Genomic DNA, 72,089 nt, shown 5'->3' with positions numbered 1-72,089 from the left:
CTCGCCGCTCTGTCGGAGTCTACACGGAGGGCCCTTCTGTGAACGCTGCTCTTCGCGGGGGTGCCCGTGGTGCCAAGCAGAAAACGCCGCCGTCCACGAGCAACCAGCCCCGTCCGCCCGCTCCAGCTCCTCCAACGGCTGGTCGCAAGCGGCTTCACTGCGAGGCATGTGGTGGTGGGGGCGAGTGTCAGCTTTGCGGCATTGAGGGGCACTTGGCGTCTCGGTGTTATCGTCATTTTAAACGTGATTTCCTTGGCATTAGGAACAATGGGAAGGGTAACGAGAAGCAAGCTGCTCTCGCTACACAGGAGCCTGGATTCACTCCTTCATATTATGTGGATCCTGCCTGGTACATGGACACAGGCGCCACGGACCATTTGATGAGCCAGCTTGACAAGTTGGCCACTCGCCAGCCCTACACCGGTCATGATCAGGTCCGCACTGCCAATGGATCAGGTATGCCCATCTCACATGTTGGTCAGGCATCTTTTCTTTCCCGTACCACTAAAACCTTGCGTCTCCTTGATGTCCTTCGTGTTCCTTCAGTCACACGTAGTTTACTCTCGGTTCCTAAATTAACTCGTGACAACAATGTGTTTGTTGAGTTTCACCCTTTTCATTTTTTTGTTAAGGACCGGGACACGAGGGACGTTCTTCTTAGTGGCCGAGCTCGCGGCGGCTTATATGCGCTTGATGTGCCACGAGTGCTTGATGTGCCACGAGTGTCTCAAGTTTTCAGTGGCGTGCGGGTGTCATCGTCGCAGTGGCATTCTCGCCTTGGCCACCCTGCCACTCCCATTGTGCGCCATGTGCTTCATCATCATCGTCTTCCCGTTGAGTCAAGTAATAAGGAGTTTCTAGTATGTGATGCCTGTCAACAACGCAAGAGTCATCAGTTGCCCTTTTCTGTATCAAGTCGTGTTGTCAAAGCTCCTCTTGAACTTGTGTTTTCCGATGTGTGGGGCTATGCACAAACTTCTGCTAGTGGGCACAACTATTATGTCAGTTTCATAGATGCTTTCAGTCGCTTTACTTGGATTTATCTTATTAAGCGCAAATCTGATGTGTTTCATGTTTTTATGCAATTTCAAGCACATGTTGAGCGGTTGCTTAAGCACAAAATTATCCATGTTCGGTCTGATTGGGGGGGTGAATACCATAATCTTAACACCTTCTTTCAGAAGCTTGGCATCTCACACCATGTGTCTTGTCCTCATACACATCAACAGAACGGTGCAGCTGAGCGTAAGCACCGTCATATAGTTGAAACTGGTCTAACACTTCTTGCACATGCCTCTGTCCCGTTTCGGTTCTCGAGCAATGCCTTTGTTACTGCTTGTTTTTTGATAAACAGGATTCCCACATGACTTCTTCACATGAAGTCTCCTCTAGAAGTGTTGCTTCATGAAACTCCAGATTACTCCTTCCTCAAAGTGTTCGGTTGTGCGTGTTGGCCGCATCTTCGCCCGTACAATAAACATAAACTTGAGTATCGGTCGAAAAAATGTGTGTTCCTTGGGTACAGTCCTCTCCACAAAGGTTACAAGTGTCTCCACATTCCATCAAACCGTGTTTACATTTCCCGTGATGTTGTGTTTGATGAGACTGTCTTCCCTTTTTCCACGCTCACATCGCCCACTGATACTCCCGTCACCGAGTTGCACTCGTTTCCGGTTTGCCTGATCAATTTATGGATGCTGCATATTCTCCTCTGTTGTTGTCTAACCACGATGCAGGGACTGGACGAGGTGCCCGACTGGAGCTTCTTGATGATGATGAGGCACCACCTACACCAGCTGTTGCTACGCCGGCTGCCCTCGCTGCTACGACGGCTGCCGCCGACATTGATCACGCGTGCATGCCCCATGCACGTGGATCCGCTGGCGTGCCCGCGTCGCCTGGATTGGTGGTCTCACCTGGGCTGGCTACCCTCGTGGCCTTGTCACCTGGGCCTGCGGCCTCGCAGTCGCCTGGGTCGGCTGACCCTGCGGCTCGGTCCCCTGGGCCGGCGGCCTTGCCGATCGAGGACGCGTGCATGCCCCATGCACGTAGGTTCGCTGGAGTGCCTGCGTCGCCTGGTCCATCATCGCCAACCACGCCTGGCCGATCTTCGCCGACCACTCCAGGCCTGAACTTGACCGTGCCACCGGATGCGCTCGTTGACTCGCCACTCTTGGACAGTAGCTCCCCTATGGTGACGGCTCCATCGCCACCTCCGCTTGTCGTCCTGCGTCCTCATACTCGCAGCAAGACTGGCATCTTCCAACCGAAGAAGCGCACTGACGGGACTGTCGCGTGGCTTGCGGCCTGTGTGGCGCATGCTGAGGTTGATCCTACGACTGAACCACGACACTTTCAGGCAGCGCTTCGCATTCCACACTGGCGTGCTGCGATGGAGCAGGAGATCCATGCTCTTCAGAAAAACAACACTTGGCGTCTGGTTCCACCTCCATCTGGTGTCAATGTCATTGACTCTAAATGGGTATTCAAAGTGAAGAAACATGCTAATGGCTCCATTGAGAGGTACAAGGCACGCCTAGTTGCAAAAGGATTCAAACAACGGTATGGCATTGATTATGAAGACACATTCGGTCCTATTATTAAACTAACTACTATTCGTGTTCTTCTTTCCTTGGCTGTTACTCGAGGATGGTCGCTTCGACAACTTGACGTTCAGAATGCTTTTCTCCATGGAGTTCTGGAAGAAGAGGTTTATATGCGTCAGCCGCCAGGGTTTGTTGATCCTGACCAGCCACATCATTTGTGTCGTCTTGTCAAGGCTCTTTATGGTTTGAAGTAGGCCCCTCATTCGTGGCATGCGCGTCTTGGAGCTGCTCTTCGTGCGCATGGTTTTGTGCCTTCTACAGCGGATACGTCTCTGTTTATTCTTCAGCGACATGAGGTGACTATGTACATTCTGGTCTATGTTGATGATATCATTCTTGTCAGTTCGTCCCCTGCTGCTACGGACCGGCTTGTGTCCTCTCTTAGTGCTGAGTTTGCTGTTAAGGATCTTGGGAGACTCCATTACTTCCTGGGTCTGGAGGTACTTCATTCGGATGGTGGCCTGACTTTTACTCAGAAGAAGTACTCCCAAGATCTTCTACGTCGTGCTAGTATGTTGCAGTGCAAGATTGCCACGGCTCCTATGTCTGCCACAGACAAACTAACAGCTCTTGCTGGTGACTTGCTCTCTCCTGAGGATGCCACGGAGTATCGCAGTATTGTTGGTGGGCTGCAGTACTGCTCGTTACTCGACCAGACATATCTTTTGCAGTTAACCGTGTGTGCCAGTACCTTCATGCACCACGTGATCCTCACTGGTCCGCCGTTAAAGCGCATCTTGCGCTATGTTCGTCACACTGGTTCATATGGTCTCCATCTTCAGCCTGCTTCTTCTGGTCTGATCTCAGCATTTTCTGATGCCGATTGGGCTGGTAGTCCTGATGATCGGCGATCCACAGGGGGACATGCTGTGTTCTTTGGACCTAACTTGATCGCCTGGCAAGTTCGCAAGCAAGCTACAGTGTCTCGGAGTAGTACTTAAGCTGAGTACAAAGCAGTTGCTAATGCCACAGCTGAGATCATATGGGTGCAGTCATTACTTCGAGAGTTGAAGGTCTCTCCAACTCAGCCGCCTGTCCTTTGGTGTGACAACATCGGTGCCACATATCTTTCATCCAATCCAGTATTTTATGCCCGAACGAAGCACATCAAAGTTGACTATCATTTTGTGAGGGAACGTGTTGCTAAGAAGCTTCTTCAGATCAAGTTTGTTTCTTCTAAGGATCAGCTTGCTGATATCTTCACTAAACCCTTGCCCGTGCCTTCTTTTGAAGGATGCCGACGCAATCTTAACCTTCTGAGTGTTTCAGGACATAGTTAAGATTGAGGGAGGGTGTTAGACTAAGTATATAGTAGATATACGTGTTGTAACATAACCTGTATTTATACGGTTCCCTCTTATAAATATATAACAGCCATACCCACCAAAGGTATCGAGCATTGTTCCAAACCCTAATACGTCTAACAGATATACACATTGAGAAAAAAAGACAAATCTATTTTGAATAGTGTAGTTTTTCACACTATTCATGTTTTTGTCTTTATTGACACTATTCATGCTGAATTTGTCTTTTTATTTCTCAATGTACAATTTAATTTCGATCTGATTTTTCTAGGGTTTGTAGACACATGTGTTGCAAACATTCATGATTTTTTTCAGAATTTTTTGAATTATTTAAATTGTTTTTTTTTAATTGGTATAATGGGCGCATCTAAGTGATGGTATCACCTGATATTTCTTTCGGTGTTAGGTGGCTAAATCGCCCTTATCATATGCCACGTGACCTTTCAGGTTTTTCTTTCTTTAGAACTCGGTTTTATTTCCTTGGGACAAGACCTTTCAGGGTTTGGATAGCCAGCAAAATGAAAATTCGGACAGAAGTTTCTCCGTATTGTCTTTGATTGGCATCTGCAACTGTCGAGAGGAATTTGGTGCCCTCCTCTTGACCTCCGCCTGGTCACTCCTTACGTGGAGATTCCTCATGCTTCGCTTATAAAAATAGATAGATGGTAATCATGGATCACACCCGCGTCATTGGCTAATTTTTTAATGGCGGAACAAGTACTTAGCTTCTTGAATAATGTTGTCCCCGCAAATCCAGCTTTAGAATCCACGCCCTCGGCTCTTCTCGCGGCGGAGACCACACGACGTTCGTATCAGACAGAAATTTCCAAGAGAAGTGGGTGGTGTGCCTACCGACACAAGCTATGGCCTTCACCGGTTCGACATGCCGTCTGCGTGCCGCGGCCGGTTTTCTCCGTCGCCTCTCCCAGTTGCGGCCGCGCCGGCCAGAAAAGCGGACAACCACAGCTCGGATGTGACCATCGGAGCTGTACAACTCCTGTACAGCCCTATGCCATTCGAAACGCCATTGTCCTTTGCCCAAGAAACAGATCCTAGATAATATGCCCCTTTGACTACGGATGTACCTCGACCGCCGGAATTCACGCCCAATGGATTTTTCTTTGGCCCGCGCTAGGCGGCCGGCCGCCCCTCAGCCGTTCGTTGCGTGCTGTTCCAGCCGTCAGATCTTAGTCAATCTTCTTCTTGATCCTCACGTACACCTCCAGTACCAGAAAATGTCAGGAAAAACACATGGCGATCGCGCTCGCCCATGGCTACGCGCCCTTGCCCTCGGCCGCATGCGCTTTGCCGGCCACCTCGTGCCACCCTGTTTTCGCCCTCGGCCGCGCGTGCTCGCCGGTCTTCCATTGTCACTGAGAGCATTTCTAACAGCCGATTTTTTTTGCGCGCGCAACCGCTCCGAGAGCTCCAGCAGAGACGCAATAACCGCGCACGGCATAAGTAGTTCGCGCACCGTTTATTTGCTGCACCCGCTCCCGCGCAGGTCCGTTGAAGGGCATGTACGAGCTGTGCGCTCGCACAGGGCCCCCAATATTCACAGCCCCCAAATAGGGTTCATATACTATATGTATTAGTCTGAAAAAAAAAATTGGGGCCAACAAGCACTCCCTTTTGGGCTTGGTCCGCTCAATGCCTCAATCCCGTATGATCAATCTGATTGATAGACGAAACCGCAACCGCAAAGCACGTAGGTTCCGTGACTTCCGTCGTTTCCTTCCCTGCCTAATCCCTTCGCTAATTCCCTTCCCATCTTTTCGCTTCGACTGAATCGGCGATTGCTAAAGAGGAAAATGCAAATAGGAAGAGAGGGCCTAGACAGATGTGGGTGGCTAAAGGAGATTTTGACAGGCAGGTTTCGTCTGATGTTTTCATTCGCGATATGAGGCAGAAAACAGCTTCAGTGTTTGATCGCATCTCTGAGACTCATGATGAAGAGGCGGACCCCGAACTCCGGGGCCGCCGGGAGCAATGAAACTGCTAGCCTGGAACTGTCGGGGCTTGGGGTTGGACTCGACAGTGGGCAAACTTCGCGACCTAGTTAGGTGTCACAACCCAGCGGTGGTTTTCTTATGTGAGACAAAGAAAAAAGCTAGAGCGATGGATAGGCTTAAATGGAGCTTGGGTTTCAAGAATGGTGTGGCCGTGGATTGTGTGAGCAGGAGTGGGGGTCTGACCCTCTGGTGGCGCGATGATATTCAAGTCACAGTTAAACCATGGTGCCAGTATTTTATTGATGCTGAGATTAGTTGTGATGGCAAAACCTCAAGAGTCACTGGATTCTATGGGGAGCCGAACACGGAGATGAGGAAGAAATCGTGGGAGGCAATCAGATTCTTACGGAGGCAAAATGACCTCCCTTGGATTTGTTTGGGCGACTTCAATGAGGCATTATTCCAAACAGACCAAGTTGGGGGCAACATAAGGAGTTTTACTCGTATGGAGGATTTTAGAGACTGCTTGGCCGACTGCGGCCTTGCGGATTTGGGCTTCTCCGGATATCCCTACACGTGGGATAATTGTTGGGGATCGTTGCAGAATTTTAAAATTTTCTACGCATCACCAAGACCAATCTATGGAGTTTACTAGCAACGAGGGGAAAGGAGTGCATCTACATACCCTTGTAGATCGCGAGCGGAAGCGTTCAAGTGAACGGGGTTGATGGAGTCGTACTCGTCGTGATCCAAATCACCGATGACCGAGTGTCGAACGGACGGCACCTCCGCGTTCAACACACGTACGGAGCAGCGACGTCTCCTCCTTCTTGATCCAGCAAGGGGGAAGGAGAGGTTGATGGAGATCCAGCAGCACGACGGCGTGGTGGTGGAAGTAGCGGGATCCCGGCAGGGCTTCGCCAAGCACTAGCGGGAGGGAGAGGTGTTGCAGGGGGTGAGGGAGGCGCCAGGGGCTGTCGTGTTGCTGCCCTCCCTCCCCCCCCCCACTATATATAGGGTCCCTGGGGGGGCGCCGGCCCTGGGAGATCAGATCTCCAAGGGGGGCGGCGGCCAGGGGGGGGGGGAAGGTGGCTTCCCCCCCAAGCCAAGTGGGGGGCGCCCCCACCCTAGGGTTTCCAACCCTAGGCGCAGGGGAGGCCCAAGGGGGGCGCACCAGCCTACCAGGGACTGGTTCCCCTCCCACTTCAGCCCATGGGCCCCTCCGGGATAGGTGGCCCCACCCGATGGACCCCCGGGACCCTTCCGGTGGTCCCGGTACAATACCGATAACCCCCGAAACTTTCCCGGTGGCCGAAACTGGACTTCCTATATATAATTCTTCACCTCCGGACCATTCCGGAACTCCTCGTGACGTCCGGGATCTCATCCGGGACTCCGAACAACTTTCAGGTTTCCGCATACTAATATCTCTACAACCCTAGCGTCACCGAACCTTAAGTGTGTGGACCCTACGGGTTCGGGAGACATGCAGACATGACCGAGACGCCTCTCCGGTCAATAACCAACAGCGGGATCTGGATACCCATGTTGGCTCCCACATGTTCCACGATGATCTCATCGGATGAACCACGATGTCGAGGATTCAATCAATCCCGTATACAATTCCCTTTGTCAATTGGTACGTTACTTGCCCGAGATTCGATCATCGGTATCCCAATACCTTGTTCAATCTTGTTACCGGCAAGTCACTTTACTCGTACCGTAATGCATGATCCCGTGACTAACTCCTTAGTCACATTGAGCTCATTATGATGATGCATTACCGAGTGGGCCCAGAGATACCTCTCCGTCATACGGAGTGACAAATCCCAGTCTCGATCCGTGCCAACCCAACAGATACTTTCGGAGATACCCGTAGTGCACCTTTATAGTCACCCAGTTACGTTGTGACGTTTGGCACACCCAAAGCACTCCTACGGCATCCGGGAGTTGCACGATCTCATGGTCTAAGGAAAAGATACTTGACATTGGAAAAAGCTCTAGCAAACGAACTACACAATCTTTGTGCTATGCTTAGGATTGGGTCTTGTCCATCACATCATTCTCCTAATGATGTGATCCCGTTATCAATGACATCCAATGTCCATAGTCAGGAAACCATGACTATCTGTTGATCAACGAGCTAGTCAACTAGAGGCTTACTAGGGACACGTTATGGTCTATGTATTCACACATGTATTACGATTTCCGGATAATACAATTATAGCATGAACAATAGACAATTATCATGAACAAAGAAATATAATAATAACTATTTATTATTGCCTCTAGGGCATATTTCCAACAGTCTCCCACTTGCACTAGAGTCAATAATCTAGTTACATTGTGATGAATCGAACACCCATAGAGTTCTGGTGTTGACCATGTTTTGCTCTAGGGAGAGGTTTAGTCAACGGATCTGCTACATTCAGGTCCGTATGTACTTTACAAATATCTATGTCTCCATTTTGAACACTTTCACGAATGGAGTTGAAGCGACGCTTGATATGCCTGGTCTTTCTGTGAAACCTGGGCTCCTTGGCAAGGGCAATAGCTCCAGTGTTGTCACAGAAGAGAGTCATCGGGCCCGACGCATTGGGAATCACCCCTAGGTCGGTAATGAACTCCTTTATCCAGACTGCTTCCTGTGCTGCCTCTGAGGCTGCCATGTACTCCGCTTCACATGTAGATCCCGCCACGACGCTTTGCTTGCAACTGCACCAGCTTACTGCCCCTCCATTCAAAATATACACGTATCCGGTTTGTGACTTTGAGTCATCCAGATCTGTGTCGAAGCTAGCGTCGACGTAACCCTTTACGACGAGCTCTTCGTCACCTCCATATACGAGAAACATATCCTTAGTACTTTTCAGGTACTTCAGGATATTCTTGACCGCTGTCCAGTGTTCCATGCCGGGATTACTTTGGTACCTTCCTACCAAACTTACGGCAAGGTTTACATCAGGTCTGGTACACAGCATGGCATACATAATAGACCCTATGGCCGAGGCATAGGGGATGACACTCATCTTTTCTCTATCTTCTGCCGTGGTCGGGCATTGAGCCGTGCTCAATTGCACACCTTGCAATACAAGCAAGAACCCCTTCTTGGACTGATCCATATTTAACTTCTTCAATATCTTGTCAAGGTACGTACTCTGTGAAAGACCAATGAGGCGTCTTGATCTATCTCTATAGATCTTGATGCCTAATATATAAGCAGCTTCTCCAAGGTCCTTCATTGAAAAACACTTATTCAAGTAGGCCTTTATACTTTCCAAAAATTCTATATCATTTCCCATCAATAGTATGTCATCCACATATAATATGAGAAATGCTACAGAGCTCCCACTCACTTTCTTGTAAACACAGACTTCTCCATAAGTCTGTGTAAATCCAAACGCTTTGATCATCTCATCAAATCGAATGTTCCAACTCCGAGATGCTTGCACCAGCCCATAGATGGAGCGCTGGAGCTTGCATACCTTGTTAGCATTCTTAAAATCGACAAAACCTTCCGGTTGCATCATATACAATTCTTCCTTAAGAAAGCCGTTAAGGAATGCCGTTTTGACGTCCATCTGCCATATCTCATAATCATAGTATGCGGCAATTGCTAACATGATTCGGACGGACTTCAGCTTCGCTACGGGTGAGAAAGTCTCATCGTAGTCAACCCCTTGAACTTGTCGATAACCCTTAGCGACAAGTCGAGCCTTGTAGATGGTTACATTACCATCCGCGTCTGTCTTCTTCTTAAAGATCCATTTATTTTCTATGGCTCGCCGTTCATCGGGCAAGTCAGTCAAAGTCCATACTTCGTTTTCATACATGGATCCTATCTCGGATTTCATGGCTTCTAGCCATTTTTCGGAATCCGGGCCCGCCATCGCTTCTTCATAGTTCGAAGGTTCACCGTTGTCTAACAACATGATTTCCAGGACAGGGTTGCCGTACCACTCTGGTGCGGAACGTGTCCTTGTGGACCTACGAAGTTCAGCAGTAACTTGATCCGAAGCTTCATGATCATCATCATTAACTTCCTCCCCAGTCGGTGTAGGCACCACAGGAACATCTTCCCGCGCTGCGCTACTTTGCGGTTCGGAAGGGGTGACTATCACCTCATCAAGTTCCACTTTCCTCCCACTTAATTCTTTCGAGAGAAACTCTTTCTCCAGAAAGGACCCGTTATTGGCAACGAAGATCTTGCCTTCGGATCTGAGGTAGAAGGTATACCCGATAGTTTCCTTAGGGTATCCTATGAAGACGCATTTTTCTGATTTGGGTTCGAGCTTTTTAGGTTGAAGTTTCTTGACATAAGCATCGCATCCCCAAACTTTTAGAAACGACAGCTTAGGTTTCTTCCCAAACCGTAATTCATACGGTGTCGTCTCAATGGATTTCGACGGAGCCCTATTTAAAGTGAATGCGGTAGTCTCTAAAGCATAGCCCCAAAATGAGAGCGGTAGATCGGTAAGAGACATCATAGATCGCACCATATCCAATAGAGTGCGATTACGACGTTCGGACACACCATTTCGCTGAGGTGTTCCAGGCGGCGTGAGTTGTGAAACTATTCCACATTTCCTTAAGTGTGTACCAAATTCGTGACTTAAATATTCTCCTCCACGATCTGATCGTAGGAACTTTATTTTTCTGTCATGTTGATTCTCAACCTCACTCTGAAATTCCTTGAACTTTTCAAAGGTTTCAGACTTGTGTTTCATCAGGTAAACATACCCATATCTACTCAAGTCATCAGTGAGAGTGAGAACATAACGATAGCCACCGCGAGCCTCAACACTCATTGGACCGCACACATCGGTATGTATGATTTCCAATAAGTTGGTTGTTCGCTCCATTGTTCTAGAGAATGGAGTCTTGGTCATCTTACCCATGAGGCATGGTTCGCACGTGTCAAATGATTCGTAATCAAGAGACTCCAAAAGTCCATCGGCATGGAGCTTCTTCATGCGCTTGACACCAATGTGACCAAGGCGGCAGTGCCACAAGTATGTGGGACTATCGTTATCAACTTTACATCTTTTGGTATTCACACTATGAATATGTGTAACATCACATTCGAGATTCATCAAGAATAAACCATTGACCAGCGGGGCATGAACATAAAACATATCTCTCATATAAATAGAACAACCATTATTCTCGGATTTAAATGAGTAGCCATCTCGAATTAAACGAGATCCTGATACAATGTTCATGCTCAAAGCTGGCACTAAATAACAATTATTGAGGTTTAAAACTAATCCCGTAGGTAAATGCAGAGGTAGCGTGCCGACGGCGATCACATCGACCTTGGAACCATTCCCGACGCGCATCGTCACCTCGTCCTTCGCCAGTCTCCGTTTATTCCGCAGCTCCTGTTTTGAGTTACAAATATGAGCAACCGCACCAGTATCAAATACCCAGGAGCTACTACGAGTACTGGTAAGGTACACATCAATTACTTGTATATCACATATACCTTTGGTGTTGCCGGCCTTCTTGTCCGCTAAATATTTGGGGCAGTTCCGCTTCCAGTGACCACTTCCCTTGCAATAAAAGCACTCAGTCTCAGGCTTGGGTCCATTCCTTGGCTTCTTCCCGGCAACTGGTTTACCGGGCGTGGCAACTCCCTTGCCGTCTTTCTTAAAATTCTTCTTACCCTTGCCTTTCTTGAACTTAGTGGTTTTATTCACCATCAACACTTGATGTTCCTTTTTGATTTCCACCTCCGCTGATTTCAGCATTGAATATACCTCAGGAATGGTCTTTTCCATCCCCTGCATATTGAAGTTCATCACAAAGCTCTTGTAGCTTGGTGGAAGCGACTGAAGGATTCTGTCAATGACCGCATCATCCGGGAGATTCACTCCCAGCTGAGACAAGCTGTTGTGTAACCCAGACATTCTGAGTATGTGCTCACTGACAGAACTATTTTCCTCCATTTTACAACTGAAGAACTTGTCGGAGACTTCATATCTCTCGACCCGGGCATGAGCTTGGAAAACCATTTTCAGCTCTTCGAACATCTCATATGCTCCATGTTTCTCAAAACGCTTTTGGAGCCCCGGTTCTAAGCTATAAAGCATGCCGCACTGAACGAGGGAGTAATCATCAGCACGTGATTGCCAAGCGTTCATAACGTCTTGGTTCTCTGGGATGGGTGCTTCACCTAGCGGTGCTTCTAGGACATAATCTTTCTTGGCAGCTATGAGGATGATCCTCAGGTTCCGGACCCAGTCTGTATAGTTGCTGCCATCATCTTTCAGCTTGGTTTTCTCTAGGAACGCGTTGAAGTTGAGGACAACGTGGGCGATTTGATCTACAAGACATATTGTAAAGATTTTAGACTAAGTTCATGATAATTAAGTTCATCTAATCAAATTATTCAATGAACTCCCACTCAGATAGACATCCCTCCAGTCATCTAAGTGAAACATGATCCGAGTTAACTAGGCCGTGTCCGATCATCACGTGAGACGGACTAGTCAAGATCGGTGAACATCTCCATGTTGATCGTATCTTCTATACGACTCATGCTCGACCTTTCGGTCTTCCGTGTTCCGAGGCCATGTCTGTACATGCTAGGCTCGTCAAGTCAACCTAAATGTATTGCGTGTGTTCCGAGGCCATGTCTGTACATGCTAGGCTCGTCAACACCCGTTGTATGCGAACGTTAGAATCTATCACACCCGATCATCACGTGGTGCTTCGAAACAACGAACCTTCGCAATGGTGCACAGTTAGGGGGAACACTTTCTTGAAATTATTATAAGGGATCATCTTACTTACTACCGTCGTTCTAAGCAAATAAGATGCAAAACATGATAAACATCACATGCAATCAAATAGTGACATGATATGGCCAATATCATTTTGCTCCTTTGATCTCCATCTTCGGGGCGCCATGATCATCTTCGTCACCGGCATGACACCATGATCTCCATCATTGTGTCTTCATGAAGTTGTCACGCCAACGATTACTTCTACTTCCATGGCTAACGCGTTTAGCAATAAAGTAAAGTAATTTACATGGCGTTATTCAATGACACGCAGGTCATACAAAATAATAAAGACAACTCCTATGGCTCCTGCCGGTTGTCATACTCATCGACATGCAAGTCGTGATTCCTATTACAAGAATATGATCAATCTCATACATCACATATATCATTCATCACATCTTCTGGCCATATCACATCACAAGGCACATGCTGCAAAAACAAGTTAGACGTCCTCTAATTGTTGTTGCAAGTTTTTACGTGGCTTCTATAGGTTTCTAGCAAGAACGTTTCTTACCTACGTAAAACCACAACGTGATATGCCAATTTCTATTTACCCTTCATAAGGACCCTTTTCATCGAATCCGTTCCGACTAAAGTGGGAGAGACAGACACCCGCTAGCCACCTTATGCAACTAGTGCATGTCAGTCGGTGGAACCTGTCTCACGTAAGCGTACGTGTAAGGTCGGCCCGGGCCGCTTCATCCCACAATACCGCCGAAACAAGATAAGACTAGTAGTGGCAAGAAAAATTGACAACATCTACGCCCACAACTGCTTTGTGTTCTACTCGTGCATAGTAACTACGCATAAACCTGGCTCTGATACCACTATTGGGGATCGTTGCAGAATTTTAAAATTTTCTATGCATCACCAAGATCCATCTATGGAGTTTACTAGCAACGAGGGGAAAGGAGTGCATCTACATACCCTTGTAGATCGCGAGCGGGAGCGTTCAAGTGAACGGGGTTGATGGAATCGTACTCGTCGTGATCCAAATCACCGATGACCGAGTGCCGAACGGACGGCACCTCCGCGTTCAACACACGTACGGAGCAGCGACGTCTCCTCCTTCTTGATCCAGCAAGGGGGAAGGAGAGGTTGATGGAGATCCAGCAGCACGACGGCGTGGTGGTGGAAGTAGCGGGATCCCGGCAGGGCTTCGCCAAGCACTAGCGGGAGGGAGAGGTGTTGCAGGGGGTGAGGGAGGCCCCAGGGGATGTCGTGTTGCTGCCCTCCCTCCCCCCCACTATATATAGGGTCCCTGGGGGGGCGCCGGCCCTGGGAGATCAGATCTCCAAGGGGGGCGGCGGCCAAGGGGGGGAAGGTGGCTTCCCCCCCAAGCCAAGTGGGGGGCGCCCCCACCCCTAGGGTTTCCAACCCTAGGCGCAGGGGAGGCCCAAGGGGGGCGCACCAGCCCACCAGGGGCTGGTTCCCCTCCCACTTCAGCCCATGGGGCCCTCCGGGATAGGTGGCCCCACCCGGTGGACCCCCGGGACCCTTTCGGTGGTCCCGGTACAATACCGATAACCCCCGAAACTTTCCCGGTGGCCGAAACTGGACTTCCTATATATAATTCTTCACCTCCGGACCATTCAGAAACTCCTCGTGACGTACGGGATCTCATCCGGGACTCCGAACAACTTTCGGGTTTCCGCATACTAATATCTCTACAACCCTAGCGTCACCGAACCTTAAGTGTGTAGACCCTACGGGTTCGGGAGACATGCAGACATGACCGAGACGCCTCTCCGGTCAATAACCAATAGCGGGATCTGGATACCCATGTTGGCTCCCACATGTTCCATGATGTTCTCATCAGATGAACCACGATGTCGAGGATTCAATCAATCCCGTATACAATTCCCTTTGTCAATTGGTACGTTACTTGCCCGAGATTCGATCGTCGGTATCCCAATACCTTGTTCAATCTCGTTACCGGCAAGTCACTTTACTCGTACCGTAATGCATGATCCCGTGACTAACTCCTTAGTCACATTGAGCTCATTATGATGATGTATTATCGAGTGGGCCCAGAGATACCTCTCCGTCATACGGAGTGACAAATCCCAGTCTCGATCCGTGCCAACCCAACAGATACTTTCGAAGATACCCGTAGTGCACCTTTATAGTCACCCAGTTACGTTGTGACATTTGGCACACCCAAAGCACTCCTACGGCATCCGGGAGTTGCACGATCTCATGGTCTAAGGAAAAGATACTTGACATTGGAAAAAGCTCTAGCAAATGAACTACACGATCTTTGTGCTATGCTTAGGATTGGGTCTTGTCCATCACATCATTCTCCTAATGATGTGATCCCGTTATCAATGACATCCAATGTCCATAGTCAGGAAACCATGACTATCTGTTGATCAACGAGCTAGTCAACTAGAGGCTTACTAGGGACACGTTATGGTCTATGTATTCACACATGTATTACGATTTCCGGATAATACAATTATAGCATGAACAATAGACAATTATCATGAACAAAGAAATATAATAATAACTATTTATTATTGCCTCTAGGGCATATTTCCAACAATAATAAGAGGGATGGTTCTGAAAACATCCAAGTCCGCCTGGATAGAGCTACATGCAATGATGGCTTCCTGCAGATGTATCCGGAGACAGTGGTGGAACACATCATGACCGAGGAATCAGATCATCAGGTTATCCTAGTTAGAGCGCCGGAGACAGCTCCGCGCTCCTCTAGAGGGGGCGACAGACCATTCCGCTATGAGGAAGCGTGGACGAGACATGAGCAATATGAGAACATGATTGCTGAAGCGTGGGAAGCGGCGGGAAACGGGGGTCTGAGCTTGACGGTGGTTTGGGACAAAATTGGTACGATGACCGAAAGCATGCAACGATGGGCTAGGGAGGTGTTTGGGTCTGTGCGACGCAAGATTGCTAAACTCAAGACACAACTTGCTGCTGCTAAGACTCGTGCACTTTCATCGGGCTGTCAAGGAGAGGTCCGAGACCTGGAGGACCAATTACGTGAGATGTTCGAGCGGGAGGAACTGCTATACAGACAACGGTCCAGAGTTGATTGGCTAATGGCCGGAGATCAGAACACGAAATACTTCCAGAACTGAGCTACTCACAGAAAGAGGAAGAACACGGTCAAGGCTTTGTTACGAGCAGATGGATCGCGGTGTACGACCGATGAAGATATGCGCGAGATGGCAGCAAGTTTTTATGAGATTTTGTTTACTTCTGAAGGGTCGCGGGGAGCTGATGTCTTATTGCAGAATATTGCACAGGTGGTGACAGAGGACATGAATGCCAAGCTGACGAGGCCGATTTCTGACGACGAGATACAGGCAACCCTTTTCCAGATGGGTCCCACAAAATCACCAGGCCTGGATGGGCTGCCCGCCCTCTTCTACCAGCGACACTGGTCGTTGGTTAGAAATGAAGTTTGCGCGGCGGTGCGAGAATTTTTGAATGGTGCAGCCACCCCGGAAACGTTTAATGACACGGTTTTGGTTATGATCCCGAAGGTGAACTCACCGGAGTTACTTTCTCAGTTTAGGCCGATAAGTCTATGTAATGTGCTATACAAGATTGCACCTAAGGTTTTCGCTAATAGATTGAAAGTCATTCTCCCAATTCTCATCTCGGAGGAGCAAAGTGCTTTTGTTCCCGGTCAACTTATTACGGATAATGTCTTGGTTGCATATGAGTGTGTTCACGCCATTCGAATGAGAAGAAGGAAGAAATGCTTATGTGCGGTGAAGCTTGATATGATGAAGGCGTATGATAGAGTGGAGTGGGCTTTTTCGGAACAGACTCTAGCTCGGTTTGGTTTTGATCCTCTTTGGATAGATATGATCATGAGATGCATCATGTCCGCTAGGTTCTCAGTTAAGCTAAATGGTGGCTGTTCGAGGGAGTTCACACCTTCTCGTGGACTTAGGCAAGGGGATCCTCTGTCGCCGTACTTATTCCTCTTTTGTGTTGAAGGGTTCTCGGCCTTGTTGAGGAAAGCTCGGCAAGCCAACTCTCTGAAGGGGGTGGCATTTGGGAGCACTGGCCCCCATGTCACGCATTTACTGTTTGCAGATGATAGCATTGTATTCTTGGAAGGAACAACAGAAAGCATGATGGTTCTTAAAAATATTTTGGTGCACTATGAGGAGGCCTCCGGACAGAAGGTGAACTTGCAGAAGTCCTCCATATTTTTTGGAAAGGGTTGCAATGATGGGGCTAAATCTGAGTTGAAGCAAGCAATTGGGATCGAGTCTGAAGCGCTGAGTGAGCGTTACCTTGGTATACCAACATTGGTTGGTAAGTCAAAAGACGGTACGTTCAAATATCTAACAGAAAGCTCAAAGGGAAAGGTGACAGGATGGAAAGGCCAAGGTTTATCGAAGGCTGCGAGGGAAGTGCTAGTTAAATCAGGACTACAATCTATCCTGACGTTCACTATGAGTTGTTTTCACCTCACAAAGAAGATATACCGGAATCTGACTTCTATCTCTTCGAAATTCTGGTGGGGTGCAATTAATGGTGAAAAGAAGGTACATTGGATTTCCTGGGAAAAGATGTGTGCTTCTAAGAGAGAGGGAGGACTCGGCTTCCGTGATCATGAAGGTTTCAACCAAGCTCTGTTGGCGAAACAGGCATGGCAGATCCTGACTACTCCTTCTTCATTATGTGCTAGGGTGCTCAAGGCCAGGTACTTCAAAGATGAATCAATTCTGTCAGCTACAATCCCATCCAATTCATCATTCACGTACCGCAACATTTTACATGGTCGAGACCTCTTGAGAGAAGGCCATGTGTGGAGGGTGGGTGACGGCTCAAGAGTTAATATTCACCATGATAACTGGATCCCGAGACAAGGGTACCTAAGGCCACTGGGTCAGCAGTACATACATGGGATCACGAGAGTTTCTGATCTTTTGAGTCAGGATGGAACGAGTTGGGATGCACGTAAACTTGAAGCAATGTTCTCGGATTCTGATTCTGTGGATATCCAGCAAATTGCAGTTAGAGGCCCGGGAACGGAGGATTACCTAGCATGGAATTTCACCAAAAATGGGATGTTCAGCGTCAAATCTGCTTACCATCTATGGGTGTCAAAGAGGAGAGCTAGGAGGGGCCAGCAAGAGAGCTCGAGCTCAGTTCTAACGCACAAAGGCCACATGGCCTTGTGGGAAACGAGGGCGCCACAGAAGGCCAAAATCCATATGTCGCACCTGATTAAGAACGGACTGGCGGTTGGCGCCGAGCTTCATCGCAGAAGAATCAAACCAGGAGTTTTTTGCGTGGCATGTGGTAGAGAGGAAACCATATACCATTGTTTTTGGGCGTGTCCACACTCCGTCCACTTCTGGAAGATTCTGCGCGAGGAGAAGGGCGTTTCTGTGGCACTTCCACCGGTTCCGTTGGACAATCATGGTGAGTTATCTCGCTGGCTCCTTGAATGGTTCGCTAATGCTGATGGGGATGAGCGGGAGGCATTGATACAGGCCACTTATGGCCTCTGGCTCGCGAGGAACTCAGCAAGAGATGGGAAGAGGATTGACCAACCACATGAAATCATGGAGTCGGTATGCTCTCACATGGTAGAATGGAGCAGCGTGCATCAACCAAAGCCGAGGCAAGAAAGGACGGACCAGCCACAAAAATGGGAAGCACCTGAAGATGGATGGGTTAAGATCAATTCTGATGATGCGGTTAATAAAGGAGGGAGTAAGGCTAGTGGTGGAGCGGTGCTTCGGGACCATAATGGGGCATTTCTGGCCGGAGTGTGCCATCATTTTCCACACATTGTGGAGCCTGAAACAGCGGGGATTTTGGCTTGCAAAAGAGCTTTACAGGTAGCTGAGGAGATCAATGTACAGAATGTCCATTTGGAGTTGGACTGTTTGCCGGTGGTGCAAATGATCAACTAGAAGGGCATCAATTATTCGGAAGCTGGACCATGGATTCAGGAAATCAAACAGATGCTGGCGTTGAAGAATGACTACAAAGTGACGTGGGTGAAACGCACCGGTAATGTTGCCGCGCATAAATTAGCAAAAGTAGGGGTAGGTGATGAATTGTGTAAGGTTATGTTGGGGGTTCCCCCAGACTGCATTTTGGATGTAATTTTGGATGACATTCCGAGCTACACTTACTTAAATAAAAGCGGCAACCTTTCCCCTCAAAAAAGAATCGGCGATCGCTTCTGCAGCCAGCCAAAGGAGCAGACTGCCGCGGTGCCGGACGCCGCCCCGCCGGCCGCTGGCCACGCTGCCGAGGTGCCGCCGAAGAGAAGGCCGACCGATGCGGTGCCCTACACTCCTTTTTTCTCTACCTATTTTTGATACAAAATAACTTGCAAACTTGTACAACAGTTTACTAATTACTAATATGTTCAGAAGTTGTACAGATTCGAGATATTCAATAGTCGCTCGTCCAAGTCCAAAATCAAGGTTCTATCTTTTTCTTTGTAACTATCTATAGAAGTTACAAGCCTATAATTCATGGAGTTTATCAGCTCAAATTCATTGATATTATTTTTTGTTTAGGCTGCGATCTTTGGATGATAAGAGTTTGTTGGCTAGCTGCTTGTGTTAATCTTGAGAATGCACTTAAGAGTGGAGAACAGAAAGACATTGATGGACCAGAACCGTTTGCGAGTTAGTTTTCATCCAGGATTTAGTTAAGAAATCTATGGGCCCTATTGATATTCTTGAGGTTTTGATGAAGCACCCCTTCTATCCTAATGCTATTATTGCATACATGATTTTGTTAATCATTCTTGTAACTGTTGCATCTGCGGAAAGGAGCTTTTCTAAACTCAAGTTGTTGAAACCGTACTTGCGTTCTACTATGACACAAGAAAGACTGAATGGTTTGGCAACAATAGCACTTGAAAATGATGTATTGGAGAAGGTTAATTATAAAGATTTTATTTCAAGGAACACAAGACGGATGACACTTTTCAATAGAGCATGAGGTCAGTTTATTGGTTTTAGTATTTTGCATTGATACTTGAGCATTTTCTAAACATTGTATGAAATGACATAAAGTTCAATTATATAATGAAGTGATTATGCCTGAGTTATATTATGTTTTTTACAAATACTAGGGCCCCATTTTCCTTTTCGCACCGGGGCCCCGAATTCCTGGAGACGGGCCTGCTCCCGCGCGCTGCACTCGAGCGCTCGCTCGCGACTTTCACCTCCAAGCGCTGGTGCCGCCGCCCGCACCATTTCGGCGCTTCCCCGGCCTATCCCCGCTCCGCCGCTGCTTCCTCCGTCTCCATCTAGTCGCCGCCGCCCCTCGCGCGCGCCATTCCTCCGACGAACAGCTCCCGGCCACCCACTGCCGCTCGGTGCGCACAAGGTGTTCGACAAAACGCTTGCAAGGTATGTATTGCTTCAACTTCACATTTTTTACATGAATTTGGTGCATGTTGCTTGTAATTTTTATAGATTAGTTTAAATTCAACATTGTAGATGAGTTCGTCATATGATTCTTTCGAAGAAGAATTTGATATTGAAGATGAGGAGGACCTTGCAATGATCCTAGCTATGCACATCAATAAAAAACTGAAGCACGGCGGTTCAGTTATGGGTCGACAGAAAATTTGGAGGGTAAGATCGATGCCGACAACAAATTGGTGAGTCACTATTTTGCGGATAATCCCGTGCACCCCGAGTCGTACTTCCGGCGGTGGTTTAGGATGAGCACCGAGTTGTTCAGGCGCATTTGCAGAGAAACTAGCGAGCCATGATCGGTTTTTTCAGCAAAGGAGGAATGCTGCCGGAGAGCTCGGGCATGGCACCTTTCAGAAGGTGATAGCCGCTTTGCGTATGTTGGCATACGGTATTCCGGCTGATCTAGTTGATGACCACTTGGCCATGGGTGAGAGTCAAGCCATCATGTGTGTCAAGCGCTTCACAGTCGGAATTGTGCAAGTGTTTTGCCCGGAGTATTTGAGATCTCCCAATGCTGAAGACCGTGCAAGGCTTTTGGAGATGAACAAAGCTCGCGGCTTCCCAGGTATGCTTGGCTCAATAGATTGCATGTATTGGAGTTGGAAGAACTGTCCTAAGGCATGGCCATGTCATGGGCAATTCCACGGCCAAAAAAGGGTTCCACTATAATCCTTGAAGCGGTGGCCGATCAAGAGACTTGGATTTGGCATTCTTTTTTTGGAATGCCTGGATCTTTGAATGACATCAACGTTGTTAATCGGTCACCACTGATGAATAAGATTGCAAATGGTGAACTGCCACCGGTACAGTTTGTAGTAAATGGGCATACATACAACTATGGCTGCTATCTTGTAGATGGCATCTACCCAAAGTGGCAAACATTTGTGAACTTGTTGAAAAAACCGAAAGGTAAGAAAAATCTTGATTTCCACAATGATCAGGCGGCAGCTAGGAAAGATGTGGAGAGAGCTTTTGGGATTTTGCAAGCCCAATTTGCCATTGTGAGAGGGCCACATAGATTTTGGGATCAAAAGATGCTTTGGTACATCATGCACGCTTGTGTGATCATGCACAACATAATTATCTAGAATGAGCATGGCCAAGATTTAGACTACTCTCAGTATGAGCTCTTGGAACATCCCGCGCGAGTGCGGCGGAGGGCTGTGAGGGTGGCCTGTTTTGTTGCCTCCTATCATGCCATTCGCCGTGTGGAGACGCATGATGATCTTCAGAAGGATCTCATCGAGGAGTGGTGGGCATGGAATGGCCGACAAAGACCATCATGATTTGTATGTTTGAACTATTTATTGTTGAATTATTTTTTTATTACAAGATAAACTATTTGTTTGAGTTATAACAATAAAATTGAACTATTTATTGTTGATTTATTTTGTTTGTATTTGATCTTGTTGGTTGTGTTTGGAGTGCATATGTTGTTTGTGCGCGAGCGCGTGCGCAGTTTTTTTGCAGCGGCTCGCGCGCGCTAAACTTTGCAGCGGCCGCTGGAGCAAACACTCATCGGCGCGCAAAAACTCGCGAATAGCGCGCTGCAAACGCCTTTTTAGCGCGCCGAGCGCTGCGCGGCTGTTGGAGATGCTCTGAGGAAGATGCCTCGCTGGTCCCAAAAGCTTGGCCGTTATCGCCGCAACAATTTTTGTTGTCGGCCGTAGCAAACACGGAAGACGATTGCAATAGAAATTGTCGTCGCCTCGGTTGTAGGTCGCCAACGTGCTCCGCGAGGGCTGCCGCCGCCTCCCGCGCCTGGGCACGTCGCGTCATACTTGTGTCGGACAACGCTCATGCATTCACCTCCACCTTGGCGCGCCAACAAAGCGGTTGAGCATTCGTCGCCGTGTTCGGATGCTAGACAGACCATACCGCCTTCGATGAGGCAGCGGAGGCACACCTCGCGCCGGGTCCATGCGCCATTTGGGTGGACGCAATGAATTCCCAATAGAAGGATCCTCGTTCGGCGGCCTCCTCCCGAGAGTGGCGGAGTGCAAGGCGGACGACCACCTCCTCCTCGGGGCCGTGTGGGACGAGCTCCGGGTCAACAGGGACTCGGGCCCTCCATGCCGGAGAAGGTAGGAGATCGCCGGATGGGAGCTTGTGGGTGGAGGGGAGTGGATTCAAGTGGAATGCGGCTAGAGTTTCGTCTGGAGTACGGATAGGGTTCAATTTATGTGCGGTTGGGTGGGCAAAGTGGACTGGATTTGATGTGGTGCCTGCGTCCATGCGTGTCCGGGCATCCCCATATTCACCCCAAATATGGGCAAGATATGGGGATTGCCGGTCAGTCTGGTCGTTTGGGCCAGATATGGGGCGTCCGTTTGAGTGGCATATTTTAGTCTGAACATTGGCCAGGTAGCCTGCCTAGGCATTTGGGTTGGGTATGGGAGGTCCGATTGCAGATGCTCTTAGGTTAGCTGTACGGTGACCATGGTGGTCACTAATGGTTAGTCTTTTCTCCAACTAGAACAACTTAGAGCATCTACAACCAGGCACCCCAAACCCGCATCAAACGTCTAGGCGGATGGCTCAGTCAGTGACCGGTAAAAAAACTACCTAGATGGGCGCCTCAAATGGGCCTAAAATGTTGGGGCTAACTGGCACTCCTCATATCCAGCCCAGATGTAGGGTGTATATGGGAGGCCCGGGCGCGTCCGCCGCGTCGGACCAGATAGACCTACCCCACCACAAATTGCACCAAATCCACCAAACCCTTCGACTTCCTCCCACCTTCCTCCGCCATTTCCCGCGTCCGAGCCCTCGCCGCCAGTCCCGATCTGTTGCCCTAGATGTTGTCCGGCCCGTCCCCAACCACCGCGATCGAGGTTGCGTCTGCGCCGTCTATCGGCTCCCCGTCCTCGACGACATCGTGCAAGCTAGAGAACATCGCCCAAAGGAACCATCGACGGAGGCAGCAGGAGACGGAAGCGGCGGCGACGCTGGGAGCGGAGGCGGACCTTGACGAGCAGCTACCCCTACCACGCCCGGGATCTCATACCCCATCCATCCAGCTACCGACAAGGATCACATCGTCAGACCAGGTTGGGATAGAGGAGGATCCGATGGCCGACTGGGGCATTCCGGAGAGCTTTCTGCCTACGTAAATGCCGTCGGTGGACGTCTGTCACTTAACCCAGCTCATTTGGGTGTGGACAAGCATGGGCACCGGCGGCGCCCGGGCTGCCCACGACCTGTTCGACGGAATGACACAACAAGACTCGTATGTTCTTGTTACTCCTCTTCGATCAACTTTGCATATGCCATGTTCAATGTTTTGCATAGATTGCTAGTTCATTTCGGACACAATCAATGATTGGAAACCATTATCATTTTAGGAGTTCATATCGGTCATGATCAATGATAATCAAGATCCGACCCAAATGGACCACGAGTAGGGGGTCCAACTTGCCCCTCCATTTGAAGTTGGGATCAAATCCCAATCCGAGCAAGAAGAAAAAGAAGCCAACGACGACAAAGGCAAGAGGTCCGGCATCCTCAACTTTTGAGGTTGTCTTGTTGGTTAAATCTTGGTTGGCCACAACAATGGATCTCATATGAGACACAGAGCAAAAGGGGAACAAGTATTGGGAGAAGATTTAGAAGGAATATCATGAACAAAAGCAATATGTGGAGTCGCATCCTATCATCACCAACCGTAATGTGCATCTCTCCAACATCGAGGGGGGTCATCCAAGGGGAAGTGAACAAGTATGTTAGCTACTATTCACAAGTGCTTGGACACCCTCAGAGTGGGATGGGATTGGCAACTCACATAAGCTAAATTACTTCATCTTGTCATCATCTGCATATGCTTATTTTTGTTGCATTCTCATTCTCATGCATATTTTGTTTGCTAGACGGTGGTGGCGGCCACTATGTATGAAGAAACGGAGAAGAAACCATTTGATTTTAGCCGTCGTTGGGTATTGAATGGCAAACTAAAGTGGACACAACTTGTGGCTGATCTCAAGGCCAGCAAGAAGATGAATCATGGCTCAAGCTTCCACCAGTCAATTGGGTTGGACAAAAGAAGAGGAAGATGTTGTCGTGGAGAATGGAAGAGTCATCGCGCCAAAGGATAACAGCAAGTGATGGGAAATAAGTGGGAGAAGGCAAGGACCTCCCGTGACTCTGCGGCTACAAAAATGTCCTCCACATGGATGAACATTTTTTTCTATTAGGGAGAACAAGAAAGAGGAGAGGTATTAGCTCATGTTGGATGCGCAAAAGGAGAGGATGAATTGGTAGCGGGAGAGGGCGAACAAGAAGCTGCAAAATTGAGATGGAGAAGATCAAGTAGGAGAAGAAAGAGGCGGCGATCGAATAGGAGCTCGAGAAGGTCAGAGCATTTGGAGAGATTGAACTTGAGGAGAGGTTGCAAATCGCACGGGATGCGAAGGATGCGAAGATAATGTTGGCGGATGAAAGCCTCTTGGACGAGCATGCAAAGAAGTGACTTCTGGGATGAAGAAATAGATCAACGAGTGTAGAGAGTACGAGGCGGCGAGGGCGGCTATGGCAGTAGCGGAGCATGCGGCAAGGATGCAGGTGGAGAAGGAGGCAAGGATGGCCGTTGAGCGGATGGCATGGATGGCGTTCGACGAGTGATCCGGCCAACCAACGAGTGATCCGCCATGCTTGAATTTTTATTTTATTTTGGCATGTCCGGATTGTTGAACTATAATTTATTTTGCTTTGCCGTATTTGTTTCGAACTGTTGAATTGGGATGATTTGTATTGTATAATCGACGTACATGGATTGAATGGATTTGAGGATTCACCTTTGAGGTGTGTGAATGTGAGGTATCTCAAACAAGGGCCCGCCCGACATTGTCCGCGGATGTGCCCGAACGCGTTTGCGGGCGTATACGAGCCGAATTTGCCAAATCCGACAGTAGATGCTCTTACTTGGTCATGTTAGTACTGCTTGGAGATACATTCATGATATGTTTACAAAATCCTGTTGTATTTGGGCACACGAGCCTTGTTACATTTCTACAAATATAACAAAATGATTATACTTTTGAAAGTAGTGGGCAAATTGTCTATCTCACCTTGATGATTAATTTATATTTCTTTCTAACTGATTAGGTGAGAATAGGTATTGCATCATATTTGTTGTAAAAATGGTTTCACCAAATAAATCATACCGCAACTTTTGCTTACAAAACGAAAAGGAAAATAACTAAAAGTAGATGATGGTGCTCTCCAAGAATGCGTGTTAAGCTTTTGAGGGGTAGCTTTCAAATTTTCACAGTTAAGTATAAATATGCGCCAAAAGATGTATAGTTCCATCTCATTGTTACAACAATTCCAACTAATGCAATGATATTGGACACAACTCTCAACTGAGTGATACACATTCACTTCTAAATAACTTTTGGACATTAACCCCCACCCTCTTCTAGTACTCGTGAGGAAATCACTTCATGGTTTACTTGGCGAGAGAAGGAACAACTGACAAGAAGGTGTCGCATATCCTTAGGAGCCTGGTCGCATAACACACACCACTATTCACGAGGAAGGTCACGACTAGCAAGACGGTCCGCAGTTCAACATCGATCTTGTAGGGCTAGTTAGGTGAACAATTTGATGCAGAGAGGTGTCCAAGTCTTTCAATTGGTGCGCCAATGGGTGTCCGGGTGAAGCCTTGAAAGAGGCCAAGGTAGCACGATTTGGTAGAATAGATACCAGAATATGTCCAATGCAATCACAGCGTGTTCGAACTGTCGGTGAGTCGAATGTGGCAGAGTTGGCGCCAGAGCCCCACAAATTACACCAAGGCTCCGGGCTCAAGTGCACCGTGAATATCTTGCACCCAAACGCGATCGGCCAGCCCCTGGTGTACAATGCAGTCTCGGTGCCTCCGCTTAGGAATATGGGCGTAGACCAGCGGCGCCAACTCCGCGATAAACTTCCCATTAACCCATGGACCAGTCCACGAGCTAACTTCGGGATAGTCCCATTAGCCCCCAACGACCAAGAAGTCGATGCCCTGGAGAAATGGAGGGCCTCCGCATCAGCAGGAGGGGGCAGGTGACTCCATGAACGGGAGGGGTCAGTGTGTTGTAGCTGGAGCCAGTGCGTCAGCAAGGCCACCCCTGCGCGATGCAACCAAGGAAGTTTGGTCGGCAAGGAATTTAATGCTAAAATGTGCGGTAACTACTTGTAAGTCGTAATCAACCCACACAAGCTTTGATATTGGAATGTTGTTTAACATGTGACGTGGTTTCCGTTTTTAAAATAGAACAACAACAACAACAACAACAACAACAACAACAACAACAACAACAACAACAACAAAGTCTTTAGTCCCAAACAAGTTGAGGTAGGCTAGAGGTGAAACCCATAAGATCTCGCAACCAACTCATGGCTCTGGCACATGGATAGCAAGCTTCCACGCACCCCTGTCCATAGCTAGCTCTTTGGCACTAAAGTTTTTAAAATAGAAAAGGAAACATATTTGGCACTAAAGTTTTTCGTGCTTAGGAAATTAATAATTCCAAGTGAGTTGCAGAATCTTTTTCTCCCTCTTGAAATTAGGCAACCATTTACCTTTATCAGTTTATAAATCCACTAGATAAATACTATAACTCCCCCGCTTTTTCCTTAATTCAAATAAATCCTTGTTACTCACTCTGTTTTTATTTAGGGAAGTGTTTGTGGCCGGGGCACCGGCCGAACCATTGCGCCAGTCGCGCACACGCACGCACGCTAACAGCGACTCAAGTTACGACACGTAGGATGTGGGGCCACACATATTTTATCTCTTTCCTTCCGTCTCGCGCAGGTTTCGCCAAAGGGCGCGAGGTGGAGCTCGCCGCCGTCGGCCTCCATCGTGCGCGCCAGCTCCTCGAAGGCCTCCATCCCGCTCGCAGTCGTCGGCCCACATCCGGCTCGCCGCCCTCGGCCTCCATCCTGCTCGCCGCCGTCAGCCGTGAGTGGCTGCTCCAACCCCTGTCGCGCGGTCACCACGAGCGTCGCGCGCGTCACGCATCTACTCGAACTGCGCCAGCGAAGTGCACGCGATGATGCGGTCCTGCCACCCATGGCCGCTGCTTCCAGGGGGCGTCGTATCCCGGCGAACCTGCAGGCGTCGACGTGCTGCACAGGATGCTTCAACAGGCCACGGCGAAGCTGTTAACGGCACTCGACGAAGCTGCAACCAGTTTGCTACATGCAACCAGGGACAAGAGAAAGCATGTGTTACAACCGGTGCAAATCGGAGCTACAACCATCACCGCAAAATGATACGACCGGCGGCATTTTTTGCTACAACCAGAGAAGGAAGGGGCTTCGACAGACGTACGTCAGAGCTGGAACCAGCACCCAAAAATGCTACGTCCGGCAACCAAGGAAGCTACAACTAGCTTTGAAAAAAGCTTCAACTGGATACGGGATAGCTAGAGGTCGGCCACCGCGCAGCGCAAAGAGCTGCAACCGGCGGCGAGAAAGCTACAACCGGCTTAAAAAAAAGTTTCATACAGATACGGGGTAGCTGGAGGTCTGCCACCGCACGCCGCAAAATACTACAACCGGCTTCTAGAAAAGCTACATCCCGCTTGTAAAAAAGCTTCAAATATAGAACGGTAGCTAACAATGGCGAGCGGCGACGACGGAGCTGTGCGGCGGTGTTGCGACGGGACGCGTGGCGAACTATGACGGCGGCTGGTGGCGATGCTGGAACCCTAACCGGCAGTGCTGGAACCAGGGGGTAGGAGACAGGGACGGACGACTTTCTTTCGAGCAGCCCCGGCGAGCTGCGACGGCGACGGCCCCGACGAGCTGCAACGGCGAGGGCCCCGGCGAGCTGCAACGGCGAGGGCCCCGGCGAGCTGCGACAGCGAGCAGCCTGGGCGAACTCCGAAGGGGCGGCCGTGGGCGGAGGTTGACCTGCGGAGATTTTTTCTTCTCTCGCGCGCGTGCGGAAGGAGGAAGACGACCCGGGGGAACGCGAGGGCAAATCTCACCCGTTGATGCGCGCATATCCGACGCTTGGGGCCGGTGCGCCGGCGCCTATCAGCGCCCTTTTATTTACTCCACATATTAGCTTTGATTGAAGTCAAACTTAATAAAACTTGATCAAGTTTGTAGAAAACAATATGAACATTTACAGTGATAAATTTATATGACGTGAAAATGTATGCAATGATGAATCCAATGGTATTGACTTGGTGGTGTATGTGTTACTAATATATTTTTCTACAAACTTGTTGAAAGTATATAAATTTTGACTTTAGACAAATATAACATGCGGGGTAAATAAAAAGAGTACATTAGGGAATAAATAAAGAAAATGAAGAAAAGGAATATTCTTCCTGAGCAGGGAATATCCCTCTGAACCAAGTGGAGCGTGACCGCGCGAGACATATGTTTTTTTCCACAAACACCCCTACGTTTTCTTGGCTTTACAGGTTAGTAGCATCTTCCAGAATCCAAATTGCGCTCCAGCGGAAGGAAAACGATGCCAGAAACATGACCACACCGCACTTAAGAGAGTGAGTCATAATTTTTCCATAGATTAATGTAGAGCAGTACGGATGCAGTACTATCCGAACTCAAGGCACAACAGCAGCAGCAGCTCTCTTCTCTCCATTTCTTTTCTGCCGTCGAAAAGAAAACCAACCCAAAAACCATGGGCGGGCGGGCGGCCGTCCCGGGGACATTTTGGTCATCTTCCTTGGTCTCAGGTGCTACCTCCACCTCGGCCGAGGGCAGGCGCTACTCCGACAGGTGCTACCTATCCACATCTCCATCTTTCTCCTCCATCCTCCCTCTCCCCCCACTCCACACCCACCTTCCTCCGTACCTTCCCCCACCCCCAGCCACCACCGGTCGTCGCCTCTCCTCTCCTCTCCGCCGCCGCCCGGATCAGGAACGATCGCACCGTGCGGCCGCCTCCCGCCCCGCGCGCGGACCATCCTACCATGCTGAGGCGCTGCGCCCCGTACCGACCCCGCAGGGCCGCCGCCGCACCGCGCCTCCCGATCCCCGGCGGCCTCCCCTACCTCGCCGTCCTCTCCTTCCTCTTCATCCCGACCTAAGCGCCACGCGTTCCGACAGGCCGGCCCTCGCCTGGCGTCCCTCTCGGCGCCGAGCTGCCTGCCTGCCTGGTGGAATCGTCAGCCGCTCGAGTCGGCGGGGCCGATCGATCCCGCGATGAGCGAGGAGGAGGCGCAGAGGTACGGCGGCGGGACCGGCGGCGGCGGCGTCGGGGCGCTGTCCGTGGATCTGCTGGGCCAGGTGCTCGACCGCGTGCTGGAGCGGCGGGACCGCAAGGCCTGCCGCCTCGTCAGCCGCGCCTTCGCGCGCGCAGAGGCCGCGCACCGCCGGGCTCTGCGGGTGCTCCGCCGGGAGCCGCTCCCTCGCCTGCTCCGCGCCTTCCCCGCGCTCGAGCGGCTCGATCTCTCGGCCTGCGCCTCGCTCGACGACGCGTCTCTTGCAGCCGCTTTGGCCGGCGCGGACCTCGGCACCGTCCGACAGGTCTGCCTGGCGCGGGCCAGCGGAGTGGGGTGGCGCGGGCTGGAAGCCCTGGTGGCCGCCTGCCCCAGGCTCGAGGCAGTCGATCTGTCGCACTGCGTCGGTGCTGGGGATAGGGAGGCTGCCGCGCTGGCCGCGGCCTCCGGGCTGAGGGAGCTGAATCTGGAAAAGTGCCTGGGCGTCACTGACATGGGACTCGCCAAGGTAGCCGTGGGGTGCCCCAGACTGGAGAATCTGAGCTTCAAGTGGTGCCGTGAAATCTCTGACATCGGCGTCGATCTGCTTGTGAAGAAGTGCCGCGAGCTCCGCAGCCTTGACATCTCCTACCTAAAGGTTATACTCCCATATGAGCTGTTGAACTCTTCACTTTATGCAATGGAAAGGTTTAGGTTCAGCCTTTCGGGTTAGGACTAGAACCCTTGATAAACAGGAGAAACGATGCCGCGACGAATACAGAGTTAGAGTGGACTTTGATGTTTATTGATTGCTTTTAGACCCAGAAAATGTCAAAGAGATTTGAGGTATTGGACCATTGGACTTATTCGGTGGTTCATCCAGTTTAGAGATTGATGCATTTGTTAGGGTACTATGGGTCAACTTATGGAGACATCTTTGAAAAAATGCAGCTGGAAGAGGAAACATTCTTACATATCTGTTCTGTTGGCTAGTATATAGGCTTTTAGAAAAAACTCGTGACCTCTTGGATCACACTTTAGTTTCATCTTCCTTCCAAGAAAAGTTCAAATTTGGTGCCAGATGGCAAAAGTACATTTGAAAAAATTGTACCGTGTGATAGGTACTGGTATGTATTGTAGGAGTTAGAGGTGGAAAAGATGGATTTTGACCTGGGCTATTTCTTGGTCCTTTTGACTAGGAAATTATGATGCGTTGGTTGAAGTTTACCTCTGTATATGTTGAATCTGAATCTGTTGCTGTGTAGATTAGACTTGACTCATTTTATGGAGTGCACTCATTATATCTTGGTGCAATTTATAATTGTATTTTGGTCAACAACAACAAAGCCTTTTGTCCCAAGCAATTTGGGGTAGGCTAGAGATGAAACTCAACAGAAAACCGTGAGAACCCAAAAGAGAAGAGAGAAAGTAAAAGTAAACAAAATAAATCAAGGTTCTGGTACATGGATTACTGATTTCCATCATTCCATGCAGTCCTGTCAAGAACCAAATCCCTGGGTACATCCCAATCCTTCAAGCCTCTTTTTACCGCCTCCTCCCGTATCAACTTTGGTCGCTCCTACCCCTCCTAGTATTTTCAATACTCTTAAGAATAGTATTTTGGTCACTCAAGAGAAATTGTATTTTGGTACTTCTTCTGTCATGGAACTGAAAGGAACTGCATGTGCCGTGTCATTGTGCCATGTTGTTCAGTATTACTCTCTCCTTATCAAAATATAAGACTTTTTTGACACTATCAAAAAACTTTAGTATACTACCCTTTCCTGCCGACCCTTTTGGCATGATGCTGCTGGAAAGGGGTGAGTTTGGGTAAAAAAAAATCTAGGTAATTGAGTGGGAGAGGCTAGGCAGAACCACAGGATAGACTAATCCAAATATACCTTTGGTCTTCATCTCTTGCAGTTTGTAAGAAATTGCACCATTAAATGGTTTGTCATATTATTGGTGACTTTGATGCATCTTAGGGAATGCTATTGTTATGAGTAGACATGGCTGCATCCATTTGGCATGTGGTGTATGTTTTGGAATCCATGTTAACAAGTTTAATGCACGTCCAACGAAAATCTTAAATCGGCGAGGAAAGTTTTTGCCAACATAATTTTACTTCGACACATGGCACCATTGTAACGTGAGGAGGTCTCCCTTTTAGGGGAAATTGAGAAGTCCTCATGCTTACAGAAAATATACTAATTTCTTGCGCTGTGATAAACTATATAATAATAATATACTACTGAAAGGAAGTAGCATTTGTTAATCAATTGATGGTGCAATTTCTTACAAACTATTTAATAATGTGCATCAAAGTATTAATGTGAGGAGTATAATCTAGTATTTTGTCAGCATTTGGTTAGTTCTGAATTTCATCAACTACTGAAAGGAAGTAGCAGCAGTTTAAACCTGAAAGTGTATATTTGTTTACTGCTGTTGGAAATTATCTCGAGAATGGATTGAACATACTCATGAGCAAATTGCTTTCTACTCAAGTTATTAGTTTGGTTCCATCTAAAATTTTGGAAATCACTTCTTTTTGTGAACTGTACATATGATTTACTTAATTTTTCTTTTCTGTTGCAGGTGAGCAATGAGTCCCTTAGATCAATATCAACACTTGAGAAGCTTGAGGAGTTGGCCATGGTTGCTTGCTCATGTATAGACGATGAAGGCCTGGAATTGCTTAGCAGAGGAAGTAATTCATTGCAGGTATATGGATAATTATTGTAGTCTCATGCAGGGATACTCTTGCATATTATCATGTCTTCCGTCACCTGAAATCATATGGCTTACTCTCTCGTCAAACATGGTATGTAGATAATGATTTTGTCTCATGCGCATTGTCATGTCTTTGATCATCCGAAATTATTGCTTAGTCTCTCGTCACACTTTAAACTGGATAGGTCTAGTGTGCAAGTTTACCTGCAATTTTTACTGTTTGATTATTCTTTTACATCTTACCAAGCATCGATCCATTCTAAATATCGTCTTCCATTGCAGAGTGTTGATGTGTCAAGATGTGATCATGTGACTTCCCAGGGGTTAGCTTCACTGATAGATGGTCACAGTTTTCTCCAGAAGCTATATGCCGCAGATAGTTTGCATGTGAGTTGGTATTTCTAATTTTACTTGCTTTGCTGCACACATTGGCTGTACTTTTCGATAAAATGATGCCATGTTTTTGGGGGAGGCTTGGCCCCCATGATGAATGAAGGAATACATAATTGCTGATGATTATTGACCTTCTACTTGAATTTTGTAGGAGATTGGACAGGATTTTCTATCCAAGTTAGTAACACTGAAGGCAACCTTGGCCGTGTTGAGACTTGACGGCTTTGAAGTGTCATCCTCTCTTCTTTCAGCGATTGGTGAAGGTTGTACCAACTTGGTTGAGATTGGACTAAGCAAATGCAACGGTGTTACAGATGAAGGCATCTCTTCGCTTGTAGCTTGCTGTAGCTACCTAAGGACAATTGATCTCACATGCTGCAATCTAGTCACAAACAATTCCCTTGATTCAATAGCTGACAACTGTAAGCTGCTTGAATGCCTCCGGTTGGAGTCCTGCTCTTCAATAAACGAGAAAGGACTAGAGAGAATTGCGAGCTGTTGCCCCAATCTAAAGGAGATAGATCTCACTGATTGTGGAGTGAATGACGAAGGTTTGTGATACTGCATACTGCATACTGCATCTTTTTTCATCCAAGCATGTCCATGATTTGAGCATTGTCATATGAAGTTAACTCTCTTGCAGCGTTGCATCATTTGGCGAAGTGCTCTGAACTGCTGATATTGAAATTAGGCCTGAGCTCAAGTATTTCGGACAAAGGCCTTGGTTTTATTAGTTCAAAGTGTGGAAAGCTCATTGAACTTGACCTCTATCGGTAATTTGATCTCCTTGTTTGTTCTTTATAGGCTTCCAGCCATCTTCCATGCACAATAATAACTTGCATATTATCTTTCTATCCTAAAGCTGCAGTTCTATCACCGATGATGGGCTGGCAGCCTTAGCCAACGGCTGCAAGAAAATTAAGCTGCTGAACCTTTGTTACTGCAACAAGATAACTGATAGTGGTTTGAGCCACCTGGGCGCTCTGGAGGAGCTCACAAACCTTGAACTGAGATGCCTGGTCCGCATTACAGGCATCGGAATTTCTTCGGTTGTCACTGGCTGTAAGAGCCTGGTAGAACTTGACTTGAAGCGCTGCTATTCTGTCGATGATTCTGGCCTATGGGCTCTTGCTCGATATGCTCTAAACCTTAGACAGGTAAATGGTATGCAGAATTTAGCTTCTTCTTGTACAAGTTCTGACGAGGCAGGAACCTTATTAGATTGTCCATATTCTGCAGCTTACCATATCATACTGCCAAGTTACTGGCCTAGGCTTGTGCCACCTGCTTAGCTCCCTGAGGTGCCTCCAGGACGTGAAGATGGTGCACCTCTCGTGGGTTTCCATAGAAGGGTTCGAGATGGCTCTGAGAGCCGCTTGTGGGAGGCTGAAGAAGCTGAAGATACTCAGCGGTTTGAAGACCGTGCTATCCCCTGATCTGCTCCAGCTGCTGCAAGCCTGCGGCTGCCGCATCAGATGGGTCAACAAGCCTCTTGTCTACAAGGATGCCATCTGATCTGAGCTGTACATATTCTTCACCCAAGTTTGTCATGGCTGCCTAGCTATGTTAGAAAATCCACAATAACTGCATGCCTTGTCAATGCCATCCCCAACGTGTGGTCAAGATTATATTTGTGTTTGAACACCATCTCGGCGTTCAGTGATGGTGAGTAAACATGGCATCTGCTGTCAAATACAGTGTATGGTATGTACAGTGAAGCCCTTTTTTTGCGCAGCAGAGTTGTGCAAGTGGAGTTCTCTATTTGATATGAACCTGAAAAGATGCTGTAAAAGAAGGAACCTGAGGTAGTTGATTTTGTATATTGTACCTCTGTTGTGGACTAGCTTTCACGCGTGAGCAAAAGAATAAGTTGTCAAATGTGAAGCATAATTTGACTGATTTTCCAATCGTCTATTCTTATGGTTTCAGAAAAGATATGATCCTTCATCACAAACAGGATCCACAGAGAGAGCTGACAAAATTCAACCATCTTCAAAGTCGTAGTTTTCCGCACATAGGTACACCTCATTCGCATCAAATCTTGTTAACAGTAAAACATGAGAGAATAACAAATAAATAAGCATATAATACTATGAGAGGCTTCTTGGAATCATCATGGCCTCACAGAAGATAATTTTGGAGGACTGAAAGTTTCAGTTCAGGCATGATCAGAGACACAAAGAGAAATTTCTGTACATTAGGCAGAAGATAATTTTGGAGGTCTGGAGGTTTCAGTTCAGGCATGATCAGAGACACAAAGAGAAATTTCTGCACATAGGTATATCCTGAGCTCAGTTCAGGCAAGGCTAGCTACAAAGCAGCACACTGCTAACACATTTCAAGTCTTTCGGATTCCCCTGGCCAGCAAGTTACGTCAGCATCAACTAAAGGCAACAGGTTACCAGATGACGATGAAAATGAATACCCCAACAATAATTATGAAATCCCAAACCAAATGTTTTTATTTAGCAGCGCTGAAATGAGTTCACAGCAAGCACACTCATAAATATTAGTACATATATAGCTGAAACAAATCATGAGTTAATAAGTTCCTGAAATAAATAAGGTATAAGAGGCCAAAAAGCTTGTGTACATTACGGAAGTTAGGCGTGACAACTGGATCCCAAGACGGAGGCAACTCGTCAACCCCAACAAGAATCTAAGCGGTGGGTCTCTATCAAAATAAGAACATACCAGCGGCATGTAAGATGACACATACATTTATCATACTAGAAACAAACATCCAACACTCATGGAGAATTAACTAAAAGTTACATCTTACCGGGGAAAAAGTTAGCTCTTCGGTCGACGTGAAGAGGCTAATGGTTGCGAGGTGTGGAGAAGGCTGATGGCTACGAGGCGTTGAATTAACCGAGTAAGATCATCACACAAACATTTACCTTTAGATTTTTGCAGTGGGTATCAATGACTCATGTTCAGATGCAACTAGCAATCACAATCAAATGATAGGCAAAAGAATAGCTTCTAAAGAATATTGTAATACTACTAAGATTGGTTAAAACCAGCAAGAGAAGGGGATATGGAGGACCCAGACTACAATGATGAGCACACGCATGTACTGATGAGTCATCTACATCCCCTGCACACCCAGACTAAATTATGTTGAATCAAAACATGCACACGCGTCAGGCAGATAAATACAACTCAACTACCATGGATCAAGAACTCAACCACACACGGATCAAACCACCCACAGATCAAGAACTCAACCACCAGGATTAAATAAACAACAAAAGCACTAGCAACTAAAAGGCTTATGGATCGATCCAGTCTAGGGCTCGCCGGGGATCGAACCAAAAGGGAAACAGAAGATGGGACAAGCTAGGTCTAGCTTTGGGGTCGGCCGGACTGCAGGAAGGCATGGGTTCTCTGGCAACGATCCCAGTACTATCCTGGAGTGTCTATGGGTGAAAGATAAATTTGTTTTGCATGAACCGGAAGTGATAATAAAAGTAGGAATGCTGTCATTAGAACGGACCACACAAAAAGTGAAATCCAAATCGAAATGCCTCAACTTGATAAATTGACTTATTTCTCACAATTTTTCTGGTTATAAATTTTATTACATCGCGTTCAGTTCGAGCTAGGCGGTGAAAAGTTTTGACCAAAGCTAGCAGTCAGAAAGCCCAAGATAAGTGTCCATACAATTCACTGCATGTTGATAAAAAAACAATTAAATAGCCACCTAAATTACAACCAATATTTGAAGGCTACTGAAGCTAATAAGTGCCGTGTTCTGCGATTAGAGGAGACAGATAGACAAACTCCACAACAGAGCCAAGTAGGACAAGAGAAGGATGGCCATTTCAGCTAGATGCTAATCAGAAACCTAGGACACACTGTAGACTATTTTCTTTTTTTCGTTAAACTTCATCCACAGATGTAGCTAGCAATATACGCGAAAACCTACAACACACTGTATGACACAAAAGTATGATTAAAAACTTCTTTCAAATACAAATCTAACAATTTCTTTTTGTGGTGTACACCTTACTTTTTACTAGTCAATCTACTGCCAAAGTTTGTCTTAAAATACTGAGTGATGAGGACATCACTATCATAGTTACACCCACAACCTCTACTGCATATACTGGACCAATTACTAGAGCTCGCGCACGTCAATTAAATTATCAGGTAGTTTTGTTAATAATTCTAATATTCATGAGAATATGATGCTGCCTAAATTGGATACGTTTGTTTTGCTTACAAATGAAGGGCCCAACATGAACAAGAACGATGAACATTGGAGCATGATCAAGCATGGAAAGGATGGTGCGCGCAAGGGGAACAAGAACAGAGTTTCTAGTGGAGTTTTCAACATTTTGGAGCCACCATGATGACATATAAGGACATGAACGAAATATTCAAGATGACCTTTCATAAATTTCATCCATATCTTAATATAGGTGCCGCGCCACCTTATTTTTAAGCCTGGCCCATGTAATTTTGAAATACACTTTATAGGTTGTTTCTAGAGTCTGTACTAATAGGGAAAACGATTTAGGACATAATTTAGTCCCACCTTGCCAAGGCTGGACAAAATTTCCCTCCGTCTCCCTATAAATACAACCCTTAGGTCGTCGTTTTAGATTTGGGTTTTAATTAGTTAAAAGTTAGCCATTGCTGTAACTTCGTGCACTTCGTTTGTGTTCAACGATCAGGCCAAGACCGCTTTGGAACCCCACTTTTGTCAATACTTCATCCATATTCGCAATATTCATATTGCTTTATCACATTCTTGTTTGTTCTTCGATTGCTTGCAGGAATAGACCGTCGTGGTTAGGTTGATTAAGGTCAATAACCTCTCGGGGTTGATTTAGAGATTGCTAAGACGCAACGTCGTTGCACATTCTAAGTCGGATCGTCAAAGTCGTCTTCACCAAATCAATAGTTATCATCTCATGAAAAGATCGGAACCCTCGCCTCTATCACTGAGGGACCAATAAATCAGGACAGAAGAAGTAGTTGTCAAGTTAGAAACATCATTAGGTTGGCTCCTAGTGTTGGCTCCGATTGAAATGTAGTCATGAAACCTTTATTCCATATGGTGCTATCTCTGGCGTACGATGGCTACCTCTAAGAACACAAAAAACATAGCATAAAAGGTTTATACCTTATGTACATTTTTTCGTAACTTATACCTAGTGTACATTAATTTGAGGCCCTCCCATTTTTACCTGGAGCTCTTGTTAAATTTCTGGAACCCTAGACCCCCCACTATTCCTCAAATGTGGCACATGGGCCATAGTTGACTCACACAAATGGTCCAAAGTATTCAACAAAATCCATATTCAAAATGCTACAGTTTAACAATAATATTTGTATTATATGTATATATAAAAAGAGGTAAAAATAGAGATAAAATACCAATATTTTTGACATCCCATCGATATACATAGGTCAATCGTAAACACGAACACTTCCACGCGTCCAATATGAATATATTGCATCCCCATGCCCTTTCTGTTAGCCTGTCACGTCACTCATGTGCGATGGTGACCAGCTGCTTCCCAATGTTGTGCCCGGAGAAGAGCCCGATGAGCGCTGTCGGCACGTTCTCAATCCCCTCGGCAACATCCTCAACAACACTGATCTTCCCTTCCTTGAGGTAACCCGCTATCTCCTCCTCGAACTTGTTGTAGGTGCCGAAGTAGTCCAGGACCATGAATCCCTCCATGCGGATGCGCTTGGCAACCAAGCAAAAGAGGTTAGGGGCACCATTCGGTTGCTCCAGGTTGTACTGCGAGATCATCCCGCACACGGCGATCCGGCCATTCATCCTCATGTTGGGCAGCACCGCGGCTAGCATCGCACCGCCCACGTTCTCGAAGTAGATGTCAATGCCCTGCGGGAAGCATCTGAGAGGAAATATCACGGGGGAGGGAACCATGTTTAGCTTTTGTTTCTTTTTTGTGGAAAATGTTAGTAGCCATTTGTGATTGGAACTTAGAATTTCATAAGGAAAATGGCTTTTAGAACCTCTTTAGTGCGGCATTGAGGTCCTCTTCCTTCTTGTAGTTGAAAGCGTCGTCAAAGCCAAACTTGGTTTTTAGGAGGTTGACCTGCGGTTACCATAAAGACAAAGAATTTTCTCATACTTTCACCTTTCAAGGTTGAACGGTGGGACTCCTCCATTATACTTTGGCATTCCTCTACATATTATTAAAAGCATAGAAGAGAAATTGAGAATAACTTGGTTACTTGCAGGCTAGATTTCTGACTTTAGGAGGTAGGATTACAATGATTTACATACTCTCCATCATCTGAATCCATGATGGAGTGATTACAATGATTTACTTCTTTAGGGCTAGGGTTCTTTGGCAAGAGGACAAGAAAGGTAAATATAGCACCTTGCCAATTGGCCAGAGGTTACTATAAAATGGTTATCATTGAAAATGTGCATACATGTTGACTTTCTTCTCAATGGAATGGTCGAATATAATTCACTTAGTAGAAATAACTAGTATTATGATCCCAATGGTAAAGCATGCAACCATTATAAAAGCCATCACATTATTTTCATCGTTTAGATCACTAATATAGTAATATAAATGATCTTATATTTCTTTAGAGAGCGAGTATATTTTAGGTTAGTGAAAAACTCCTGAAGTTATTCAACCAATTCATCATTCAATTGCGGGAGTGAACTATTAGACAATTTCAGTGATACAGAGCAGGTGAAAAAATGAGTATGCAGAAAAAAAGGAAAACCTTCTCATCGGAACCAACACTGCCAACCACATAGCAGCCAGTGATCTTGGCAAGCTGTCCAACAAGCTGCCCGACGGCGCCCGATGCCGATGAGATGAAAACATAGTCGCCTTGCTTTGGTTTTGACACGTCGAAAAATCCAGCATATGCAGTAAGTCCGGCCATGCCTGCATTAGCGAAGTTTTTGCAAATTTAGTAAATAAATAATAGTGTATTTTATGAGTTTTAAAACTTCGCTAGAGGAAGTAAATTGCATGAATATATGAAGACACCAAGCTTAGATCATACCAATTCCCCTTTTTTGAGGGGAGAAGAGCCTAAATCATAACACTGATGAGCTTGATGTCTTATTCTTTTTCTACATATAATTTAGCCATCCATTTTGATTTGTGGCTGTGAAATTCCATGGTATGATTCCTTGAAGGAAGGTGCATGTATGAATCTCTCACATTATCTTAGAGATCTGACTAGTATATTCCCTTTTCGTCCTATTTCTTTATTCTAATTTCTGTCCTCATTAACTAACTAGCATAACTTATACATGCTTCCAAAACTTGGGAAAGTTCATTCGTAGTTTCTATGTACAAGTTGTTTTATGTAAAACAAGTTTGCACGTTCTACGTGGTCAATCATTCAAATAGCGTCAAATTTATATCTGCCCATAAGTGTTGCCAATATATTTGGTCACTGGTTGGACGGTATTCCAAGTAGGTTTAAAGCGCTTATAAGGGTGGGAGCGTACGCCTTAATTTGGTCGCTCTGGCTATGTAGAAACGATTTGGTTTTTAATGGAAAAAATGCTTCTCCTCTGCAGGTTATTTTCCTTTGTACGCACTCGCTTCATACGTGGTCTATGCTACAACGATCAGAGCACCAATCGCTGTTCAAGGCGGTGTGTACGCGGTTGGAGCAGGTGGTTACGGAGGTTTTTTCCCAACATGGGTGACAGCATAACCTCCGGATCGATTCACCACCACCTTCGACATAGGCATAGTGTCGGTCTATAGGACTTTACTGTTGCCGATATGTCGGTTTATATTTCATGTTTTTTGTCAGACTTTTGGATTTGGCTGTGTGCATCTCAGTTATGCAGAGGCCGGGTGTTACCCATAATATTTTGTATTCCCTTGATGCTACATTCTGAGATAATAAAATCGCCCTTTATCGAAAAAAGTAGTCAAGCACACCAATTATACATCACCACAAAGACAAAAATAAACAAATAAATGGTGACAAACTAGGGTTCCATATGTGGAAGCTAGGACAAATGAACTCTTGCAATTCTGGTTTGTGAATCGAAAGGCCTTGGCCGATCTTTATTTATATAAGAAAGAAAAGAGAGTTTATTGGTACAAGCGTGCAGGCGGTACAAAAGTTGAGCCGTACAAGAAGTACATGAAGGAAAAAGGGACCGGCTAGAAACGAGTCGCTGAGAATGCAATCTGGGTCAGTTGACTGGTTTAGCCATCTGATGAAGAATGGACGTCCAAATGAGCGTCTTCAATCTTTAGCCATCGTCTTCTTTCTTCAAACCGTCAAGCCACCGTCGGCCTTTCCGCCTGCTTCCGCCGCTGGCCGGTTGCGCTCCCGCGGCTGCCTCGCTGCCCCACCCTCCCCTCAACCTCCCACATCGCCGAGCCTTGCTGCCGCCCAAGGCATTACCTCTAACCCTGGCAGACCTTCAATTTCGACGCTGGCGAACCCGCACCCCCCGCCACCCCTAAGATAGACAAGGATGATATTGCTTCCCCTGCATCCACTGCACCCCTAAGATAGACGAGGAGCTACTCCGCCGCGGCTACTGCTGCCTCCGCCGGCGGCCTCGTACTCCTCCGCGGCTGCTGCCTCCTCTCCATCGAATCAATTGACCCAAATTCGAATTTCGTGCGACTGTCGTCTAGCAAAATTGAAGGAAAAAAGGTCCTGGGAAGATCACGGCTATCTACCCTAGCCTTTTATTTCTTCAAAACTTCTTGCACCGTGGGGTGAGATGTGTATCACTGAAAATCCTCACGTTCCGCTCCGTCCATATTCTCCGGTGCGCGAAGATCACCATAGTATGAGATCTCCCATAGTATCGAATTCTTTGTCCATATTCTCTAGCATATTCTCCGGTGCGCGAAGATCACCATAGTATGAGATCTCCCATAGTATCGAATTCTTTGTCCATATTCTCTAGTGCGCGACATTCCTTATCCCCTTACACGATACACGGAACCCTAACAGCTCGAATCTCCTCCGATCTGGCAATGGCCCTAGTGGCGGCGGAGTGGTTCATCCTGTACGGCATCCCGAGGGTGTTGGCCAAGGAGGGAAACAATCATAGCATCTTCGAGAAATCCACCAACATGTCCTTCACCTTCGAGAAAGTTCCGCTCACCTCCCACGTAACCGTCGCGAGTAACGTCGACATGTCCGCTGGCAGCATGCTGCACTACCCCTCCATCGCAGCGGTCGATAGCTGCGGCGTCATTCTCCTCTGCGGTTGCACCATGATCGGGATCTCCTACTACCTCTGCGACCCGTGGATCCGCAGGACACTGGGCATCCTCCCTCGCAACAGTGGCATCACGTGCCCCCACTCCGTCGGCCTCATTTGCCATTGCGGCGACAACCATCTCATCGTCGCAGAGCTCAACCCGTGGCACATCAAAGATCGTGGCCGCATCACGCTCCTCTGCACGGAGGACATGTACGACTGGGACGAGAAGAGGTGCGAGTGCTCCAACATAGTGGACGCGAGAGAGTGGCGTGGCGACGACGTCCTCTCCAACGAAGGGCTCCTCTGGTGGTTTGATCTCGCTTACTGTATCCTCGCTTGTGGCCCCATCGCCAACTGTCGGCGTTCTGGGAACGGGGGTCCCCAGACTTGCCTGCCTGCGGCCCACGGCGTGGCTCCACTCGAGGCCCAGTACGGCCCGTCTTCACCAACAAGCATTCAAGACCCTTGCGAGGGGCCAAGCCTCGCGAGGCGGGCGACACAAGACCTCCTCAAGAGCGGCCTCACCAGGCTGGCTCGCGAGGGGCGGAGATATCAAGGCAAGGCGAACCTCACGAGGTTCCTACGACGTCATCCATGACGACCAAGGCCAGGCGGGCGCCAGCGCGCACAGTGTCCTTGTTTCCTCTTTGGTGCTAAGGAGGCAAGCGCAGGCGAGGAGTACCGAGGCATCAGGCAAAGGTTTCCATATCGGTGCAACGAGACCAAGACCAGCAAGACGGCAGGATGGAGGTCACCGTGGAGCCCAAGACGGCGTCACCACCAGAGCCTTTGGCAGGCGAAGACTACTTTTGTCAGGATAGCTTGTACTAGCTGTCCCCTTTCAAATTGGCCGTTGTTGGCTCCCTTCCCGCTCAATATTTGGGAAGAGGACCAGGGCCTCTATAAATAGGACTAGCCACCATAGTAGGAGGAGGGATCATCTTGAGCCATCCTCACCCAAAAACACATTCACCGAGCACAAGAACACCTCTCCTCAGGAGGCTGTTCTTCCCCTTGTACTGTTCATCACCACACCAAGAGGCAATCCACCACCAGCACACTGGAGTAGGGTATTACACCACAACGGTGGCCCGAACCAGTATAAACCTTGTGTCTCTTGTGTTGCGAGTTCGTCTAGCTAGCCTTTCGAGATTGCGGTGAGGCTGAGGGCGTGATTTGGTAGGGGGGAAATCTTCGTGCGCATCCCAATGTTCGAACCTCATGGGTTTTGCCGGAACCCGAAATCCGACATTTGGCACGCCAGGTAGGGGGTAGGAGGAAATTTGGCGCGCCAGGTAGGGGTGCGCCGGAGCTTCCCTTCCGTTGGTCTGCGCTTCGCCACCACCGCGCTACGCCCCCATGGCAAGCGCTGCTCTTCCCGCTCCGACGACCGATGCCAGCGGCGGGGCCAGCGGGCTCCGAGCCTTGGCCCTCGCCTTACGACAGGTGCAGTGGCCGCCCAAGTTCAAGCCGGAGATGCCACCGCGCTACGACGACGCAGCGGATCCGGCGGCCTTCTTGCTGGCGTATGAGGAGGCCGTCCTCAAGGCTGGGGCGACGACAAGGTCATGGCCAACTGGCTTCCCATGGCCCTCGCTGGCGCGCGACGCGCCTGTCTGCTCAACCTCCCCGGATCCGCGGTGACGTCTTGGGAGGAGTTGCACGACCTCTTCGCCGCGCGCTTCGCGGCACCGGTGCCTCACGCGGTCGCGGCCCTCCTCGGCGGCTCACAGGCGCCGCCCTCGGATCGCCACGTCAAGCTGTTCCTTAGCCAGATCAGCGCCGTTTCCGCGCGGCAGGGGGCTCCACCGGGCTGGGTGGCGCCCAAAGCCGACCTGACCTTCGACTCGGGAGATCACCCCGTCACCACCGTCGGCTGAGGGGTGCTCCCAATGCTTTGCACACCCACCATCTGCCACGTAGCCATCACTAAGACCCTCATCGACGGCGGTGTCAGCCTCAATGTGCTCTTGGTGGAGGCCTTCAGCCTCCTCCACGTGCCACTTGAGCGGCTCCGCCCCAGCAAGCCCTTCTCCGGCATCGGCGGCGGCTCCTCCAGCCCCCTGGGGCAGATCCGTCTTCCCGTGACCTTCGGCACCCGCGACAACTACCGCACCGAGCTCATCGACTTCGACGTCGCCCACATCCGTCTGCCATACAACGCTATTCTCTGGTACCTGGCGCTGGCTCAGTTCATGGCGGCGACCCATCCGGCCTACAACCTCATGAAGACGCCTGGGAGCAAGGACGTCCTTCATCGTCCTTCATCGTCCAAGAAACCCGCAAGTTGGAGGCGGCAGGTGTCATTTGTGAGGTCCGGTACCCTGAATGGCTGGCAAATCCCGTCGTTGTGCCCAAGAAAGGCGGAAAGGAGCGCATGTGTGTCGACTTCACCAACCTCAACAAGGCCTGCCCCCAGGATCCGTTCCCGCTTCCACGCATCGACCAAATCGTCGACTCCACTGCCGCGTGCGACCTACTGTGCTTCCTGGATGCGTTCTCGGGCTACCACCAGATCAAGATGGCAGTAGAAGGTGTCGAGAAGACGACCTTCCTGACCCCTTGTGGGGTATACTGCTACACCTGCATGCCGTTCGGGCTGTGCAACGCGGGCGCGACCTTCCAGCGGCTGATGTATATCGCCCTGGGTCGGCAGCTCGGGAGGAACGCTGAAGCTTACGTCGACGACATTGTGGTGAAGTCTCGGGAGGCAAGGACTTTAATTCAGGACCTGGAGGAGACCTTCGAAAGCCTGCGTCAGGTGGACTTGCGGCTCAACCCAGAAAAATGCGTGTTTGGCGTCCCTTCCGGCAAGCTGCTGGGTTTCCTCGTGTCCCACAGAGGGATCGAGGCGAACCCGGAAAAGGTCAAGGCAATCGAAGACATGAGTCCACCACAGACCCTCAAGGAGATGCAGAAGCTTGCCGGTCGAGTGACTGCGTTGGGGTGCTTCATCTTCAAGCTGGGAGAGCACGCCCTACCATTCTTCAAGCTGATGAAGAAGAAGGGCCCATTCGAGTGGACTCCGGAGGCCGACCAAGTGTTTCAAGACCTCAAGAGGTACCTGACCAGCCCGCCAGTAATGGTAGCACCTCGACCCCTCGAGCCCTTGGTGCTCTACCTGTCTGCCACGCCCCACTCCGCCAGCGCAGCGCTGGTGGCCCTCAGAGAAGAGTGCCAGGTCAAGGGGCCGCCAAGTGGAACCACCAGGCCGGACGAAGCGGTGCGGCACAAAGGCGATGCTCCTGAGGCAGCGGCTGCTTCGGCAGTCCGCCAAGCCCCTGAAGCCGAAGACCCCAAAGAAACAGCTCAACCCTCAGAAGCCGAAGACTCCGCCAGCTCTCCCGCCCTCGACGAGCACCCGGTGTACTTCGTCAGCACAGTGCTATGAGATGCGAGGGCACGATACCCCATGCCTCAGAAGATCTTGCTCGCGCTCCTGGTGGCCTCGCACAAGCTGCGCCACTACTTCCAGGGTCACCCCATCAAGGTCGTCTCGGCTGATCCGCTAGAAAGAGTGCTCAGGAGCCCCAATGCTGCCGGACGTGTCGCTGAATGGAACATCAAGCTGCAAGCGTTTGACTTGGAGTTCAGCACGACCAGGGTCATCAAGGGGGCTGCGCTCGCAGATTTTGTGGCAGAATGGACCAACGCCCCAGAGCTCGAAGCAGGCGAGAATCAATCCCTATCTCCAGGGAGTGAAGCACCAGACGGCTGGGTCATGTACTTCGACGGTGCGTCCTCACGCCAGGGCGCGGGGGCTGGAGCAGTGCTTATCTCGCCCACTCAGGACAAGCTTTACTATGCCGTGCAGCTCCACTTCCAGCAGGGCGAGAAGGTCTCCAACAACATAGCAGAGTACGAAGGCCTCATAGCTGGCCTTAAGGCTGCGGTAGCCCTGGGGGTGAAGCGCCTCATTATCAAGGGCGACTCGCAGCTCCTCGTCAACTTCTCGAACAAGGTATACGAGCCGAAGGACGAGCACATGGAGGCGTACCTCGCGGAGGTGCGCAAGATGGAGAAACAGTTCTTGGGTCTGGAATTGCAGCATGTGCCCCGTGGCACCAACAAGGAAGCCGACGACATCGCCAGAAGAGCATCAAAGCGGCTACCCCAAGAGCCTGGCGTCTTCGAGGAGCGGCTCTTCAAACCATTAACAACACCGCCACTCTCAAGGATAGATCTGCCTCGGGAGGAGCTCCCTCAACCACATGCCTCGGGAGCCCCGGCCTGCGGCCCGACCTCGGGAGCATGCTTGCTCTTGGCGCTCGAGCTTCAGGAGGGGTGCTGGATCAAGGAATTCAAGGAATACCTGACGCAAGGGACACTGCCAGAAGAGGAGGAGGACATGGAGCGTGTGGCCCGACAGGCCACGGCATACTGCATCCGGGATGGCGAGTTGTACAGGAAGCGGCCAAATGACGTTTTACTGCGTTGCATCTCCAGGGAGCAAGGGAGAGAGCTGCTGGCCGACATACACGGCGGGGATTGCGGGCACCGCTCGTCGTCACGAACCCTCGTCGGCAAGGTGTTTCGCAGTGGATTCTACTGGCCTACGGTGCTCAACGATGCGACTGAGCTGGTGATGTCCTGTGAGGCCTGTCAATTCCACGCCAAGCAGGTTCATCAGCCGGCTCAGGGCCTCCAGACCATCCCGCTCTCGTGGCCATTCGCGGTCTAGGGGCTGGATATCTTGGGCCCGTTCCCTCTAGCACCTGGGGGGCTACCGCTACCTCTACGTCGCCATCGACAAGTCCATCAAGTGGGCAGAAGTAGAAGCCGTCCGCACCATCCCGGCCGGCTTCGCGGTCAAGTTCATCAAGGGTCTCGTGAGCCGGTTTGGGGTCCCCAACCGCATCATCACCGATAGCGGCTCGCAGTTCACTAGCAATCTCTTCAAGACATATTGTGCTAACCTTGGAATGCAGATCTGCTATGCTTCAGTGGCGCACCCCCGTAGCAATGATCAGGCCGAACGCGCCAACGCGGAGTTCCTGAGAGGCCTCAAGACCAGGACCTTCAAGAAGAAGCTCGAGGCCTACGGCAGGGGCTGGCACGACGAGCTCCAGCCCATGCTGTGGTCCATCCGCACCACCGCTACCAAGCCAACAGGCGAGACCCCATTCTTCCTCGTCTACGGAGCAGAAGCGGTTCTCCCTCACGAGGTCAAGCATCGCTCCGCGCGGGTCCTGGCGTTTGATGAGGCGCAGCAGGACGCCATGTGGGGGATGGACCTCGTGCTGGGGGAGGAACGCCTGGAACATCCAGCACCTCCGGAGGTTCTACCCATGAAGAAAGGCCCAACGCCTGCGAAGAAGGCCCAGTGCCTGTGAAGGTCTCCGCTCGTGACACTCTCACGTAATAATGAGTGGGGTTGTACACGCCCCGGAGTCTCAGGAGTGCCGCCCTCGGGCCTCTGGGGCTCCCTCCCACGTCCTAGTGGTAGCACTTAGCTCCGCGCTGGTGAGAAGACAAGAAGACTAGACTAGGTGCTGGACGCGGCTTTTCATTTGCTTTCCGTAGTTGGCTTGCCCATCTTTAATCGAAATTTGCTTTCTGGTGTTTGATTGCCGGTCTTGTTCCATCACCTTCTGCCTCTGTTTTTGCCTTCGGTTCTCTGTTTGACCTGTACTCTCTCTCACGTCCCTCGCGAGGGGGCTGAGCAGGTGCCCTCGCGAGCGTCTCGGCGTCTCTTGTCCATTTTTTTGTGAGACACCATCGTTCGAGCCGCAAGCTGGCGTCCCTCTCTCAATCCGTGCCCCTCGGGTACTGCGATGCGGGGCACTGGGTCATGGCCGGCGCCGCCTGCGACCAGGGCTCGGAATCCCCTACTAACAAATTTTTGCAGTTCCTAAACGCCTCATCAGGCACGGAGGAATGCGCGCCTCGTGAGGCGGAAACTACTCCAAGCACATCAAGCTAAGTTATTCCTACGTGCCTACATAAGACATTGATATTGCGACACAACACAGGAACGATAAACATAGCATAACAACTTGGAAATCATAGTTTGTTGCACGCCCCTGCGGGGCCCCATACTCGTCTGTCTCTTAATGCAGGAAGAAAAGGAAGAACCAAACAACAGCGGCGCGTGCCTCCGCGGCGGCTCGCGAGGTCGGACCCGCGGCGCTCTCCTGAACTCAGCCGGACCCTTCCTCGTGCTTCACTGAGGCGCGACAGCGAGACGACCCGCTGCCACCTTCAAAGCGAGCACGGCGGCTGGTCGTAGCCACCGCTGTTGGAGCTACCGCCAGAAGGAGAACTGCCATAGCTTGGCACGAGGTCGTCCTCGCCCTCATCTCGACCGTCGCCAAGGCCAAGCACCTCGTCGCCGTCGTTGTCCTCGGGGCAGCACCCGACGCGGCGGCCGTCTTCTCCGAACACCCTCATGTAGAGGGTCGCCTTGCCATCGTACTTGAAGTGGAGGGTGCACCACCTGCCCAGGCCACGCGCGCGGGCAAACGTCTGCTACCCGCGGGCCAGGGCCACGTTGCCAGCAACGGAGACCTCGACCGCGACCCACGAAGCTTTGCTGCAGCAGCCGTCTGCCTGCAGCCAGAGCCCGCCTGGACCTGCGGCCGGCAGTTCGCCGATGAAGAAGCGCGGGAGCTGAAGCCAGGTGTTGGCCGGGTTCTCCGACCAAACCACGAACTCCGGCAGCACCTCCGCCGAGTGGAAGCACGACCGGGGAGGCCGTGCGACCATGGCGCGCCTCCCTTCATCGACGGGGCTACTTCGACGTAGGCGGTTTCCACCGCGCGAAGGGGCACCGCCGCGGCCGCGGGGGGCCGTGGTGGGGGTCGCGGAGTGCTTGCGAGGACGACCGCGTCCACGCTTGGGCGGCAGAGAGCCGGGCCCCTCCTGGCGGGCCTTCCCTTTCTCCGCGGCCGAAAACCTCTTCACGGGCGCCATGGGAGTCGCAACTGGCAAAGGAGCAATGGAGAAGGAGCGAGCAGAGCAGGAAGAGATGGGCGACGGGGGCTTCACCTCCCTCCTCATATATAGCCCAAGGAAGGGCAACCGGCGATCCCCATGATCACAGGTAATGATAACCCTTTTTGCATGCAGCAGGGACTTGTCAAGTCGGGCAGTTGCCGAGGCAGCGTGGGGAAGCGGAGACGCCCACGTCCAATCGATCGCCACGCGTCGACCAAGGCCGCAGGCTGTTGGGGCCCGCGGCGCTCCGCACTTGCCCTTTGGCTACGCCTCGAAGCCAAGCCCGAGCGCGCCTTGGGCCCGGGGGCTACTGTCGGCGTTCTGGGAACGGGGGTCCCCAGACTTGCCTGCCTGCGGCCCACGGCGTGGCTCCACTCGAGGCCCAGTACGACCCGTCTTCACCAACAAGCATTCAAGACACTCGTGAGGGGCCAAGCCTCGCGAGGCGGGCGACACAAGACCTCCTCAGGAGCGGCCTCACCAGGCTGGCTCGCGAGGGGCGGAGAGATCAAGGCAAGGCGAACCTCGCGAGGTTCCTACGACGTCAGCCATGACGATCAAGGCCAGGTGGGCGCCAACGCGCATAGTGTCCTCGTTTCCTCTTTGGTGCTAAGGAGGCAAGCGCAGGCGAGGAGTACCGAGGCATCAGGCAAAGGTTTTCATATCGGTGCAACGAGACCAAGACTAGCAGGACGGCAGGACGGAGGTCACCGTGGGGCCCAAGACGGCGTCACCACCAGAGCCTTTGGCAGGTGAAGACTACTTTTGTCAGGATAGCTTGCTAGTTGTCCCCTTTCAAATTAGCCGTTGTTGGCTCCCTTCCCGCTCAATATTTGGAAAGAGGACCAGGGCCTTTATAAATAGGACTAGCCACCATAGTAGGAGGAGGGATCATCTTGAGCCATCCTCACCCAAAAACACATTCACCGAGCACAAGAACACCTCTCCTCAGGAGGCTGTTCTTCCCCTTGTACTGTTCATCACCAGCCCAAGAGGCAATCCACCACCACCACACTGGAGTAGGGTATTACACCACAACGATGGCCCGAACCAGTATAAACCTTGTGTTGCGAGTTCTTCTAGCTAGCCTTTCGAGATCGCGGTGAGGCTGAGGGCGTGATTTGGTAGTGGGAAAATCTTCGTGCGCACCCCAGTGTTCGAACCTCAAGGGTTTTGCCGGAACCCGGAATCCGACACCGACAAGCCCAAGTTTTACCAAATCGTGGGGCTGTTTGGTTTGTGACTAAGTTTGTCAAAGGTTGCCACACCTAAGGTTAGGCAAGTTTGACCAACTTAAATGAGTGTTTGGTTCAAGCTACAACTTATGCAAGTCACACTAGGCCCCACATGACATACACACAAAAAATATGGCAAGATTCCCTTAGGCTTGCCAACTTGTGGCTCTCATTTTGTTAAACTATAAGCTTGGCAAAAATGTGTGGCACAATGTGGCAATGCAAGGCTAGAACCAAACAGCCCCATGTTTCCGCATGTCCCTGATGAGCTGCCATTCGCCTGGACCCCGTCAACGGTGACGTGCACCGCTGCTTGAAGGTGAGCGGCGGCCGGCTGCGGTACGTTCAGATCCATGGCTCCTATGACAAGCCGGAGGTCAGCATGTGGACGCTATCCTCCAACGACCCGTCTGACGCGACATGGACAAGCAGGCTCAAGCTCCCCTTGGACAAGGTTTGGGACGACCATACCTATAGGGATGCAAGGCTGCGTGAGAGGGTCATCCCCGTTGTGGTGCTGGTCCACCCCATGCATGAACGCCAACGAGGTCTACTTCTTCTTGGACGGGCACATCTTCGCCATCGACCTGACGAAGAGCAAGGTTGTGTGGACTGCAAAGAGTTCAACATTTCGTGGTCGCCGCACAAAACATGCTCCTCTCGCCTGGTCCATGCCTGGCAGTTGCCGGTGAAGCTCACCAAAATCAGGGTCAGTTTGGTTCGCGTCCATGCTACTCGTTGCCTGGCCTGGGACGTCCCTGAACTTTGCCTGGCGTTTGTTTGGTTGGAGTCCACAAAATTCTAGAGCTAGCCTGGCCTGGGTCGCTCAGGCATATGATTAGCCTCCCAGGCGTCCTCTTCCGCTCGCCTGGAGGCAAGCTAACACCAGCCTGGCGCTAAACTAGTAGTTTACAGGTGGGTTGTGGGCTACTTTGTCAGACATATACTTGTTTAATCATTCCAGGCCCAGGTCGCAATCAAAACAGGTGTCTCCCTAGGCTGCTTGGCCAGGCCAGAAAAATAGAAAAACGAGGCGCATGCCATGCACCAGCTTCGTCCAGGCATGATGCCCAGGCTACGAACCAAACTGACCCTCAGTCCTGAGTCTGGGCCTAACTGGTCTCAGGTTAAGGAGATTGAATTCGTATTTCGATGGAACTCGGTGGAAGATTTCCACAACAAAGCTGCCATGATCAAGTGAGCATATTCTTTCACGTATGTGGTTCGATCCTTGTTGCATGATATGTTTGCTTTACAAAAGTCTGTCCCTTTTCATCATATGTTTCAGTGCTTAATGGATGCAATCTTTGTTTCAATTGATTCAGGTCACTTTTTGAACAACATGTCAGTGGTATGTAGAACATGTAAGCTCCCGCTATTGTTTCATTCAGTGTTTTGGGTGTGGCATGTTAATTAATTTATTGGACATGCTAGCTTGTGCCAAAATTCTAGTTTGTCAACCAGATATAGTCAACGAAAAATGCAAGTACGTGCTTCATTTGATGAAAAACAGAAATATAAGATTAAATATGGCACTTTGTTTCTGACAAAATAAAAATGTACTCACCAAGAACACCTGTGTAGTACGACAGAGGTAGTTCAGGATGGTTGATCTTGAAAAGAGACTCTGGATCAGTGATCAAAGTGTATTCTTCACATCCGCTCATGCCCCAAACAAGATCACCCGACTTGAAATTCGGGTGCCCAGATGCTACCACCCTGCCTACTGAAAAAGTAGCCAAAACCTGGAATAATCATACTCAGTGAGGCATTGGAATTTCAGAGAATTCGACTGTAGTAGTGAACATAACGCAATAGTCTTCATGGCTTTGTTTTCGAGTAAAAGAAAAGCACTGTTGTAACATCCCAAAATTCTAAATTTTGGAATGTTATATTAAATAAATTGTTTTTATTGTTTGTTTGATTGTGGTGTGGTTGCTTGTGTGAAATTGAGTGAAATTTCAAACTTTTGAAAGTTGAATGAGAGGAAATGAAATGACTTTCCCAAACTTTCACCTTGCATTTATGATCTCCATAAATTCAAATTTTAATTTATCACAAAACCCTAGAGAGAATATAATATGACTTCTTGCATTTAATTGAATGAAAAAGGGTTTTTGAAAAAGGTTTGAATTCTATTTTAAAATATTTCAAATTCAGAAACTTTAAGCAACTCAATGATTTTCATGAGAGAAGATAAAATGACTTCTTCAAAACATATGAAATATGAGTTGGAAGTTTAAAAGAATCAAACTGAAAATCCTTTTGAAATTATTCTGAATTTGGAGTTATTTGGGTTTTATTCAAATTATTTTTCCCCAAAAATAAAATATATGGAAAATAGGGTAAAATGATTCCCTACAGTAGAGAAGTAGAGAAAATGAGTTTGAAATCATTTTGATATTTTAAAATATTTTATTTGGTTTTTAAACGAGCCAGTAGCACTGTTTGATTTATTTGAATTTATGTGGACTTTATTTGATGCTAGAAAAATGTGCGGGTTGTAGAAAATCGTTTACTGAAAATTCTGATATATAATATGCCTATATAAAATTTTATCTTTATTTTCGTTATTCAGTTTTTCCTTTTCTGTTTCTATTAAAAAAACAAACTACGTGAGCGTCCTATAACTATCCGTCGCCCACGTGCACAACATAGTTAGCAGACAGGCCGGTAACTGTTTTTATTTATTTTTCGGTTATGCTTGGAGAAAAAAATATCATTTTCAGAAATATTTCTTTTTCTTAAAAGAAAAGTTCAAAATAAAAAATGCAGCGCGCGTGCGCCGGCCGGCCGAACACTTTAGCCGTGCGTTTTTCTCCATTCTATTTTTCTACGTCTACGTTTAGTCCCACATTGCCTAGCCTTTGACCCTAAACCTCTTTTCCACCTATAATATAGACTCATACAACCTTCAAAAATCATCCGATTCGGGTTAAATCAATATTTTGATTTAACTAGATTCATTAAAGAAAAATATTTTTTCCCTCTCCGGTGGGAATTCTGGAAGTTGTCTCCTTTCTCTGAAGTCGTCTTTTCTCTACCTTATAAAGATATATTTCTTCGTATTTTTTTATAGTTTCATAGTTTATTATTTCTAGACTAGTACGGTAGAATAAATAAATTATCAATTAGTCTCAGTATTTATATATTAAACCTAGAATTCTTTTAGGCGTAGCTATTTTTCTTCCGTAAAACAGTTTAGCCCTGACTTTTCAAATAGCCATAACTTTTTACTCGTTCATCTAACCTATAGTTTCGTCTTGTTTTCACCTATGCAGTGAACCTGTCACATCAACTTTTTGAAATTTTTAAATTTCGAAATTTGTTCAGATTCATATTCAAACTTCTTTTGACCATAACTTGAGTTTTATAACTCCGATTTACTTGATTCTTTTTGCTAATTGAAGCTCTTGACCTAAACTTTCTAATAAGACCAAATCCACCCAATTTAGGTACTATTAGAAATTGTTTTCTGTTGCAAGAGTTAATTGCTTGTTTTCAAAGTTTTCCGAGATCTTTTCTCGATTCTTACTGTTGCTTGCTTACGATAGATTGACGGGAGTGTGACGAGTAGAACTATTAGGAGTTATGAGTGCGAATCATCTTCATCAACAGTATAAGACAAGTTCACACTTTGATCATATCCCTTTATTACCCAGTTTTTATGCATTAGTTTCAACCCTCAAACATTGCATGAGTAGGATTTGATAACATGTGGGTATTGGGAAGTAGTTGATGAGGTAGGAACCTATTGTCTTGCATTCAAACCCAGGGTATTATTGCGTTATGCTTGCACTACTTTGCTATGCTCGTAGACGTGGATTGGTTTATGAGATTCATGAAAGATGTGAGAGTTATTTATATCTAAGGGAAACTTAAGGTGGCTACTTTAATACATATCTGGGTGGATTGGTTTGGGGCACCCTGGGGATACCAGTGGATTGCCCGGACACCTGGGGAATCCAACATTGTCAAAGGAGATCCCGGGGCACCCGTGTGATCATCCTATGGTTTGCCACCCAGGCTCAAAGGGATCATAAGATTATTTATGCTAGAAACTTTCGTGTGCAGCCACAAGCCATTATGGGCTCTGGCATAGTTGAGTATGTTGTGTGACCTCTTACAGTGGTAGACTAGCAGATGTAGGGGATGTAGGTGGTACTGTCTACCCGTCGTAACGAGCTAACGCTTCTGAAAGACTGTGTCTCGGTCATCCGTTTCTCAAACATCATGTAGTGCGAGAAATTCAACGGAGGAGACCGAGTCTTGTGGGGAAAAGTGCATAAACCTCTGCAGAGTGTACAAACTAATCATGATTAGCCGTGTCCCCGGTTATGGACATCTTGAGTATCTGGTTCTTAAATTATTGATTTGATCTCATCACTCTATTTAATGAAATTGTTGGGTTATTAATGATTTGGGATTGAGCAAGGGGTTACCTTCTCAATATTTTTTCAACAAACTTTGTAGTTAAATAAAATATATTACTTTGTTGTAGGGAAAAATTAGCTTTATGCAAAATTAAACCTAGAGCCTCCACCAGCCAAATATGCATGTAGTGATAGCCATTATTCATCATTGCCCTATGGTGTGAATTTGCCAGTACATTCAATGTACTGACCTACATGGCTGCAACGTCTCATGTTGCAGGAATCTTATGACGAGTAAGTGATACGTTAGGGTTACGATTTCTACACTCAACTTTGCCGTTGGTGTTGATGGGAATCCACAACCTTGTTGTTACTTCCGCTATATGGATTGAGGTAATAGTATTTACGTTACTTTATACATGTGATTTACCTCTGTTATAAATCCTCGAGTACTGTGTGTGTCAGCATACGGATACAGGGATGACACTTAAGCACAGAGACTTGATCCATTCGGGTCGGGTCGCTACAACTGTAGTTCATGCTGGAATTTAGTCTATTTTGGGACAGCCCAATAACTATTTCAGAAATTCCTAAATAAATCCTAGAGGCCCACTTAGCCCATTCGTGCAAGGCAAGGGATACTACTAAAGTTTAGTCCCACATTGCTAGTTTAGTGGGAGTTGGACCTTCTTATAAGGGAGGATTTTTTCCCACTTGTATGAGCATGAGAACAAGAGGGACATCCACGCGCGCTCCTCCGCCGCACACCTCTCCATGCCACGCCTCGTCATGACGCGCCGCGGGTTGCGGGAATGAGCCGAGCCGATGCCTAAATTTTTGCCACGCACAACGGGTATACGAAAGGTCACTCGGGAGCTGGAAAGTTTTTGCTGTAGTGGATATTGAATACGAACGTTGCACTCTTCATATGCTGCCTGTTCGTTTTGTCTCCCGCGTTCCCTTCAGCTCCCGGTGCAGCCTCTCACCTCCTCCTCTTGCACCTATAAAAGGGAGGTCGCTCCTCTCAGAGAGACGCACCAGAAGATCCTCTTCCTCTCGCCACAAAGTTCCTGAGCACTGCGCTGCTACTACGATCTTCCCCATCCCGGCTTGCGGCGTGCACCGCAGGTCGGGACAGTAGGCCTCTGCAACCGCACCTTTTGAGTCCTGTACGGGAGAAGGGTGATAAGGTTTTTGGGGAGCGCTCAGCGCGACTACTGACTTCTTCGTCACGGACGCCCCGGACTCCGACGACTACTTCCCCGACGACGACTTCTTCCCCGACATCGACAACCTCCTCGACGACATGGCTGGCGAGGACACCGACCCCAAGACCGGTGCTTCTGCTCCGGTTCCGTATGTTCTCATACTCTTCCTGTTAGAGGTTCTGTCACAACTTCTTGCTCTAGTGTCTGTTCTAGATGTGTTTGTTTCTAGTTCATATATGCAGATGCTATTTACCTTCTCTCTGTCAAATTACATGAAATGTTTTATCTCTGCTATATTAGTCATGCTTTATCTAATATTTCTATTAATAAAATCATTCAGTAAATTGCTCATATTTCCAACAGTTCATACTTGACATGACAATAGAGTAAACTACAAGTTACAGTCGTAAATAACATGGTGTTGAGTGTCAACTGTGAGTAGGATGAACAATAAACTTTAATTGATTACTATCATTTGCATTTGTCTATATATTAGATAAAAGGAACATTTGCACAACTTGCGCATACACAACTAAAGGCCACAAAATTTTGAGATCATATCTCTATTATAACTCGACCTGACTGAAAAATAGATGGTCAAGAATATTTCTTCTGTGATTAACACATGTATTTTTATGAAAATATAAAAATAGTAGATATGTACTCCTTCCTATTCACAATAAACCGTGTTTTGAATATCTTCGGTAAAAAGAAACTCCTTGAAGTATTTTTTTGACGAAATATAACATACAATGTTTCATTGAATTAAGAGAGTTGGAATGTACAAGGGTTTAGCTGGGCATAGCCCATGGAGAAGTAAGAAACAAACCTAGACTAGGGTGAATTATTAAGAGAGTTGGAATGTACAAGGGTTTAGCTGGGCATAGCTAGCGGAGAAGAAAGAACAACCCTAGACTATGGTGGTTGCTAGTCTATCCAAGGAAGTACAGGTCTAGGCGATCTGTTTGGGAGGCTCAGTTGGAGTAGCAAAATGTGATGAATGAGGCAAATCATAGCTCCCCCTCCAGGTGAGCACCTCATCGTAAGCTAGCTTGAATGTCGTAGCTAGTGGTTTGGCAACGTTATTGAAGATCCTTGCATTCCTTTCAGTCTAGAAGAACCACTAGAGCAGGATGCAACTAGTGTTCCAATGCCTGTGAAGCTTTTACTTGTTGAAGAGCATGTAGAGACACATAGATACAATGGCTACTTTCGGCAAGGTAGCCTCAAGCAGTGCAATACATGTTGTGGCCAATGGTCAAGTGCTTAGAAGTATTATCCTAGTGGCTAACTGGTGAATCGTAATCTCAAGATGACAGTGGCAGATGGAGCACACTGGGTTGTGTGGCCATCCCCTCTGTGCTAGCCTGTCGGCGGTCAGGCATTTGCTCTCGATCAGAATCCAAGCACGTGCTTAAGCTTCGGTGGCACATGGGCGGAGACGTGTGCATCAATTGATGCAAAGGCTAGGGTTTATCCTCCTTTTTGAAGAAAGACGAGGCCATTAAGCTCAGAGCATATGGACCCTCAAATTGGATCAAATAGACAAACTTCATTGAATAAAAGCCGCATTCAATCTATTTCTAGGTGATTCGATCTTTAGAATCGTTTAGGTGCACACTGTTCAGACATTTTAGAGTCGCATATAGTTGGAGAGGACATCAACATCAAGGAAAGGCTTGATTGCGGTAACCTGCTTTTTGTTGGTTAGAGCTTGAGAAACGAGCATTGTCGATAATAGCTATGTAAAAAGAGACACTTGAAATCATCCGTCGACACACAACCATTAAGCCAATGGTTGTACCAAAAGAAAGCCATTACTGATGCAGGTGGAAGGTCGGAACATGCTCTTGGTGAGAGGATCGGTTGACAGATGTAGGCGAATGGCGGTTTGTTATAGTTCTCCCAATTGAATAATAACCAGCGGACGGGAAGCACTCTATTGTGAATCTCAAAATCGGGGGTGCCGAGGCCTCTGAGTGGCTTGGGCGAGAAAACTTACCTCCAACTAACGAGACAATTGCCACTGTTATCTTTGTTCGAGCAGGTTCAGTGAAAATCATAGCATTAGCCATCTACCTGTAATGTGGGGATGGCTGAGAGTACATGCTTGACCAGCGTGGCTCTCGTATCAGATAATATGAATTGGGCAATCCATCCAACAATATTCTTTGTTAGCTTGTCCAAAAAACGGTTGGAAATCAATGCTCTTAGCTTGGTAAAGGATAGATGCATACCTAAATAGGTGAAGGGGATGGTACCAATCAGCCATGACAATGGCTGCCCAACGGTCTCATTGTCGATATTGTCACATAAGATAGGTAGAGGTTACTCTTGGTGACATTGGTAACAAGGCTATCGACATTGCCAAAGAAAGTGAGTATGGTGTTGGTAGCGACAACATCATCTATCTTTTGTTGAATGAAGACCGCTGCACTGTTAGCATATAAAGAAGTCATGTGTCTAAACAGTTGAGGGTTGAGGGGTGAAAGAACACCTTCAACATGCGCCAAGTTGAATAGGCAGCTATATAGTCCATGACAAGCACAAATAATAATGGGGACATGGGTTACTCTATCGAGGACTTTTCTTTTGGAAGATGTAGCCAAAAAGGGATTTGTTCACCGAATTGCACATGCCGACAGACGAAAGCAAGGATGCAATCCAACTCCACCTCTGGCCAAAACCTCTGAAGATGAGTAACTGCATTAGGAGCTCCCAGGATAGCGAGTCAAAGGCTTTAGAAATATCCAGCTTCAACATTATGCTTGGGATATGCTTCTCATGTAAAATTTTGTCCAATCTTTGCACAGTGAAAATTACATGAATGGTTTGACCTTTGATGAATGACGAATGCGCACCTTGGCTCTGCTCAACTAGCGTTGGCATCAGGGATAGAGCTAGAAATCGATGGGGGGGGGCACAAATTGCCAAGCATTTGGGGGGGGGGACACAAATAGTTGGGTGGAATGAAAATTTTGAAGGGTCATACACAATTTTATCAATCTTGGAGGGGGCCGTGGCTCATCCTTGCCCCCACTAGCTCCATTAGAGATTAACATGAATGGTTATGCTTGGGCGCTAGAGCTTCAGCAACAAGCTTCCCTGAACAAGTGTACCAGGCTCATCGTTCGCAAATCACTTGACATCGAGCGAGTTTCAGACTTTACCAAAAGCATCATTACCACTAAATTAAGATAGCTCATCCCTAAGAGTTCATGGATTGAAATTTGTGAATCCTTTACACAACATCCTTCTTGATGGTTGTCACGTGCTAGGATTAGTACCGACCACAAGATCGATGAATGTGACACACTTGGGGTACAACTCCAAGGAAGAACGAAGGTTGGCAGGGCTCATGAGCCTTAGGGTTTGTGATGGAGGGTTTCAAGGGCATGCTCATCTTTTGTTCCCGCCACAAGAAACTCTAATGCAGTTGGTAGCCTATGGAGGAGCGATGCATGAAATAGAGGGATTGTCAATGACTCGGGAAGAGGAGCCGTTGCTACTAGGAAGAGCACAAATGGTGTTGTTGCTTGTGAGTCCACCACACCAGCCAGAGAGGACTCCATCACCACCACAGTTGCAAGCATAGCTACTCTTGCGATTTGTCGCATGGCTAACTCTTGAGGGCACCCCATTGCTACTGGAGTTTTCACTGACGTGGTTGTAGGTTGTACTCCTGCCACTTCTCGTAGGCGCATGTTTTCCCTCTCACCTAGGTGTGGTCCTCTAGATAAGAGGACGGACTTCAATGGAGGTTGCGCGTGTCCTACGTGTGCTCCTCCTTGGTGAAGGTCTTAATGGGGATGCCCTTCTCTAGATGTGTAATGGCAACCCGGTCGGTTGATGCTTCCTCCGTGAGTTCTTCAATGTTTGCCGCAAATTTCTTGAGGATGGTGCACTACAGTTCATGCACAAGTTCCTTCTTATGCCCAAAAATCTTTTCATCCAGGAGCTTGGTAATTTCTGCAAGGATTGGTAAGTGTGATACAAATTTGTCACACACTAGGATATTATTGGTAACGGTCGTAAGACTGATGAACGTGACACAATCAGGGGTACAACTCCGAGGAGCGAAGATTGGCCAACCATGGTGCCATGGAAGAGAGGAGAGAAGGTTGGGGACATGTGTTAGATCTTTGCTACTCTATTCGATAATCCATAGGGAAGATACGACTTGAAGTCGAAGTAGGACATAACCTGAACTTTCTGAACATCAAATCCCTATCTTCCTAAATTTCTTTCCTTCCTATTTTTTTAGAAATCCCTTTTAATTAGAAGCTTTTGCTTTCCCTCCTCATTTTTTTGCTGCAAGGACTAAAATTTCTTTCCTTATTTTTGGCTATCACGTCGAGGTTTATATAGAAGCCGTGGACAGAGGAGCGCTCCACGCCTTCTAGCTTCCTTATATTCCTGTCACAATGATTAATTTTTTCTTCATTATTTCTCTATACACGTCGGTTGAAATCCCCCCTCTTATTTCCGTCCTTGTTTTTCCAACAGAGACTCAATATCCTATCGTTCCTTATTTCTGTGCATGTCTGACCCACAAGCAGCCAACCATGCACCACTCCACCGTCCCACAAGTCAACCAACAATTCCATCCCATTAGAGCCGTTTCACTATCACTTCTTTCCTCTTTTATTGAGGGAGTTAATTCCTTTATTCCGAAATCCGCACATCATCCTCTATTAAAGCCGCCTGTTGGTGCCGTAGACAACTCCTAAAGGTATATAAGTTAATGGATTTTTTTTGTAAAAAGGCGAGGTGGGACTTTTAAATAGTTAGCAAACCAGCTATCCGAACAAAAGCATTGCCAGTGCGCTTGGTTAGACTCCTTCATCGGAAGGTAGGTGCCGAGTTCGACCCCCACATTGAGCAACTACAGTATATTTTTTCCTCAAGACCCTACACGCACATCAAGAAATTATGTTTTTTATTCGCATCGGCCCAACATGGCCTAGACGGCGCACGAGCTGGGGACAAACGCGAGTGATCGCTGGCGGAGGTGTACCTACAGTATGTATATTTATGAAGTGCGGGTTGAATACCAAAAAATACAGGGATTTTTGTGCAAAAATACCAACGGCGGAAGGGCACAAGCACTAATGACTCTATTAGTAAGTATAGATTAAGATCACCATTTCGGTGACATGAGCCATCCAAAACACTAGAAATGGTTTCGTTTTCCAAGGTCTACAGCCAAATCTATACAGACACAAGAAGAGATTTAAGGAGGAAATGAAATTGCTCGTTTAGAGCTAAAGGAAAACATACAAGGCTGCAACCTTTTGTTGATACTTTCATCTGACTTGTTGTAGATGGCTTGAGGCCTTGTATTGGTTTTCTTTCTGTTCTTATTATGTTTTCCTGTACAACTTTTTAACACAATACTCCCCCGTATTAAAATATAAGACGTTTTTGCAGTTCGTACTACAAAAATCTTATATTTTCGTACGGAGGAAGTAATATATTGAGATATATATAAGTAGGGGAATCTACCGTACTACCATCTCATATGCTACGATCTCATAGATATGTTAAAAATATGCCACGATCTCATAGATAGACTAAAAAACTTGATCTGAACACTCAAGCTCAGAGGCCAGCTTGCCAGATTCGACCAAATCAAGTGCCGTGTGATTCCAAACCTTGTTTTTAAAATTCACCGTAAAAGGGAAGTTGCTAAAAGATGGTGGCGACAGAAATAGAATTCTGCTCAAAACGGAAAAGAAACATTCGGCCGTGCGTGCCAGTTTCATTACTACTACTAGTTGGAATAGCCTAGAGACACATAAAACAGTTCATTTCCTGCAGAAATCAGGAGATAACCTAAACAGTAAATAACAAGTCGGGATTAATGGGCGCGTCTGGTAACAACGTACCTCCCCTGGCACGAACTGCTCGATGTAGCTGGCCTCGTTGTGCTCGCTCATCCGGTTGCGCATGTAGGGGTCGCAGGAGACGTAGAGGGTCTTGACCATCACGGACGCCGACCCAGGCGGCACGGCCAGCCGAACGACGGCGGTGACAAGCTCCAGGTCGGCCTCGGTGGGGAACCCCGTCACGAACCGCTTCAGGATCACCCCCTTGTTGCTCACCTCTGCCTCCGCCGCCGCCATTGCTCCTCCTTGCTGCTTCGATGGCGTGTACGGCCGCCGATGAGGCCTCGAGTGGTTTGATCGACGCGTGAGACGGCGCGGACGGGGGTGTTGACAGTGGCCTTTCTAACCGTCGTGCGCTGCGAGGCGCGTACGTAGGTTTTGTATATGTGGAGGATGGAGCAGGTGGTGCGACCATGGGCGTTTAGAGATGGTGACCAGTCAGCTGTCAGCCGGATCTCGATCGATCCGGAACCAGTTGGCAGCAGCATCGGACAGGGAGGCCACGGCCATGGCCTCGCATCCCGCGATGCTGGTAGTGGCCTAGTGGGGAACGACCGCCATCCCCGTCGGTTGACCTCGTGTGAACGATGAGAGTCGTGTTAGGCGACGATCAGAGTATCTTTTCAGTTGGTGATGGCGATTGTGAAAGCGAGAGAAGATGTACAGCACACTTTGCATTTTTTGAACCTCCCATCGTGGCTACTTTATTATTTCTCTTACGGAACCACATCCACCATATGAAGCTTGCACACGGTTGAGTTACTGTTCACAGGTCATGGGGAAGGGACAAGAGCAACTTTGACTTTAATTGGAATGAGCTCAACTTGCAGCTTGCTGACTTGCATACCCTTGACGCTACTACCACCGACAGGAGGTTTGAGAGGTCATTAAGGAGATGTCACCCCCTTTGGCAGTGGCTCTTCTGACGGAGATTCTGCACCACTATCTCAGCGCGCCTCACCACGTCCTCTCTCCCCTGCTCACCTCGTCCCCGTCGTCTCTGCGGTACGTGCGGGGTGGCGGGCCGATCCTACCTACGGCGGCTCTAGGCCGGTCGCCCCCCGTGCACCCGTCGCATCTCCTGGCTCTGCATCAGGGGGATCAGCTCTGGCCTCACCTTTCCCTCCCCCTGGTACCATGCGACAGCCTCTCATCATTTCTGACGACAGTTCTGCTGCCTCGGAGGACATGCACGCCCCGCTCCTGCATGGCGTTTCCTCCGATTCGCTGGACGCGGTGCATGCACCCCCCCTTGCCGAGCCTACCCCACCTGTCACCCGCCCGACGCCTCAGGTGGGCTCTGTCGCACCACCCAGCCCATGCGCTGGGTCGGCTGCTGCCCCTCTGCTTGTGGGCCCGCTGATGCCATCCAGCTCGTCCGCGTTCGCCGCGGTTATCCCACCTGCAGGTGCTTCCGCTGGCCCCACCACCTTTACGTTCTCGGCTGGCGAGTCTTCACGTGATGCTGGTAATCCCCCTACCCCTCCCCCGCTCAATCAACACAATCTTTTGCCCCTGCTTCTCTGCCACTGACTGAGACCGCCATGGATGCAGCTCTCCCCCTGCAGGATCTGGATACTCACTAGTGTATCATTCGCAGGGAGCACCGCAAAACAGCACGCGACCAGTCCGTCTCCAAGGACAAGTTGCGGCGGAGCGCGCGGCTGTCTGGCAAGGAGGCCAAGTACTCCCCCATGCTCGCCAGGGCCGTCAAGGCCAAGGCGGCACGCCTCTCCGCCTCGGATGTTGGCACGGCCATCGACCGCGCTATCCAGGAAGCCCGTCTACATCAGTCCGACGCCCCTCCTGCATCCACCGAAGACCTCGCTGCCATTGCGCTGCTCTGCGGCGCCGACGACGGCCAGGTGGACGCCATCCTTGGATCCGAGGCCTCTGCCTCTGGTGACGATGAGGCTCCATGATCTGCACCTTCTGCGACCTTGGCCCGGTGGCGCGTTCTTGCCCGTCTCCGCCACCATTAGCTCCCCGTTCGTTGCTGCCGTTTACTTGTACTTTTGGTTGCTAAAAACGCTGTTGCATGTACCACTGCCACTCCGGACCCCGCGCGTAACTTTTGTAACTGTACGCCTGTTGTACCCCGCCTTTGTTATCTGGTGCATTAACAAACCTTATGAGTAATGACACCTTTTTAATTTGCTTCTGGAATGTACGTGGCCTTGGCGATGATGATAAATGCGCTGACGTTCTCTCCGAACTAATGACGACTAAACCACACGTAACCCTCTTGCAAGAATCAAAACTCGAAAACCTCCCTGCACCTAAACTAAAATCTTTTCTGCCACGCACGTTGGATCAAGCTTTCTCGCTGCCAGCCGTCGGATCCGCTGGTGGCACTATCTCTGCCCTCAACTCCACCTTCTTCCAAGTCGTCTCTTACTCACACCTAACCTTCTCTTCTACCCTACTCCTACGCACAGTTGTCTGCACCCAACCCATTGCTATCACAAACATATATGCTCCATCATCACGATCACTCAAGCAAGCTTTCTTAAGCGAGCTCTCGTCCATCTCGCAACCCGACGACACCCCCTGGATTATTGCTGGGGACTTTAACCTCATCCGCTTCCTGTCTGAGAAAAACAACCCTGCGTTCCACCACGCTGAAGCCACTGCCTTTAACCAAACCTTGGATGATCTAGCCCTCATCGAACTGCCCCTACTCGATCGCAGGTTTACCTGGTCGAACAATCGAGCTACTCCCACATTAGAACGAATAGATCGGGTTTTCTTTAACCTAGCGTGGGCAGATGCCTTCCCTAACACCTCCCTGTCCTCTCGCACACGCTTCACGTCCGATCACGTCCCACTCCTCATCCATGTCACCACCACCATCCCACGTTCCAATTTTTTCAAATTTGAACTGGGCTGGGCCACTTCACGGCCCTGCGGCGACATCATCAACCAAATTTGGGCCTCTCTGCCCTCACCACCTTCCAACGCTGCCGCTTCCCTCGTTGCCGCGCTTAAAAAATCACGTACCCGCCTCAAAAATGGGCGCGCTCGCGCATTCCCACCCCCTCCGCGAAGCCCGCTGCCACGCTGCCATCTCTGCCCTAGATCTCATGGAGGAAAACATACCTCTATTTCCCTCAGAGTCTCGCACGCGCAAAATCATCGTCTCCATACTCAAATGCACCATCCAGGAAAAAAAATGTCATATTGGCGCTGGCGTGCAAAGGTTTCACGTGCCATAAACGGTGGTGAGAACACTAAGTTCTTTCACATGTCTGCCTCTCAATGCCTACGCAAAAACAAAATCTTCACTCTCTCTCGAGATGGCTCTGAATACTCTGCTCACCAGCAAAAAGCTGAAATCCTACATGACTTCTTCGTGTCACTAATTGGCGCCGCCGTTCCAACATCCTGGGCCTTTGATCTAAATTCTATTTACCCACAACCGGTGGCCGGGTTACACACCTTAGATGAGCCCTTCTCCGAAGAGGAAATCAAGCTCGCGTTCTTCACAATGAATCCCCAAGCCAGCCCTGGACCGGACGGGTTCGGACCCTCTTTCTACAGATCCTTCTGGCCTTTAGTCAAAAATCCAATCCTGTCCTTCTTCTCCTTATTCCATCAAGGCTTAGCAGACACTGAACGCCTAAATCGTGCCCACATCGTCCTCCTCCCCAAAAAAGAGGCGCCAACCATGCCGGACGCCTTTAGGCCCATCTCACTACAAAACTGCCCGATCAAAGCCGTCGCCAAAGTGATCACTTCTCATCTAAAGGCGCTCATCCCTCTACTGGTTCATGGCAACCAGACTGGCTTCATCTCTGGTAGAAACATCGCCGAAAACTTTGTGTTTGCAGCTGATCTTATTAGCTCTTGCCACACACAAAAAAACCAACGATGGTCTTTAAGTTAGACTTCAAAAAAGCCTTCGATTCAGTAGCATGGCCTGTCCTCGACAAAATCCTGGAAGTTCGTGGGCTCTCACTTCTCTTCCGCAGTTGGATACAGAATCTTCTCCACACAGGCAAAACGGCAGTACTTTTGAATGGGATCCCAGGCAATTTGATTCAATGCAAAAATGGGTTGAGGAAGGGAGACCCTGTCTCACCCTACCTCTTCCTCATCGTAGCCGACCTTCTCCAGCAGCTCATCGTCCAGAACTCTGACCCGTCCCTCCACCACCCCATCTTCTCCCACCTGCCCCCCACTGTCCTCCAATACACTGATGACACACTCATCGTCGCAGCCGCCTCTCCCTCAGCCGCCTCAACCCTTAAAATTCTCCTAAACAATTTCGCACACGCCACGGGCCACGCCATCAACTTCTCCAAAACTACCCTAGCCACGCTACACACAGACGATGACACCACTGCTTCCATCGCCCTCGCCTTAAGGAGATGTCGATTGGCAAGGCTCCTGGCCCAGATGATCTCACAGACATCTTTTTCAAGAAGTGTTGGGAGGTCGTCAAACACGATATCATGACAGTCATTCATTGGTTTGAGTCTCTTCACACGTCCAATCTCCAATAACTAAACTCCGTTAATGTTGTGCTCTTGCCCAAGAAGTACAGCGCGGAGGACATCTCCGATTATAGGCCCATTAGCCTAATCCATACCATCGCCAAAATCATTGCTAAAGTCATCTCCATGCGGCTTGCTCCCCATATGGACGTTCTTGTCTCCAACGCCCAATGGTTTTTTTCTTTTTTGAAAAGGAGGATTATACCTGGTCTCTGCATAAAATGATGCATGCAACCATATTATTAACCAAACTATCCATCAAGTACGGATACAAGTTCGCAAATCAAGGTGAAAAAATACAAATTGCCACAACCGTAAAAAAATAAGACAAGATAACTATAAACATATCCTATTGTTGGACCGTCATCCAAACCAATTGTACGTATCCCGTGCTACTGCCTTCCAACAGTTGCACCCATAAACCATAGGCTCCTTGACTTCCGCATGACTGAGTAATGACCACGTACGGATCCAACCAGTTGCCCTGCAGACGACCTGCAATTTCTTTTGATGTTTTATTTGCTAAAAATCACGTCATTCCGTCAGTTTCGGTAGCCCAAAGTAATGCACACACTCGACTCGAATATGCACCATTGTTTTAGACTCTACTCCCTTTAACCATGTCCCAAACAAAGTGCCAATGCTATTTGGAGGACCGACATTGAAGGCCACATGAACTGTACGCCATAGTAACTTGGCTAGTGGACATTCGAGAAGAAGATGTTGGATGGATTCATCTTGATCACAAAAACAACATCATTTACTACCCTCCCAACTATGCTTTGTCAAGTTGTCCTTACTCAAGATCACTTCCTTATCATGAAGACTTCTATTTTTAAAGATACCTTAATTTTCCAAATGTGAAGCGGTTTTGGGATTATACCAGTGTTTACTCAAGATCACTTCCTTACTCAAGATTTCAGCGAGAATACTCCTGACACTGAAAGTTTCCAGTGAAGACTTCCTTGAATATTACCTTGGGATGCCTTGGGCATCCCCAAGCTTAGCGTCTTGTCACTCCTTGTTCTTTCATCCATCGTCATCTCACCCAAAACTAAAAAATTTCAATCAGAAAAACTCAACAAAACCTCATGAGATGCATTAGTATAATCAAATAAATCATTAACTTAGGTACTATCATAAATAGATTCATAATTTTTTTGCACAATACCTAATGTATTATATCATCTTCATGACTTATACCTCTGATATAATCCATAGAAACTTCAAAATAAGCACACTATGCAATAAAAAGAGAACATGTCTAAAACAGAATAATACGTAATGATGGAATTTTTAGTCACACTTCTGTAACTCCAAAAATTCTGAAAAATTAGTACAACGTAAAAAAATTGTAGCCCAATACCGTGTAAATTTAGGAATTGATCATGTTCCAATACATAATGAAAAATCCACTATTGGATGCAAAAGTTTTTGTTTCTGCACATGATCAAATCAACAATCATCCAAATCATCCTAAAGGCTTTACTTCGCACAAAAGTCAAAAGCAAAGATACAAAATTAATACAATAAAAATAATCATGCTGACACACAAAATAAAAATGATAACTATTGAGTTGTTTCCCAACAAGCTCTTTCTTTATAACCATTAAGATAGTCTTGAGATATCAATGATGCTCACATAAATGGTATGAATTGAAGCACCAAGAGATCATCATATGGCATGTAATTATCACATTTAATTCTAACCCATTTCCTATGCACATGCATTTCATAATTAAACAATTTATTAAAATAAGCAATATTTAGCATATGTGAAAGTGCTAGTTATCGACTAGAGGGGGTGAATAGGCGATTTTCATGAAAGGCTTCGAAAACAGGCAATGTCTTTGAAGGTAGCGGAAGCAATATAGGATCTAACGACAATGATGATTAAGATGAGCATTCGTAGAAGTTGTAGACCACATACATGAATGCATGCATTGATGATAAACACAAGACCATGAAGACAAATGAGCAAACAGACGAATGGCTTCAGGGTATATCTTCCAACATAGACAATCATGCAAAGGATTCACAGTATGACGCTGTAAAAGAGAGAGAGAGAGAGAGAGAGAGAGAGAGAGAGAGAGAGAGAGAGAGAGAGAGAGGATGAAACCAGTAGCTCGGGGAAGACAGTGATTTGTTTGACCAGTTCCAACTGCTGTGACGGTTGTACGTCTGGTTAGGAAGGCTAAGATTGAACTCAGAAGACCTTGTCTTCACCTTATTCTCCTTGATCTAAGGTCACCTAGACCTCGCCCAATCACTCATGTAAGTCTTCAAGGCAGACTTCCAAACCTTCACAGACTTCGTTCATCGGCAATCCACAATGACTCTTGGATGCTCAGAACATGACGCCTAACCGACTGGAAGATCGCAGTCTTCAAGTGTAATAAGTCTTTAGTTCACTCTCCGGCGGATCATCATGGAGGCATGAAGGTCGATGAAGATTGCCTAATGATATGTTTCCAACGTATCTATAATTTTTTATTGTTCCATGCTATTAAATTATCCGTCTTGGATGTTTTATATGCATTATTATGCTATTTTATATCATCTTTTAGGACTAACCTATTAACCTAGTGCCAAGTGTCAGTTGCTGTTTTTCCTTGTTTTTGTCTTTTATAGAAAATCAATACCAAACGGAACGAATTTTTTTGAGGATTTTTCTTGGACCAGAAGACAGCTAGGAACCTTCGGGAGGAGGTCAGAGGGGCCACCAGTTAGCCACAAGCTTGGAGGGCGCGCCCGCAAGCTTGTGGGCCACCTAATGTTTGCTCTATAAATACACAAATATTCCCCGTATACCCGAGGGAACACCAAAAATACTTTTCCGCCGCCGCAAGTTTCTATCCCCGTGAGATCCCATCTAGAAACCTTTTCCAGTACTCCGTCGGAGGGGGATTCGATCATGGAGGGCCTCTACATCAACCTTGTTGCCCTTCCGATGATGTGTGAGTAGGTGATACGTCTCCAACGTATCTATAATTTTTGATTGTTCCATGCTATTATATTATCTATTTTGGATGTTTTATATGCATTAATATGCTATTTATATTATTTTTTGGACTAATTTATTAACCCAGGGCTCAATGCCAGTTTCTATTTTTCCCTTGTTTTTGAGTTTCGCAGAAAAGGAATATCAAACGGAGTCCAAATGGAATAAAACTTTACGATGATTTTTCTTGGACCAAAAGTCACCTACGAGACTTGAGATGAAGTCAGAAGACCCACGAGGCAACGACAAGCCGTAGGGGCGCGCCCTAGGGGGGGTGACCCTAGCTTGTGGGGCCCTTGGGAGTCCACCGACCTCCCTCTCAGCTCTATAAATCTTAAAATATTCCAAAACCCTCAAAGGCATCCACCAAAATACTTTTCCGCCACCGCAACCTTCTGTTCCCGTGAGATCCCATCTTGGGGCCTTTTCCAGTGATCTGCCGGAGGGGGATTCGATCATGGAGGGCATCTACATCAACCCTATTGCCCCTCCGATGAAGCGTGAGTAGTTTACCACAGACCTACAGGTCCATAGGTAGTAGCTAGATGGCTTCTTCTCTCTCTTTGATTCTCAATACCATGTTCTCCTCGATGTTCTTGGAGATCTATCCGATGTAATCTTCTTTTGCGGTGTGTTTGTCGAGATCGATGAATTGTGGATTTATGATCAACTTATCTATGAATATTATTTGAATCTTCTCTGAATTCTTATATGCATGATTTTATATCTTTGTATTTCTCTTTGAATTATCGGTTTGGTTTGGCCAACTAGATTGGTTTTTCTTGCAATGGGAGAGGTGCTTAGTTTTGGGTTCAATCTTGCGTGATTTCACCCAGTGACAAAGTAGGGGTAGCGAGACACGTATTGCATTGTTGCCATCGAGGATAAAAAGATGGGGTTTTCATCATACTGCTTGAGTTTATCCCTCTACATCATGTCATATCTTACTTAAGGCGTTACTCCGTTCTTTATGAACTTAATACTCTAGATGCATGCTGGATAGCGGTCGATGTGTGGAGTAATAGTAGTAGATGCAGGCAGGAGTCGTTCTACTTGACACAAACGTGATGCCTATATTCATAATCATTGCCTTGGATATCATCATAATTTTGTGCTTTTCTATCAATTGCCCAACAGTAATTTGTTCACCCACCGTATTATTTGCCTTCAAGAGAGAAGCCTCTAGTGAAACCTATGGCCCCCGGGTCTATTTTCTTCATATATTTTCAGATCTATATACCAAAAATACCTTGTTTGTTTGTGTAGGTGCAACCATTGATGACTTGTGCATTCCTTCTACTGGATTGATACCTTGGTTCTTAATTGAGGGAAATACTTATCTCTACTTTGCTGCATCACCCTTTCCTATTCAAGGAAAAAACCAACGCAAGCTCAAGAAGTAGCAGGAAGAATTTCTGGCACCGTTGCCGGGGAGGATATACATCAAGCCTACCAAGTACCTATCATAAACTCTCATATCTTGCATTCACATTATTCTCCATTTGCCTCTCGTTTTCCTCTCCCCCACTTCTAAAACATTTTCAGAAAAACACAAAAACTATTTGCCTTTTTATTCGTCTTATTTCCATTCGTCTTTTCGTTTTCTTGTGTGCTAGATTGTTTGCTTTGTCATCATGTCTCAATTTAAAGGTCTTGATCTTTACTATAGAAAGTTGGAAGAGATTGAAAATAATGCAAAAAGCTTCATGTCTTTGCAATTTGAGCATAATAGTTTCTTTAGGAACGAACTTAAAGAAGAAAGTACTATGATTGAGTATATCAATAAAGATCTTGATGATGTTAATAAGGAAGTTATGGGTCTTAAATATCAACTCGTTCATATTGAAATTTTAGTAGGTCAAATTTCTGATAAACAAACTACGTTAATAAATATGATGGCTGCTAAACCCGAATCTTTGAATCATGATGAAGATCTTAAAGTGATTTGTGTGACTCCTATTGACTCTTTGTTTGCTAATATAAAGCTTGATAAAGAAGGGACTGGAGAGGAGTCAACTCTAGCTAGAAGGCGTCCCAATAATTTGGAGGGTGAAGATCTTAATGAAAAAAATGATAAAAGTGGGTTTGGCGAGGTCAAAACTTTAACTAGTGAAGGTCTCACTCTTTTGGATTTCAAGGACTTTAATTATGATGATTGTTCTTTGATTGAGTGTATTTCCTTGTTACAATCTATGCTTAATTCACCTCATGCTTATAATCAAAATAAAGCTTTTACTAAACACATCGTTGATGCTATGATGGAATCTTTTGAAGAAAAACTTGAGTTGGAAGTTTCAATCCCTAGAAAGCTTTATTATGAATGAGAACCCACTATCAAAATTAAGATTAAAGATTATGAGTGTAATGCTTTGTGTGATCTGGGTGCTAGCGTTTCCACTATTCCAAAAACTTTATGTGATGTGCTAGGTTTCCATAAACTTGATGATTGTTCTTTAAATTTGCACTTAGAGGATTCCACTATTAAGAAATCTATGGGAAGAATTAATGATGTTATTATTATTGCAAATAGGAATTATGTGCCCGTAGATTTTATTGTGCTTGATATAGATTGCAATCCTACATGCCCCATTATTCTTGGTAGACCTTTCCTTAGAATGATTGCTGCAATTATTGATATGAAAGAAGGAAACATTAGATTCCAATTTCCATTAAGGAAGGGCATGGAACACTTTCCAAGAAAGAAAGTTAAGTTGCCATATGAATCTATTATGAGGGCCACTTATGGATGGAATACCAAAGATTACAAAACCTAGATCTATGCAATATGCCTAGCTAAGGGCGTTAAACAATAGCGCTTGTTGGGAGGCAACTCAATTTTATTTTATGTTTTATGTTTTTGCTTCTGTTTTTCAATAAATATGCAATTATACTCCTGTTATGATTGTGTTTTAGTATTTTAATCATTTTTTGTGCCAAGTAAGACCTTTGGGATGATCTTGGGTGATAGTTGATTTGATTTTGCTGAAAAACAGAAACTTTTGCGGTAAGTGCTGGAATTTTAAAAACTCACAGAAATGTGATTTTGATCTGATTTTTTACACAAGATTGATATAAAAATTAACTACGTTGTCCTAAATTTTCATAATTTTTGGAGTTACAAAAGTATAGTCAATTTCCAGATTACTACTGACTGTTCTGTTTTTGACATATTCTGTTTTCTATGCGTTGTTTGCTTATTTTGATGAATTTATGGGTAGTATCGGGGCGTATGAACCATGGATAAGTTATAATAAAGTAGATATATTGCCAATAAAATTGGAATGAGTTTATACTAATACCTAAAGGTGGTGATTTGCTTTATTATACTATCGGATCTCACGAGTTTTTTGTTGAGTTTT

The 72,089-nt window shown here is 47.6% G+C and overlaps 2 protein-coding genes across 2 annotated transcripts; one reads left to right on the top strand and one right to left on the bottom strand.

Moving 5' to 3' along the window:
* The first annotated feature begins 28,653 nt into the window (after positions 1-28,653).
* Positions 28,654-34,286, top strand: LOC109740468 (F-box/LRR-repeat protein 3). Its single transcript, XM_020299528.4, has 7 exons — positions 28,654-29,914; positions 31,852-31,977; positions 32,269-32,373; positions 32,531-32,930; positions 33,023-33,152; positions 33,242-33,536; positions 33,619-34,286. The coding sequence occupies exons 1-7, from the start codon at positions 29,261-29,263 to the stop codon at positions 33,892-33,894; spliced, it is 1,986 nt and encodes a 661-aa protein (XP_020155117.1). The 5' UTR covers positions 28,654-29,260; the 3' UTR covers positions 33,895-34,286.
* Positions 34,287-37,662: 3,376 nt separating this feature from the next.
* LOC109740477 (2-alkenal reductase (NADP(+)-dependent)) lies at positions 37,663-61,705 on the bottom strand. The gene is made up of 5 exons (XM_020299536.4): positions 61,234-61,705; positions 51,332-51,509; positions 39,112-39,278; positions 38,380-38,462; positions 37,663-38,258 (listed from the first exon to the last, which is right to left on the bottom strand). Exons 1-5 carry the CDS (start codon positions 61,468-61,470, stop codon positions 37,880-37,882), a joined length of 1,044 nt encoding a protein of 347 aa, XP_020155125.1. The 5' UTR covers positions 61,471-61,705; the 3' UTR covers positions 37,663-37,879.
* Positions 61,706-72,089: the final 10,384 nt, after the last annotated feature.

This window comes from Aegilops tauschii, chromosome 5 (assembly GCF_002575655.3).
Source record: "Aegilops tauschii subsp. strangulata cultivar AL8/78 chromosome 5, Aet v6.0, whole genome shotgun sequence".
Taxonomy (NCBI): Eukaryota; Viridiplantae; Streptophyta; class Magnoliopsida; order Poales; family Poaceae; genus Aegilops; species Aegilops tauschii.
Note: the sequence above shows the minus strand (reverse complement) of the source record. Positions and strands in the feature narration are given on the sequence as shown.

Bases quoted from the DNA above. Each gene is read 5' to 3' on its own strand.
- LOC109740468 (XM_020299528.4), top strand. From the start codon at position 29,261: ATGAGCGAGGAGGAGGCGCAGAGGTACGGCGGCGGGACCGGCGGCGGC. The intron at 31,978-32,268 runs GTATATGGATAA...CTTCCATTGCAG, and splicing joins GAGGAAGTAATTCATTGCAG to AGTGTTGATGTGTCAAGATG. The intron at 32,931-33,022 runs GTTTGTGATACT...ACTCTCTTGCAG, and splicing joins TTGTGGAGTGAATGACGAAG to CGTTGCATCATTTGGCGAAG.
- LOC109740477 (XM_020299536.4), bottom strand. From the start codon at position 61,470: ATGGCGGCGGCGGAGGCAGAGGTGAGCAACAAGGGGGTGATCCTGAAG. The intron at 51,510-61,233 runs GTACGTTGTTAC...TGATTATTCCAG, and splicing joins AGCAGTTCGTGCCAGGGGAG to GTTTTGGCTACTTTTTCAGT. The intron at 39,279-51,331 runs GTGAGTACATTT...TCGCTAATGCAG, and splicing joins GTACTACACAGGTGTTCTTG to GCATGGCCGGACTTACTGCA.